This window comes from Mesoplodon densirostris, chromosome 1 (genome assembly GCF_025265405.1).
Source record: "Mesoplodon densirostris isolate mMesDen1 chromosome 1, mMesDen1 primary haplotype, whole genome shotgun sequence".
NCBI classification, from domain to species: Eukaryota; Metazoa; Chordata; class Mammalia; order Artiodactyla; family Ziphiidae; genus Mesoplodon; species Mesoplodon densirostris.
This window is the reverse complement of record NC_082661.1, coordinates 145,391,841-145,463,929: the sequence shown is the minus strand read 5'-3', so window position 1 is coordinate 145,463,929 and position 72,089 is coordinate 145,391,841. Positions and strand designations below refer to the sequence as shown.

At 36.6% G+C, this 72,089-nt stretch overlaps 1 protein-coding gene and 1 pseudogene across 1 annotated transcript; one reads left to right on the top strand and one right to left on the bottom strand.

Annotated features, from left to right (window-relative positions):
• Window positions 1-14,325: 14,325 nt before the first annotated feature.
• CHIC2 (cysteine rich hydrophobic domain 2) lies at window positions 14,326-63,670 on the bottom strand. The gene is made up of 6 exons (XM_060091050.1): window positions 63,234-63,670; window positions 39,501-39,555; window positions 39,204-39,359; window positions 19,162-19,218; window positions 18,936-18,995; window positions 14,326-15,712 (listed from the first exon to the last, which is right to left on the bottom strand). The coding sequence occupies exons 1-6, from the start codon at window positions 63,350-63,352 to the stop codon at window positions 15,662-15,664; spliced, it is 498 nt and encodes a 165-aa protein (XP_059947033.1). The 5' UTR covers window positions 63,353-63,670; the 3' UTR covers window positions 14,326-15,661.
• Window positions 63,671-67,974: 4,304 nt separating this feature from the next.
• LOC132484475 (cyclin-dependent kinase 2-associated protein 1-like) lies at window positions 67,975-68,499 on the top strand (annotated as a pseudogene).
• The last annotated feature ends 3,590 nt before the right edge of the window (window positions 68,500-72,089 follow it).

The window sequence follows — 72,089 nt, the reverse complement described above, 5'->3', positions numbered from 1 at the left end:
GAAGCCCATGCGCCACAACTACTGAGCCTGCACTCTAGAGCCCATGAGCTACAACTACTGAGCCCGCATGCCACAACTACTGAAGCCCACGTGCCTAGAGCCCGTGCTCCGCAACAAGAGAAGCCACCACAATGAGAAGCCTGCAAAACACATCAAAGGGTAGCCCTTCTCGCCGCAACTAGAGAAAGCCCGTGCACAGCAACGAAGACCCAATGCAGCCCAAAATAAATTATTAAAAAAAAGTTTAACATTCTGATCTATACTTTTTGAGTATGAAAAATACTAACTCAAAGTAAAAATCTAAAACATAAGAAAAATCTACTCACATAGAAAAGGAGCAGGCCAATAGGGTAGGTCGAAAATAGACCAAACTAAACTAAACTAGGGTCCACTAAATGCTTCAGAGTAACATAAAGGAGTGACTACTGGGTCAGAATGCATTTGAGAGTTGGGTTCAATATTACAATTCCTTAGGAAATCGTTTTTAAGCTTTAAGTTTATGATAGGCATTATGCTGAGTGATGAGAAGAGGAAAGCAGCCCCCTGGCACCTGGGAACTGGCTTGTTACTATCAGCTAGGTCTTGGTATTCTCTTGTTGAACATAAATTTAATCTCACAGAACATCAGTATCAGGCAAGGTCACTCTGTGACCCTGATGAAATAAGACAAACAGGCAAGACCTCTTCATAATTTTGTCTAAGCACAGATAAAAAGCCAAGTCACAGTGCAAAGCATAAAATACCAAATATCCCCCCTTCCACCTAAAACTAGGTGACTGCTGCTTCTTTACCAATTACAGCTTTAACTTCCCTTCATTCTTCTCACCATCTAAACAAGATGCATTAAGATACCCAATCACAAAATGATCCCACTTCCTGAGAGGATGCAATCCAGACCAAACTCTTGCTTCCTTGAACTCTTCCAAATCACCAAACACGAGCCCAAATCTTATAAGGCCTTTTCAGCACCCTCTGATTGTAACAGCTCCACCGATAGCCCATTGTGTGTGCTCTAGTTTCAACAATTAACCCAATTTTGTTCAACTCCTCATGTGTTCCTGGTAATCTTAGGTTGGGTGGCATTGTCAATAGAATATATGCATTACATTATTTAATCCTCACAGCCATTTCTTGAAACAGGTGCTATTATAAGTCTATTTTACAAATGAGAAAACAGAGGCACAAAACTGTTGAGTAATATTTCCAAGGTCAAATAGCCAGAAAGTGGCAGAGCCAGAATTACAGTCCAGGTTTGACTCCAGAGATTCCTTGATAATGTCCCAGGTAATTATCCAGAATTGTCAGGTTAGTCTTTCTGTTAAACAAACTATTTTTCTACACCTTTATTCCTTCCATTTTACCTATTATTTGGTCTTATTGTTAAAATTGTGAGTTCTTCAATGAGAGATCTGATCGGGTCCAATCACCTTCTAAAAATCCTTCAATACCTTCAGGTTAGAGTAAAAATTTCAGCATGGTACACATGCCCTTTCTCCCTTTTCTGGCCTTCTCTCTTGATGTTTTCCTATAATTCATTAAGTTAAGAGATAATTACTACATACCAGATAGTCTTTCCCTATTTTCCAGCCATGCAGAACGCATTTTTTAATGCAACTTATTTATATCCCTCTCTGCCTTTGCACCTGTCCATTTTCAACTGATCCTTCAAAATCACCATGACTATCTCCTCTGAGGATTTCATTGACCTTCTCACCCAATACAAAATTTATTGCTTCTTTGTAGCCCCACCATACCACGTAGTTCCCTTGATTACTGGCAAATATTATATATACCACATTACATGTGTATTCCTCCAGCCTAAACTCTTCAGAAGTAGAGTGATATTATTTCCCTTGATAGCCTTTGCAATTGGCATAATGCTGGGGAATAGGCCAAGTTTAACACATATTCTTTACACCCTTCCCTAATCAAACCAATTTAGAGTATGGCACTATTAAGGAGAACAAGTCAAATGTCTCCAATTTCATTAGTAACATATGTTTAGCTCTGTTACCTGGTACTAAAGAAATCTACATTAATGATTTAGTAATCTGCACATTACCCATGATGGTGGACAACTGGTATTCAGACTGTTTTCCTAGATCTATTGTGGATTGGAAGATATTAACTGGATTATTTTTCTCACCCAGGAACAGAAGTTCAACAGGTCTTTATGTTACAGCAGTGTTATCTCTTGGAACTAAACATATATTTTTTATAGAAGTTTTCATCTGCTATTCCAGGATTAGCAGTTAACATGATTTGGGAACATAGTGCAGAAATAAATGTCTTTGACAACTAAAAGGAAAATAAATACTAACAAAAATAAAACCAAAAAGACTCACCACAGAACGGTCACTTTGTGGAAGCTAACTGAAGAGAACAGAAACCAGCTATCACTGTCTTTTGTACCTTCTGAATTTTGAATTGATGCAAAAAAATTGATAAAAGTATTCTTTAAAGCTAAAGTTGTAATTGTTGAAAGTAATGAAAATAAAGTCATATAGCTAGTATGAAATAATTAAGAGGCAACTTATTTATCTACTTAAATGTGATGGACAATCCTATGAAGAAAAGTATTAACAGGGCAGCTTTTAAACGTAGATTTTAAAAGTTGAGGTGGATTCCTTTTTGTTGAAGGATTACCATCATCTATTTTAAAATTGTAAAGAATAAAATTGGGGTCAAAACATATGCTTAAAGTGGCACTAAAATGACAATAAATTTTAAAAATTTGTTTTCCCCTTTTGTTTTTAAGAGATATCTTTGAAATGCCATTTTGTGAGTAAACAGATTTGCTATAATAGTAAATTCTATCTTGTTTGAAATATATTTGACATTCTCTTTATTTCTACAGTATTTGTTTTAAAAACTTATTACATCTAGCAGTTTCAAAAAGTTCAAAGTCTTAAACACTCTCTTGTGAAGAAAGTAAAATAAACTTTTTGTAAAAAATAAAAATAAAACTCAAATTTTGAAATCTAAGCATTATTTCAAGGCAGAACTAGCACTGACTTTCTATCTCTGGCCAATACTTTGAATTATTTAAAAGCAAACATCATTTTTCTTTTATTCCTTTTGTTTTAAGCTATTTAAATATTATCCCAAAAGCATACTTAAAACAAATTTTAACATACTATTTAAGAATCTAGGTTTCAACATTGCTAACTCCTGTACTTCATCTTTTTATTTAATTAAAAACATTCTCCAGTTGATTTTGAATGGTTTAATAAATTTCTTTGTGATCCTGATACAAATTCATTTCAAGAATGCAATTTTGATGAGTAAATCAGGATAGTTCAATGGGGAAACAAAGGAGATAATCAAGAAATTGTTCATAGTTACACTTTCATGTTTGAAAATGTGGCATTTAAGAATCATAGCACATTTGAAGCATAGTTATAGGGACCCCATACTGCTAGAAGAAGACAGTGTAAGAAAGGTAACTGTCAAGAGTTCAGTAATCCTGCAATATCAATATTCTTCACTAATGGCTGCTTCCTTGAGAACTCCAAAACTACGTAAGTTTCTGCGAGTGCTCCAAACATTCAATAAATGAAAAAACACATTCATAAAAGTAGTAAACATTTTGTGATTTTAAAGTATATTTTACAGTTTTCCTTTATCAAAAATATATCTAAAGCTAATTTTTTTTAAGCTGCTAAAAATTTCGAACTGCGCAAGAACACGTTCTTAAATGAGAGATTCTGGTCGAAGGGCTTTCAGTCATTAAAAAATCTTAGACATTGTAACTTCCTGCAGTGGAACAGTTAACACACTTTAAATTCATGATACACTACTTTACTCTCAGAAAATAATCTTCTTCAACCATGGCCTAAAGCCATAATGTCATTATTATTGATGCCAATAACTAAAAATAGGCCTTTCCTGTCGTTTTTTCAGGCACCTGCTTGTCAATTACTCTCAACTGGCAGCCTGCTGGACAGACAGCTCCCTTGAGCACAGTTCTTAGTTCCAACATTTCAATTCATTACACAGTTAGCCACCATTTCCTCTGTAACCCTTTCAGATTCTTTGTAATTTCACACTTGCCCAAAGCATAAATTTCCCGAAAACATATTTGAAAGAATGGCAACTGGAGTTGAACTCTATCCTATCTAGTGAAAGTTCATCATCAAATATTACATTTTCATATTGTCATTCACTATCAAGAGAGTTGATTTCTATTCATGTGGATGCAGAACTAGAATGGCAAGTCTGTGGAGACCTGGTTTACTACATAGCTGAGCAATGATGCTCAGAGTACCCTTCATTATCCCAAAGAAGCATTTATTACATAAGGGAACATTACACAGAGCTTACGTGCATAGATCCATAGATAACGTAAAGTATGGCTCACTGAAATTAATGTTACTACACATTACAGTTAGCTTACACTTTAAAATGAAAAGGGAAATTAATGTAAGGAAACAGAATATAGTTAACATTACATTATTCACCATTTGCTTGGAAAATGCAATGAGAACACACATGCACACAAATCGGTATTTGTAGACCTGCCTTTGTAATTTAAAATGTTAATGAAATGTAAATTTTTTCTGTGCAAAACTCATGAATGTTCACCTCTAGGCTGCATTGTGTCCAACCTTGCTGGAGTCCTTTTTACATTTTATTAGTACCAAAAGTCCCTCATTGTCCATTTCTCTTCTATCTCACCACCACCAAGGAAAATACTTCTGACAATCACAAATAGAATGGTGGCAGTAAAACATAAAATAATTTTAACTTAGAAAACAACACACCCCTTGCATTTTTTTGTAAGGAAATCAAGTTTTTGGGTTCCAAGCTATTCATCATGAAGAGAATGTGTTTAATCTGATGTGAAGTTGGCTACCCAGCAGTCTAGTCAGGCTGTAGAATGTTTAACTCAGGGTCTGGTAGGCTGCCAGCCAGCCATTCTAAATGTTTTCACACGGACCAGCTATAAATAATTAAATGTTTAAGTCACAGTTCTCAGGTTGGACAGTAGATAGAGCTAGAATTTCACCACTTAGCGAGATAAGCAATTTTGGGTTGATTCTCTTCAACAATTTGCCTTTAGGAGCTCTAGGCATAGGGGATAGTCTTTCAGTTGCAAAGAATCAATTTTGATAACTTTCTGGATTTCAAATGACAGCTTTTAAGATTTTTCTAAAATTGCTAAGTTTGCAAAAAGGAAGATTCTAGTTATAGTATTTAATGCAGGAAAGACTCTCCCCTCCCCACCCACATAAGCTCTATCACTAACAATCTGTGAGCACAGATAAATGATAAACTCCTTAGGTCATTATAAGGTTAGAATGGGGAAGAACGATGTCATCATAATTGAGAAAAATCTTTCAAAATATACATGTTCTACTTTCCTCCCAATTCTAATGGGGGTGGTAGGGGGTGGGACAGTACAGACAAGTGTATTTGAAAAAAAACAAAACAAAAAAACTCCCCAGTTGATTCCAAGGCACATCCTCATTGGGTAACACTGGGGTTTCTTCCAGCTCTGAGATTCTATCTTTTAAAAAATGGATGTGGTCTCTATGGCTAAAGAGCAAGACCCTGTGCTGACAGAACTGGAAAAGAAGATAGTGCTTTCCTGCACACATACTTTCTGCAAGGCTCTCCTAGTGCAGGTTAATTGTCGATGGGTTTGATAGTATTTAAACACACACCATGTATTTATAGATCATCTAGCTCATCTTTGCTCTAAACAGTAGATAGAAGAAATATTGGTCAATCTGGGCAGAATGGTTGACTTCTTACACTTACATTCTTTTACAAAAATACCTTCCAGCAGGTATAGAATGTTATAAACAGAAAACTATGAAGGGCTGGTTTTTCAGACTTCATAAATCTTAGAATGCCTCTGGTAAACTTTACCTGTCTTTGGAAAATAGCTTCATTAGTTTTTGTTACATGTTTGATGCTCAGAGTAAAACTATATTGCTTATGCTTTATGTACACAAACAGGTTTGCCTACCTCTTCAGGTCAGTCTTTCCAAGCATAAGTTTGAAGAAATTTAAGTCAGTTTCAATAGATTCAATTCCAATTTGGAAAAAAAAAAAAAGCTCTCAATATATAGTACAGAAATATTTGTGTTACTTGTCTCATTACCTTTTACCTATAATACAATTCTTAAATTTAAGATTATACCATGGAAGAATGGTATCATGAATACAGAAATTGACAAAACAGCCAAAAATACCAGGTTGAAAATATAAATTCATCCCTATATTTTTCAACTTTAGTCTTTAAGCTGTAGTTAATTTTAAAAGCTTTAAAAAAGTTACAGGGAAGGGCTTCCCTGGTGGCCCAGTGGTTGAGAGTCCGCCTGCCGATGCAGGGGACACGGGTTCGTGCCCCTGTCCGGGAAGATCCCACATGCCGCGGAGCAGCTAGGCCCGTGAGCCATGGCCGCTGAGCCTGCGCATCCGGAGCCTGTGCTCCGCAACGGAAGAGGCCACAACAGTGAGGCCTGCGTACCGCAAAAGAAAAAAAAAAAAGTTACAGGGAAAAAACCTCCAGAAGTACAGTATACGAAGATTTTGGGATATATGATAAAAATTCTTACATTTAGTCTGAAAACTGGGATTTTAACCATGAAGCACAGTAGCTGACAAGTATCTTTTGGAGAAAAAAACCTACTGAGGAGACACTATAAATATAGGAATTAAAGATTTCCTTTTCAGATGTTTTTATAAATTTATTTCCCACTGGTAGCAGAATGCCTCTGCAATTTATGCTTTTTGACCAGATCATACAACATTAAAGGACTGATAATTTAGACTTTTATTTTGCTGAAGTAATTAATAAATTATTTTGACAGAAACAAGTCATTTTTCACCTCTAAATAATGCAGGCTTGTTCTTTTAACACTTGAGATGCTTTCCTTGTGATCAATTCTTAATTTCTTCAGACTTGTGTAGCAATTTTTTTCATAGTTTCTAATATATTGACATTTCTAATTTAAAATGTCTAAAAATTCTTCAGGTTATATCCGTGCAGTATTTGCGCTTTGATTAAAAGACCAACAGAACAAAACCATATGGGTTAACACCAGACTGTTTGAACAATGTAAACCACTAAAAGGTATGACTGTGCCACAAAGGTATTCTTTGGCACCTTCAGATACTACACTGTAAGTAAATCACTGATTCAAGACATTGTCAAGTTGGATTCTCCTTCCATTCACAGCAGAACATTTGAGTTTTTTAAGAAGACGGTCTTTGGAGTCTAGAATATGATACAAAGTAAGAAGCATATAACTAAAACCTTAAATTTAATCTAGTTAACATCCTTCTCACCTAGAGACATACCAGCAATACTTAAGCATGCTAGTCCTCACAATCATCGATAAGGCTTCCTTTAAAGGATAACTTAAGGTCATAATGTATAGGAAGTCTAGCCTCAGTCATGCTCTAGGAAGGACTCAAAAAGAGATTTGGAGGTGAGACAGAATAATCTCTTTGCCACTTCAGAAGAGTTTCTCACTTTTTAAATGGCCCTATATTAGTCAATGAGGTAATCTATGGTATGCCAGCTTGGGCTCCAAAAAGTGGGTGGTCTTTGCAGAGGGAGGTGCTCACTCACTCTACCTATGGCCGGAGCCAGTTCCTGCAGCTGGACCAAAGGCAGCCCACAGACTACACTCAGCACATTTCTTCATTTCTCACTTGAGTGCCCTTCTTTAGTTCCCTTTCAACTGCCCACTTTATATCGGCTTCATTACACCACCGCTCCATTTGTAATGTAAATTGGGAAACTCGGGGAAGTTTTTCTTTTGGCCTTGTCTATGGAAGAATACGGAGAGGTATTCAAAACGTATTAACACAAATCAATGGCACCAATAAAAGCAAAATCTCCTTAGCAACATAATCTTGATTGCAAAAGGAGAACTGAGAGCATTTAGCAGAACAGTGGCCCACATGGAATACGCATTTGTCTGGAAGAATCCAGCACAAAGCCTAAAAGAGAGATTTTGAAAAAATCCAAAATTAACTCACAGGGAACAGTTACTCTTTTTTTCAAAAGTACACAATTGGCTACATTAAATCTATCATGTGCTTTTGGCTCAGCAACATTGTATCACACCACTTTGCAAACTGAAATTACAACACCATGCATGCTTCACATGAGTTACAGGGTGTTTTTTGTTTGTTTTGTTTTTTGGACTTTTTTTTTCCTTCGTTGATTTCTTTAGTAAAGCAAACAAAAAAGTCTCAAGAAATATTCATCTCACACACAATGTAAAGAAAACTGAATGGCTATCTAACAATATCTAAGACTGTAGGTACAAAAGGTTGGGCTATCTTTTGGGCTTTCTGTGATGGATTCTAAGATAATAACTAATGCAAGCAGTAATGGCATTTTTGCTTAGGTCTCCACCTGTGAAAAGGGAAACTTCATTTACTTCTGAGAACTCTTGCATTTTTCTTGTCAGGATGAAAAGAAAAATAAGTAAAAGAATAAAAACTCAGAAAATAAGAAATCAATTATTTTAAAACTACAATATTGAGATGATTCAAGGAAACATAAAAATAATCCACAAACACAAAATTTCCCTTAGTTTTTAAATGTTTCAAATAGACTCAACTGTCATTTTGCATTTTAACTATAACAATCCAGGTGATGGAGTTTTAAAAGTATCTCTATTGCCTACTGCAGAAATGTCTTAGTGTTAAAAGCATCTCTACTGCCTACTGCAGAAATGTCTTAGTGAATTTCTTAGTTATAATGTCTTAGTTATAATTACTTTATCTTAGAATTGTGTGTGTATATATGCACACACATACACTTTTTCCTATATATATGGAACTGTTTTTTTGTTAAGGTCTGCACTGGAACCTGGGTCAATCAAGTAACATGAAAAAAATAAAAGTCTGTATGACAAATAGTCACTTGATACAATGCAACAGATAAACTTTAGCTAAATGCTAAATGTGTATATTTACAGAAATAGTGATTAGAATTATCTGCTTCCCCCTAAAAACTGAAAAACCAATGCTAAACCTTAATAGCTGTATTGGCTTTAAAAATTTAGGGACAACTTAAATAAGATCTTTGGAGGAAAAAAAGGTAATATGTAAGTTGTATTTTTTCCTCTTCTTTGTTTCAACTCTAAAGCAAGTTCATGAACACAATAATAAAAAATTTTCTTTAATAAGTTTATTGCTCATAGTTCCTAAACTCATATTCATAATGTCAAATATTTTATTCCCAGATATTTGTAAAGGTCATGTCTACAGAAGAAATATGTGTATGTATATTCATTCACATGGTCATTTCAACAGACATTATTAAGTTTGGTCAATTTCTTTTAAAGTGATTTGATCTCTAAATTCCAGACTCCCTTTTCCAACTTCACCTAAATTGGCTTAAAATTTTATTTGACATATTATAGTCTTTAGAGACCAAATGCTGTGAATTAGCCCATATTTCCGTTTTGAGCATGTAATCATGTGTTGAAGTCATGTGTTACAACAGACTCACTTAGGAACAATAAAAACTCAACTAGGTGAAGCAAGCAAGCGAAGTAAAAGTTAAAAACAAAACAAAACAAAAAATCCTCTAGCTCAAATTAGGTCTCCATTTGTTTACTAGAAAAACCACGTCAGTGAAGGCTTAATTTTGCAAGACTAAATATACTGCAACCTACACTGGAACAAAAACTAAGCCACCTTAAATACAGATTTCCTCACAATTATAAAAGCCAACAAATGTTTATCTAACAAAAAGAAAAATCTCATCTTAACAAAAACAGATGATATTCGTTTGACAATGGCTTTAATTTCTCAATAATGCAAGAAAAATATAATACACACCTTTAAAATTCAACTGCATATTTTACCAAAATTGTATTCATTTTATTTTAATGTTACTAGACTTAGCTGAATGTAATTAGAATTACCTGAAAGCATAATTAATAGGGACCTCTTGGGTCTGCATAACTGCTCACCCATCAACAATTTCTGATGAATTATTGATATTTTATTTGTAAACTATTCCATGCTCATCAAGGACATAGGAAGAAATTCCTAAAATCCTTTATTTGGTACTTTTTAAAATTGTTTGTCACACTTAAATTACAAAAAATAAATAGAAGAATACTGTATTCAAGGTAGCCTCCTATATTCTCAAAGGACATTATATAGCAGAGGAAAACTCTATCTAGAACAATATTTTTCTTTTTAAAAATAATTTCCAGGGCCTCCCTGGTGGCGCAAGTGGTTGAGAGTCTGCCTGCCGATGCAGGGGATACGGGTTCGTGCCCCGGTCTGGGAGGATCACATATGCCGCGGAGCGGCTGGGCCCGTGAGCCATGGCCGCTGAGCCTGCGCGTCCGGAGCCTGTGCTCCGCAACGGGGGAGGCCACAACAGTGAGAGGCCCGCATACCGCAAAAAAAAAAAAAAAAATAATAATAATAATAATAATAATTTCCATTGTAATACATAAAGAAAGCTGTGTGCAGTTCTTGGCCATTGCATAACTTTCCCCTTTGTAAACCAAAGTGTAGGATAACAATGCAGTTATTTCTCTCCAACAGTAGATTTCAGCATATTGCTTTCCAAATCATGTCTACCTTGCTTTCCACTGCCAGTTTTACAATGCTTATTAACTCTTCTGAGAGGTCAAAATGTCACTAGCTCTAACAAATGTAAGAAGAAAGAGACTTTAAAAGGCTTCGATAACTTCAGTTAAAACAAACTCCTGTTTATGAAGACTTCATGGTAATGCAATGAGATTGTAGTAGTTACCTAGTTAAACAAGCTGCTATTGGAAGAAAAGGAAGAGGAGGTGGTCTTTTATTTAGTACAAAAGGTTTCTTGAGGAACTAGAATGTGCTTTTCTTCTAAAACATTTTAAATCGATATGGCATTTATATTGAGAAGAACTGGAACCAGTTTTACTAAATTAAGAACCAGTAGGAAAAATAATGAGAGAAAAACCTGCAGTTTGAGGGTACATCACGGTCCAGTAGAGGAAAGCAGCCAAAACACCAACCTGTTACTTATCTTCTCTTGAAGGCTGGTTGACATTATGGTTCTTTAAAAAAAAAAGGAATAGATAGCTTATCTGCCAAAATTAAGTATTACCTGGTATAGTTAGTTCACTGAAATATTTCTGAGATTTCATGAGGAGAAAAAAGCAGTCAATTCTCAAATTCACAGCACCATGTTTATGAAGTAAAGGAAATGTTAAAAAACAAACCAAAAGAAAGGCGTAATTTTACTTTAATATTGGAGGTGTAACTATATTTTAAAAGGTCTTATTAGAAACTTTTCTCAAGTATTATATTTAATGTTTACCTGACTTTTAAATAAGCAAAGCATTACTATAAGTATATATAGGAAGTACTCACTCTCTTTAATTTTAAAAGCAAAATTTGATAATAACTCATTTCTGCTGATATTGTAAATAAGTCAGAAAAGCTACTCAGTCATTACTATTAAACATCTAGCTACTTACTTCTATATGACTTAATAACAGCAAAATAAATGATTAAAAAATATGAGGTAGTCATAGTATCTTCCTTTTGTGGAAATGAAAAGCAAAGATGCCAAGTAACTTGATGATCTTGCAGAACATCAGAAATCAATTCAAAATCAGGATCAGCAATCTGAATTTCTGTTTTCATTACTTGTCTATTAAGGCTACAAACAACCTCTGTTGTTTTAATTTACCATGGGGAGGTGGCAGGGGTAGGGGGGCTATTGCTCCCTCTAACAGAAACAAGTACACAAAATTATGACTAATAATGTAAACAATATTTAAGTTTCTCTTAAATTACTATCTAAAAATCTTTGTAAAAGTACAGAAGAAGGTAACTCAAGATTTAAAGACAAATCTCCTTCAAATCTCAACTTATATAAAAGGTATGATCCTAAAAACAACATAAAGTTGGCTATTATATCCATGGAAAATTAAGAGTTGTTTTATTTATTTTAAAAAGAGTATTTATTTAAACACAAACTATTATGGGATAACCAACAATTTGGTTTGGGATTGGTCTTGGGCCTATTCTTTCCACCCTATTACTAACATAAATCAGCTTTCTTCAGAAGCAGTGGTTTGAGAAGCCCCATATGCAACCATTCTATTACTCCCTTCCTGGAAAGTCCAGACTGATAGGGTCTATTGAAAAGGAAAACACCAATTGTACCACTGCATCAATTGGAAATTTAAGTTAAAAAATTCCCTTTTAAAAATGCAAGTACCACTTTAGCAGAATTCAGTGTGTCAGACATTCATCACTTAATGTGACTGATTCACTTTAACTGGCTTTCTAAACACCTAGCTAAGAGTGCCAAAAAATTAACATTCTTCCTGGGAGCTTTGGGGAAGGAAGATAGAAAGGCAATTCTGAACTATGTCCACGCCTGGGTGAAGACTCTGGACATCAGGAGGGCAGCAAACGGACCCACAGTACTTCAGTGGGATAGGAGAAGGAAATAGAGTCCAGGACTAGATGCTGGAATTCAGTCGAAGACAGTTTCAAACACAAGGTACTTTTGATTTAGTACTACTGACCAAGAGCTGAACCAAAGCAAATATTTACAGTGAAACATCAGGCAAGCAGCTAATGGTTATAACTGTGAAGCAAATACCATAAAAGTTGAAACAGCCTATATACAAAATATTAAACCAGTGTAGTTTGAACTCATGTAACTATGGATCCAACTATACATGTTACTATTTAATATCATTTTTTATAACCAAGATTGATATGGAATGCTGTCAAGATTTTATATATGGTTAGCCTGTGTCTATTAACATAAAGAAGCAATCAGAAGCTCTACATACAACACTGAAAATACAACCATGGAGAAAGTTGTTACAAAACTAGTTTCTCTAGTAAGAAAAGGATATCATTGTTTACTAGTATTCAAGGTTGAACACTTGTTGATTTTAGGCTAAAATTACATGTTTATATTTTAAATGGATGAAACCTAGTCATTAAAAAGTCTTTAAAAAGCATCTGATGACCATTTGATATAGGCGAAGTTGTGAGAGAGAGGCATATCTACCTTAAAAGCTAAATGTGTCACTTCAGTTTTACTGTAGTCATTAGGTTTTGGAGTACATATTTTAACTCAGGTATATAAAAGTCATGTACTAAAATATAATAAAGTTTGCAAAGTACGTTATTTGATAAAGGAATGTTTCTACAAAGGGATACTGGACTAATTGTAAAATGCCAGTAATATATGAACAAAGATCATAAGTATAATCTAAACATTAGATTTTCTGCTAATACCTTTCCTTGGCCAGTTTTACAAGTACTATGGTTCATGTCTCACAAACTTTAAGTCAGAAAACAGAAACTAAAGATCATCATTTAAAACACTTTCTTTGGACTAATGTTCATATAACACAGGCATCTCTGACATTCCTAATTTCCAGTAACATGGGCACTTAAATTCATGATTCAAGAAAGGGTAAACCAGAGGGCTTACACTGAGGGGTACTAATGAAAACCCAAGCGTGAAAATCTAACTCCTCAAAGCATCACTGGCTTATGGTAATGCCACATACTAAGCATTCACAGCTCTTTTCTATATATTCATTAGAAATATAAGAGTGCCCATTTCTAGGGAATCTTTAAGCAACTGACATGTTGATACTTCTCAATAAAATTAGGAAAGTTTTAAAAAATCCTATACTTAACATTATCAAGTATGAAAACTACCTTACTGTTAACAATATTCTTATGGGAATATAATAATGTCAAAATTACAATATATAGAAGAATAATAGGAGAAAAAAATATGCCTAAATAGGTATAGTTCTTCCTATAAAGCTGATTAATACGGTGCTTTACAAATTTACAAAATTTTAGATTTGGAAAACTGTGTTGCATAGTCTACACAGTCATCATATTTTTCTGTTCTTTCGGAATCCTAAGGCAGAATTAGCATTCTCCATTCAATAATCTGTCACAGGGAAACCACAGAGGAATACTAGAGTTTCCGAACAGCATTACCTTTTAATTTGCACTACTTTAAGGTGATAGGACACATCCAAGACACAAGGTAAATAAAGTGAGAAGTGTATGAATCCTTTGTACTTTGAGCTTTTCATAGGAAAAGTGTTTTATAAATTCAAGTTGGTGTTTTTGGAGGCAAAGAAAACAAATAAATCTCAGACCAAAAAAAAATCCTAGTTTTTAAGACAGTTCCTAATGTCCAATATAGGATATAAGATACTGGCATTCAACTATCCAAATTTACATAGAATAGTAGTACTTTGGAGAAATATAAATAAATACTTTTTAAAAATACAGGTATATAAATTAATGAAACTGGTATTTAAAAGATTTAATACAAGGGAAAAAAAGTATTATATAGTGGTACCAATTCTTAATACAAATTAAGCATAGTTTATATAATTTCAAAAGTTATTCACATTATTGCTCGATACCACAGTTGTACGGAACAAGTTCTTGACACACACAAAATTTGTATAATTTCAGGTTTATAAAAACAAAAATTTATACATAGGCCATTCAGAAATTTAGAAAGTTTTAAAATGCATGGAGATATGTACAACCAAAAGGAGAAAAAAATGTATGTCTGTACATATTTGAAAGAAACAAAGTGATCTGACTCAAACTTGTATGTCACACTCTCAATCAAAAAAGTATACATAACTGGACTGAAAGCAAACTAGTGGACTAAAACAGTACTAAATATGCCCTTCATTTCTTAGTAATAATCTGTTTTAAATATTAATGGGGTATTAAACACCAGCTTACTTTAATTCTACAACTTTTGCTTTCTTTCAAAAACTTTTCAGAAATACATATCCATTCTACAATTGTGTTAGACTGGGACAAATATTTTCCTTAGAAATTTTTTAAAGGAATATTTCTATACTTTTGTATACAAGATTTGATAAACAATAAAAAATAACCCAAATAAGGCCATTATTAATATCATCTTGATCAAAAATATACAGATTGTAATGCTACTATATTTTGTGATCCTGAGCTCTAGTAACCATTAGATGCATGCATACCATTCAGGGATTTGTCTATTCTAATGAAAATAATTTAATCCTGCCTTACTACTTTTGAAGACAGAAATACCTTCAAAACTTTTTGATATGTCTTCATAATGTTACAGATATTTCTGCTGTAAACAGAGCATTAGGAATTGTATGAGAAAATACGTTAGGGTTCAAAAAGCTATGAAAGAAAATTTACTATTTTAAAATAATGACAATAAATTTAAAAAGCAAGAAAAATAATACAAAGAGGGTGCTTGCTAGAACAGATAAGTAGAGTCTTACAAAGGTCTTTTTCTATATTAAGGAATTAATAAATAAAGGACCGTGTGTACCTTGGTGGTAAAATAAAAAAGGCTGGCCACTTTTTATGCTAAGTTCAAATGTATTTTTTTGATAATACAAAAAAGTAATCCTTGAAAATCAGAATACATAACATAAAAGAGCACAATAACTTAAGTATTAAACATCTGTATGAAATAACTGTTGCAAAGTCTGACAAAAATGCACACTTAGAACATGCGGCTATTTAAAAAAACAAAAACGGAAAAAACACCACACGATTCTGTAGAACCAATGTTATGTCACCACCAGGAGAGCACCAAGCAAGGCACCATTGGAAAGACAACATACTTGGAAAGTCTCTATAAATAAAGTAAATGCTAATCTGGTCGAAAAATCGGTGTCTTTGGTAAAAATTCTATGAGGATGACCTGTAGAAGGAGAAAAAAAAGTTTTAAAAAGATTTAAAAAAAATTTTATCTTAAAAAAACTTCAGTTATATTCCATCACTTAAAATGATTCTGATAGTGCCTCTGATAGACAGAAGGAGAGTACATGCATGAATGAATGAGAAAAGGAAGCTAGCATTTACTGAGAACTAACTACATACCAAGTGTTTCACACTATATGGATCTATTTAATCCCAACAATTTTCTGTGAGGCAAGTATTGTCATACTCATTTTATAGATGAGAAAACTGATGATCCGAGAAGTGTAACACCATGGATTGTGGAGTCAGTATTTGAACAAAGGACTGTCTTAACTCCAAAGCCTTGCCCTTTCTACTGCCCTATGGTGGCTGTAGCTGACCCAATATTCACTTCCTCGGGCTTCCTCCCTTTTACCTAGAGTTGTTCTCATTTTACTGTACCAGGATATGTGATCTCTAGAAAAAGAGTTGGTCCTCTTTCTCTTAATTTTTTTAAAAGTCTTTTCTTTTTAGGTTAGCAAAATTAAAGGTTAAAATTTGTTCCAAAAGACTTTTTACAAGAAAACTAAAGGAAAATCAACAAATACAAAACACAGTAACACAGAAAGACACAAGTTGACCAGAGCTGATTTTTATTCTAAACTTGGAACTGTCTTAAATTACAATCAATTCTTCCTCTTGTTCCAACTCTATATGGAATAGATGCTAAACAAAAAATTATTTGAACAGTTTCCAAGTTTGATGAACTCCTCATGCTTTTTCAGAAACTGTGTCTTGATATGACCTCCAGGTTTGGATACTCTTCTACATTTAGCCACCTGGGCCAGAAACCTTCATTTTCACTCTTCAGTTCTGGCTTTTGATCTGTCTCAATAAGGAAGGTATTTCTATACGTGGCTCCAAAATATTCCTCTCCTAGCTGACTTACCCTTTGGTGCCCCCTGGGTCACTCTCCTGACTTGTTATTTGCCTACAAAATGTTTATTAGCTTCCTATCCAGCTTCTTTATTTGAGCTAGATTCCTCTGTTTCTCAGTTTCCTCATCCATGAAATAAAGGGATTGGAAAGATGACAAGATTCTTTGTAGCTCTAAAATTTGATGATTAAATTACATTTTACAGTATATACTACATAATGAATAATAAAAGCTATCTTTGACTATACTTGAATTATTACTAGTTTTTGAAGAATCTATCTTACAAACTTTTCCCTTCAGAAGCCACACATAAAAATTAACCACTTGTCTCATTTCTTCTAGATCATACTGCTCTGCCATATCTGAATAAAAAGAAGTTGGTATTTTTCATAGATTTACTCCAATATTCAAAATATAATCGAGGAGAATTACTTCCCTTTAACCAACAAATGAAATTTCTGTACGTTAAATAAAATCTGAGGTCCAATAGATATACATGGTAGACTATTTACTGTTTTAACCTTTCAAAACTATTTTTAGGGGTTTTTAAAATTATGTTTTTCCCCCATTCAACTATCACAAACATATACATATACATACACACACACACTCTCTCTCTCCAAGAAAACTTAGAAAAATACATTTTTTAAGCAATTTCTATTGTTTTTTAAATGACTCTTCTTAGTAGAAGTGTTTATTTAAAAATTTATGATAATTAAAGGAAACTATTTTACAAACACAGCACATAAGTTCAGAATGTTTTGGAAGGTTAAATTAAATTATTTTATTTTAAGTAATAATAGAACATCATAAAAATAAACATGAATATAATATGCATATTTTATGAATGAATGACATTCTTATAGTTCTATCTGGATATAATAGCATTGGGAATAACTTTTATGTTTTGCTTTCCAAAGTAAATTTAGAAATGTGCAAAATAAATAAACAAATAAATTAAAAGCTCCATTTTAAGCTTAGTGTTTGGGTTTATAAATATAGCAAATATTTTTTTCACAAAATCCTTTAAATCTCTTACATATCCATCCCTCCTCACAAAATACATAAACTCTCTCACCATCTATGATGAAAATATAAGACTAGCATATTCCTAGGTCATTCTCAAAACAAGTTATTTGAATGTGCTTTTATTATTATAAAGAAGTATCAAGTGCCTTTTTATCATCATAGATTAACATGCTTAATATAATAGATAATGATAAAATCTACATTATTTGGTTCACTGAATAGAGATATTCTATGAAAGAAGAGACATTTTAAAGATGTCTTTTATGTTCAAGGCTAGAAATGGGACTTGATTGTGTGCTAAGAAAGAGAAAATGCTACAGAGAAAAAAATTTTATGACGATTTCCAACTATTTCCAGTATCTAAGCACTGTTTTCATCAATCTTTTATACACACACACACACACACACACACACATACACATACACATACACAAACACAAAACCTATGATGTCTATACTGTTTCAAAGAATAGACAAAATCTGTCAGAAATGATGTGTCAGGTACTTAACTCTTTCTCAGATCTTTTTATTTTTGTATATTACCTTTCCATATTTAAAATAAAACACCCAAGCTCGAGGGAGAATAAATAAAGATTCATAATTTTCTATAGTTTTCTGAACTTTTCAGAAGGAGAAAAACTGTTCAAGTAAATCAAGTAGTCAGTAAATTAAATCCCATTCTAAGCCCTAAAATTCATTGTATATACATGCCCATTAGACATCTTTTAAAGAATAAACACAGGATGAGCAACATCTCATCTCTTGTTTACTTTTAAGATAATTTTTACAAAATAATATTCCAATAACACATTAAAAGACTCTTTAAAGGCCACTGAGGTATGGGCAGTTAAAATCTATAAAGGCTAAAGGTTTCTTAAGCTCCAGCGGCTTGACTGAAAGGTTTTCTTCCATACTTGGAAACCTGATTAGCATTATATAAAAAAGCCATATCTGACTTGCTGCGTAACCAAAGTTGTGGTTATTCTTTATACAGCATCTAAAATTTCACACTCCATCAACACATGTTCAGCCTATTTTATCTTGGCAATTAATTTATTATTTTTCAGAACACAGTGAAGCCTTGTTTTCAAGTCATTCATAACTTTATAAATCAGTCTTGCACATGAAACCATGCATCTGTGAACCGTAGAAAATCCTTGCGCTCAGGAGATTAAGCTCCTGACACCTTTGCTGATTAATAATCATGGAAAGAATAAGATCAGAAGCAAAATAAATGATCATTTAATAGAGAAGCTCACAAAACAGCCCTTTAACTTACATATTCCATCATGTTATTCGTTTCACATTTCCTTTTGCTCAGTCTCCAGTGCAAGCACAGCTAGACAAGAAGGAGAGTAAAAGAAGAAAAATGAGCTCTATTTTATTGCAGCACACAGGCTAACCCATTTGTCCACCTTTCATATTTTTAGTTCAACAAAAGCATCTGTTTCCATACTGTGCAATTCAGATCCCAACGGTACGAAGCTGCTCCCTGTGGTACTCACCTTGTGGTATAACCTATTGTTTTCCCATTCTAATAACTTCTCAATCGATCTTCGTGTCTGGAAGACAAATGAGAAAAAAGTTTACTCTTGACTGGTTTTAGAAAAACTTTGTTTTGCAGCTGCTTTTTGTGTGAAAAGGAAAGAGGTATAAGACAGTGACAGAGTATAGGGTGGTCTATAACACTATCAATATGCAAGCACTAAATTGTAGCCTGAACAGAAATAGTATTCTATTTTGATAAAGATATGGTTCTGTTTTTTGGCATTGTATTTTTTAACTGTTTCGAACTTGCTAGCCTCTGATTAAAACCATCAAAGTCTAAACAGCTAATGTTATCTACCAAATGACACAAATTTAAATCCCCATTTCTTTCAAAAATATTTTTGTAATACTTAAGTAGTAAAACAAGAATACCTTAATATATATATTTTAAAACAAAGGTTATTTACACATTAGTTAACGAAATGAAAAGGGCCTTTATAGTAAATTTAAAAAGGAAATAATTAAAAGTTAATAAAAAAATCAATTTGCTAACAAATCAAACTAATTTTTACCTCATACTTAAAAATAATGTCCAAATTTAAAAGCTAGTTTATTAGTCCACAGATAAAGATTTTCAAACACAGGCAAAACTGCATTTAAACCAATCATTTTTGTTGGTTTTCAAACAAAATTGTGGGCTTTTTTTGAAAATCAAACTCTTTATTCAATACTACTGTTAAAGGAATCAACTAAGAAATTTATATTTAAGATCACTTGATTTTTGCAATATATACTATGCAGCATGAAATGTTTCTTGCTTGGGAGGAATAAAGGGGAGGAAAATTCATGGTGCCAGGTGTTAGGATGAGACTGACACAGCTGCAGGTGCAAACAGGACAGTGTTGCCACAAGAAGCAACTGCAACTTGCTGCAGCTGCAGCTTCATTCAGTCTCCAATCATTTTTGTTGGTTTTCAAACAAAATTGTGGGCTTTTTTTGAAAATCAAACTCTTTATTCAATACTACTGTTAAAGGAATCAACTAAGAACTTTATATTTAAGATCACTTGATTTTTGCAATATATACTATGCAGCATGAAATGTTTCTTGCTTAGGAGGAAAAAAGGGGAGGATAATTCATGGTGCCAGGTGTTAGGATGAGACTGATACAGCTGCAGGTGCAAACAGGACAGTGTTGCCACAAGAAGCAACTGCAACTTGCTGCAGCTGCAGCTTCCTTGCAAGGAAAGGAAAAAAGCATACAGCTCCATTAATGTGGCACAACTAAATAAGTACTAATCATCAAATATGAAAATCTTCATGTCAAACAAGGATGAGCTAGGTGAAAAACTGTTAGGATCAAGCTGGTTTTGAATACTTGAATGTTACATAATAAAATGTTTAATATTTATTTCAAGTACCTACTATAAGCTAGTTACCATATTACCTCTTAGCATGTTAAACATGCTAAAGACACACCACAGTCACAGAGGTGCCAATTATAATTCATAACTACTACTTACTGCCTTACATTTCTAAGCTTATGTCATAAAAATCAGAAAATCAACTAACTCCCTGGATAATAATATGCCAATGACTAATTTATTACATTACTTTTTTTGAACACTTTTTTGGCAAGAATTTTAAAGGAAAAAAGTGCCCTTGTTAACAATGATCAGCAAACCTCACTTGTTTCTTTGTAAAGATAGCCTTTTAGAGGCAGCTCTCCTTTTAAATGAAAATAGGGCAGCAGTTATGGTCACACTTTTTGTTAATTTAGTTGCCAGTCAGCCCCAAATCAAAAGAAAATAAGGCTGCAGAGTGTAATTAACATTCAGTTCAGTCGTTTTGTCCCTTGTCTAGCCCCCAAGCTTTGTTAAAATTGCCATCTGAATGCTGAAGGCTGTAGGGAAATCGATTTGATTCTAATCGCACCATGAAAAGAACATGATCTAACTGCTTTCAGCCCTCCGTAAATCTGTACTAGGTCTTTAGCACAATACAACTTCCAATTTAAAAAGCACTGAATGTCTCGTCAATGACTTTGTGAAGAAAAAAGAACAAGGAGCAGACATAAAAATTCCAATAGTTGTTTAAGCATTAAAGTTCATTTGCATCACAGCGAACCTGAAAAGGGCTGACCTCTCAAACCGCCTCTCAGGTCTATGAAGTTGTAGCCTTGACAAGCTCACATTGACAGAGCTCATTGACTCTGAAAGGCTACTCTATCAATGGTGAAAAATGGCAATAGGTTCTACTCTGAGCAGGCATCTGCCTGCCCACCCGCTGCTAAACCAATGGCAAAAGCGATTCAAAACCTGAATCTACCTTGTAATCTTCCTTTCTAGGACCTTTTAATAATAGATTAAGATTACTATACAATTTGAGGTTTTACTTTTTACTGATGGTTTACAAGGGGGGCAGGGAGTATGAAAGAAGTAAGGTGGGGAGAACAAGGTTTCCAAGTCTCTTGTTTCATATTAATGTATAAAAATTAAAAGTTTAACATTACATTCTGCAAATATTCATTACTCACAGAAAAAAGTGTAGTTACCACAATCATCGTTTCATCACAAATTTAAACCCATACTATATTATAACAAGAATAAATCTCATTATGAATGGATCTCATGGTGTATGATACATACACACACACATAAATTTAGAAACTTAAATATTTACTTTAAATAAATCAACTACCAGTATTTGAATAAAAAGTAATTATAAAGTATGAACCTTAAATTCCAAGATATTTATGTAGGAATTCTGAATTTATCCTTTGCCTCTAATTGGAAGTTTAATGACAAGGTTTGATATAATAATTATATCTTACAATATTTAAGAATTCTAAACCAAACAAACGGTGCTACGCCATATTCTAAGTAAGCATCTAAATATAAAATATTTTTACACACTTGACAGTCTGGAGTAATAGCTGTAAATTAGCACCATCTAATCTTGCTATAAGACTTCTTTCCTGCTTGACAGGTGAAAAAAAAAAGCACTTGCACGTGCAGCTTAATTAATCATTGCACTTGACATCTCAATGATTTACAGTGAGGAGCAGGTGAGAACATACAAAACCAGAAAGGAACCCTTCATCTGAGTGGAACATTTCTAGCACACTAAGGTGACAAGTATATAGATTGTAACAGTCATTAAAAAAAAAAAAAAGAAAGAAAAGAAAGAAAGAAAAGAAACTGTGCCACAAATTATTTGTTAGTAACAACAAAAGCTCAAATTAAATGGGGGAAAAAAAGCTTTAACTACTGAGAATGTTTAATACTTTGTAATTATTTTAGTTAACAAAATCAAAATATATTTTCACAATTAAATACAATACCAATTTGGCAGATATTGAAAAAATATATGACACTTCAGCATTTATAAAAGCTATTTAAAGCCTTTAAACATGAAAAGAAAGTACCTTATTATTGCAGTAATCTAGAAATAAAAGTTAAGAGTTTATGTCCACAGGGTTGTCAGATAGCTATTTCTAATGAAATATAAGATTTAACATTGCCAAACTCTGTAATTACTACTGGACAAACTTAACCATATAAAAATCTGTCCTTGATTTTTAAAAGTTTGTATCGATCACCAAATTCAACATAAATTAAAGCAAACTAATATGCGTCAGAAAAAAACCAATATGTATAGGGTCTGTCAACATGAAGTACCAAAAAATAAAATCATCTTTCAGTATTCTAGGCCAGTGGATCTAAAAATAAGTCATCTTAATTTTCTTAAAAGAATTTGGTGCTTGTGAAAAGCACCAGATTGACAGTCATGGGAACTAAAAACCTTCTGTTTAACTGAAAGAACAGGGGAAAGGGCAGTGCAGGCTTCAGTGCAAGCTCCCTACAGTGGGCCTTAATCCTTTTCAGTGCTCACACCCTGGGGGCGAGAGGACAGGTTAGTGGTTCTTAACCAATGAATCCTCAGTCCTTCTGCATAAGATGATCAATAAGAAATCTAATTTTATCATGGATTCTTATCCTTAATTAAAAGCACCAAGACCATCAACTCATACCATGTAATCAAAACAAGTTTTTTATGAGAATAACATCATGTCAACTAACCTGGTTGGGAAAAGGACTGCTCCAAGCATCTGGACTCCTACCCATCTCCCTCATCAGAGCTCTCACTTTAATTTTTTTTTTTTTTTTTTTAACACATTTCCTCATTTCAGCACCTTGCTAATTATATTTTTCTCACTGGTGAACTAGTTCTAATATAGCTGTTCAGCAATGTTAAAGTAAAAAATAATAGAGGTTTAAAAACATCATTACAATTATAAATAGACTTATTTATTAAATAGACTCAACTTGAGTAGTAAGTAGTAATAACAGGAGGATAGAAATTTTGGCTTCTACTCCTTTGGTTCCTTTACATTTTTGGTAGAATTGTGGAAATAAGTCAAAACATGCAAACTGCAAAAGAGGTAAAATAGCCTGGATAATTCACATAGGAGGCTAATTAAATAATGATTAATCAACAATTAATATTAGGTATGATATAGCCCTATCAATTTCCAAAGAAGCACCTAGAGTAAGCTTACAATAGAAAAATACATATGAAACACCTAGATAAAGTTAAGTTACTGCAATTGAAAATTAGGATTTCCTGAAAATTCAAATTTGACTTATTATTAGAAGAAACATTTTTGTAATTTTTTTCTAATATCATACTTTCTAAGGAATATGTTATTATTCCCTTTAAACAAATTATGTGCCACTAGATATAAATAAGTCTTTCAGGACAGCAAGAAATCATTTAGAAAATCTTCAATGTATTACTTCCCTACTTTGTTACCACTATTACTTAACAGCATACTCATTACCAATGATTCATTTACTCACAATCGTTTGAAAAAACGGTTTTTCAAAGAAGTAGTTTTCTAGAACTTGCTAATAAAATCAACAGAAATCTCATAGATTTTAAAGTACTTAAAACCAAAGGAAAAATGTTTAATGTGGAAGCTGTAACAAAATTTCTCTGAATTTTTCTCAAAGAAATGGCATTCTTATCAGTCTTTAGAACATAAGATGCTAAGATATGTTAACAAAATGTATAAATAGGGTAGCTCACTAATAACTATTTGTAAAAGTCCAACTACTTAAAATTAAAGCTTATTTGAATAGGACTTATTCATAACATCACAGAAGGTCAAAGTGCAATTTCAAATGTTCAATGTCTTATTTAAAACAAGTTTTAGTTTTAAACTCCTAAGTTTATAATGCATTAATTAAGCTTTAGCTAGAATAATGCTTTGAATGTATTCATAATTTTTTAAACTTTTACGTATTTTCAAATAAGAACTATACTTATCTTTTGTCATCTGTGCAAATTCAAATCATTAAAATAAGTGAAACAAAAATGTTCTTAGTTATAAGTCATTAGAAAGAAACCATACAAAATTTTAAATAATTATTTTAACTTAAGAGAAAATTACTTGATTCACCTCTGTCTGTTCTGGATTAATATAAATCTTATACTGCAGTTATGTGCAGAAAATTAAATGGCATATCTCAGTATTATGATACATGAAAAATCTATATTCACCAAAAGACAAGCTAGAATATGATTAGATTCCTCAAAAGGATTTTTAAACAAATTCCCTTCCTGTACTTAAAGGCCGCTTTTAAAATTTTTATGTGAATATTAACTTTTAAGTAACCTAGATAAACTAAATATCCACTAAAGTATATTCAGAACAATCTTTTTCATACTGTTTGTTAAAAGTACTATTTTTAGATGAAGATAAACTAAACAACTGCAAATATTTTGTGTATCAAAAATGCCCTTTTAACTTAGTACTGAGCAGTGACTTACAGGTACTAATCTTAAACAAGGTATGCTTAAATACAATTTAATCAAGAGTGTATGACTAGGGCTTCCCTGGTGGTGCAGTGGTTGAGAGTCCGCCTGCTGATGCAGGGGACACGGGTTTGAGCCCTGGTCCGGGAAGATTCCACATGCCTCGGAGCAACTAAGCCCGTGCACCACAACTACTGAGCCTGCGCTCTAGAGCCCACGAGCCACAACTACTGAAGCCCGAGAGCCTAGAGCCCGTGCTCCGCAACAAGAGAAGCCACCGCAATGAGAAGCCCTCACACCCCAATGAAGAGTAGCCCCTGCTCACCGCAACTAAAGAAAGCCCGTGTGCAGCAAGAAGACCCAACACAACCAAAAATAAATAAATAAGTAAATTTATATTTTTTAAAAAAAGAGTGTATGACTAGGCCTGTGGTTCTTAACTTTTTAAGGTTACTCTGACTACTTTGTGAATGATGAAAAAGGCATTTATGCACCAATATGTAAAATGTTGCACACAATTTTAAGGGGTTATCCACAAATCTCTGATAACTTTTCAGAAAATACTGATAACATCTCAAAAAACTAAAACTGAGTTTCAATTGACAGCAGAAAATTAGAAAAATTATTCATAAGACAAATGAATTTCACTAAGCTAATACAGTCAAATGTATTACTATCAGGGATTTTAAAAATCTATATAACTACACAAGGAAGAATCACTGGCTAGAACCAACAGGTGGGGTAAAAAAATATTACTGCTGATTAATTATAATGGACAACTGGAGAAACAGAAACAAAAAGGAGTAAGGAAGAGTATTTGTTGATCTTCACTTTGGATGTGACCCCATGCCATGTCTTCCCTTTGTTACCTTATTTTATTTTTTTATTTTTTTATTTTTTGTGGTACGCGGGCCTCTCACTGTTGTGGCCTCTCCCCTTGCGGAGCACAGGCTCTGGACGCGCAGGCCCAGCAGCCATGGCTCACGGGCCCAGCCGCTCTGCGGCACGTGGGATCTTCCCGGACCGGGGCACAAACCCGTGTCCCCTGCATCGGCAGGCGGACTCTCAACCACTGCGCCACCAGGGAAGCCCCTTTGTTACCTTATTTAATCTTCACAGTAAACCTAGAAGGCAGCTTGTATAACTTTTATTTTACATATGAAAACTGTGTCTTAGTGGGGTTAAGAAACTTAAAGCTACACTAGGAAATGGTGGAGCTGCGATTTGAAACTGGGATTGTATGGCTTTCAACATCATGCTCCCTCCATTATTCAACGAACTATGAATTTGTAACTTGTTGAATAACACGTCTATGACACGCAAGGTATCTTAAGCCACTAACTAGGCTATCGGCCTTGAACAGCCACCTTAATCTAAAACTAAATTTTCTCCAGCTCTAAGGTCTAGAGCATTCTACTTTATTCTTAAGTCTCAATGAGATTTATCCAAAATGTATTTTGTTTTTGTTTATATCTTGCTTTGTGCAACAAAACATGAACTGAGGTATATTATTATTTTATAGATTAAGTACACAGGCTTAAAGAAGTTAAATAGTTTGCCCAAGGTCACACAACCAGTAAGGGTAATGACAGGATTCAAACTCAGATCTCTAAACTTTAAACCCAACATTCTTTTTACTTGGGATCAGCAAGCATAACTATTTTTACTTGCAACTGAATTAAGAGACATCAATTTACAAATACTCCCATTCAAGGCACAAACATAAAACGAATACAATGTCCTTAAAATACGATTTCTTCAATTCCAAATATGAAGAAATTTCAAACAAAATGTTAAAAAACAAGATAGTGATAATCACACCATTCTTTCCTTCCCAACATGCAAAGAACAGCATAATCTTTATGTAAAGTCAAGGTAACTAGAGACTTATATTTCTGTGTAGGATGTCAAACTCAAGCCAACACTCCCATCACAAATAGAAATGGATAAATTGAAGAAGAAAAAAAAAACATTTGGGCTTCCCTGGTGGCGCAGTGGTTGAGAGTCCGCCTGCCGATGCAGGGGACACGGGTTCGTGCCCCGATCCCGGAAGATCCCACATGCCGCGGAGCGGCTGGGCCCGCGAGCCATGGCCGCGGAGCCTGTGTGTCCGGAGCCTGTGCTCCGCAACGGGAGAGGCCACAGCAGTGAGAGGCCCGCGTACAGCAAAAAAAAAAAAAAAAAAAAAAAACATTATTTTTAAAACATCAGAAAATTCTGGAAGCAACAAGGACTACATGAAATAAAATCCAGAGAAGGAAAGAGCCCTTTCTAAATCATTTGATGATTATGTACTGGCCATTTTCTTTCTTTGTTGATTAGAGAGGTCAGCTGAGGATTAGGCTTGGCACCAGTGGGACTCTACTAGGGAAAAGGGAAATCAACAGAGCTTTTGTAGGTTGTACAGCCTGGCCCAATGGACTGGAAATTAGATGTACCCTAAAATGCAAAGCCAGTTTTCCCTAGAGACACTACTGAATTCGGGGCAGCATGGAAGGATGGGGGACCAAGACAAAAAGGCAGAGAAAAATTACTCACAGTCTCCTAGTATTTAGGAGACAAAATTCTGCTAGATGGAGGAGGATCTGCAACAAACTCATGATTGGTCTCCCCCTCAAAACACCTGAACCTGCATAAGATGGAAAGCTAAACTCAAAATATCCAAAGGATACAACCTTCTGAGAAGAGGAGACAAAGTACCTGCCAGGCCTCAATCAAAAGTCTGAAAGGGTCATACCCAAGAAATAGAAAACCAGAGATGGACTGAATCTACTAAACTTGCAACCCAGCCCAAACCACCTCAATCTCTGATTAGATCAAAGTGATCATTCTCCTCAAGCTATCTACCTAATACAAGACAGATGGGACCCTTGATTTTGGAAGATTTTTTCTGGAGTTTCTACTTCATTCTGTTTATAACATCTAGCATAAAATTAAAAACTTTAAGAGCCAGGAAAAAATGACCAACAATCAAAACAAAAACCCCACAGAAACAGATCCACAGATAATCCAAGTATTGGTATTAGTTGACAGGAATTTAAATTAACTATGATTAGTATGTTCAATTAAGTAGAGGGAAAAGATGGACAAAATGGGTGAAAAGATGAAGAATTTCAAAAGAGGACTAGCCTTTATGAAAACATCAAATGGACCTTCTAGAACTGAAAAATATACTATCTGAAATTAAGAACTCATGGCACGGGGTAACAGCAGACTGGACACTGAAGAAGATGAGGAAATCTTTCTATAAACCACCACACCAATACTATGTTCTAAATATTCAGAGGGAACTGAATGTCAGTCAGCTCTAGGCAAAACACATTTTAAAAGGAGCCTAACATATCTTTAAAGTCCCAGTGCCATCTCTGCACATTTAAGACTCAAAGTTTACACTTCTTTCTTGCATATCCTCTTTCATAGTGAGAATTTAATTTAGTAACATGTTTTTACTCCAGTTAAAAACAAATCGTCAGTGCCATTCACACTAACGGCAGTAATTTATTTAGCTTATGTAAGAATCAGTTTTCTAAGTTTCAAGCCTAAAGTATTCTTTAAAATGAAACAGCAATAAACATATTCTTCTGGTCCTAAGAAATTTTTTACATGAGATCCCCTTTCCACAGCAATTGAAGTAAGATTTCAAAGAGGTTAAACCTATTTCTTTACCCTTATAATGTGGGAGATACTAAAGAAGAGGCAAGAAACTGCAAACCGAACACTTAAGGATAAATGGGTGTTAGAATACCCGACTCTACCTTCAGTGCAAGTCCCTGTCCCTCCTACTTTGCATTAACTCCTTACATGACATTCTCAGTCTCTCTAAGAGTAAATATACAAGTTTTAAGGAAGGGTGTAATATTATTAAAAAAAAAAAAACTTTACCAGAAATAATGTGTACTTATTTATTAGGGAGTGAGAACCTGATAATTTTTCAAAGACAGGGATGTTGATTTTTGTTTTTATAAAAGTAAAATAGAAGCAAAAGCAATATATCAACTCTTAGTTGTCCAACTGGAACTTTGTATAAAATCTGATTAAAATATACTGTTTTCCTGCATCTTTACCTCCTTTATGGCCTCCTTCCTTTACTGTTAGTTTGCATTTTCAAGAAATACATGTTTGTTTAAATATTAGGGAAAAAATAACTGGAAAGCTAAGTCTGCTGAAAAACTAAAGTACTGCAAAAGCTAATATAAAATGCTTGAACATTGTTACCATTTATAAATCAACTGGATAAACTTACAACACTCAATGGGCCTGGATCTCCTATCTGTGAAATAATGATCTTTTAAGTTTCTTCCAAACCTCTAAAATCCCCCTGCTTCCAGGTATAAAATTAAATTATGATAAGTAATAAAAAACAGCTTGATTTTGTATCTTTATCAAAGAGTGAAAAAAAAGCATATCTGAGGCTTTAAGCCTGGGGTTCAAATTATGGCCTACTTTGTAGACTGTGGGATCTCAAATAGATTACTTAACTTCTGAGCCTCAGTTTTCTCATCCTTAAAATAGGAATAATATGAATGCCTACTCTTGGAATTTGGGGAAGATTGAATGACACAATACAAGTAAATTGATTAACTCAATGACCCTGGCATAAAGTGAACACTCAAGATTAGAAGAGAACGTATGGGTTTTGCAATATATATGTGTATCAGATCATCATGTTGTACACTTTAAACTTAAGCAATGTTATGTGTCAATTACATCTCAGTAAAGCTGGGGGTGGGGGAAGAATGCATGGGGTAGATCTTACGTTAAATGTTCTTGTCACGCCTACACACACAAAAAAAGAGGGAGGAAAGGAGTGAATTAATTAGAGGTGATGGTTGGGTTTACGGCATCGCTTATAATGTTGGTTTCACAGACGTATACTTATCTTGAACATATGAAAGCCCTTATAAATATGTTATATTTATAGGAATAAAGCAATTGGATAGCATTCGTTAAAAATAGTTAGCACTGGTTTTCCTATACTTTCTATTAATAATAATGACTGTCATAAGAATACATTTAATTCATCATCTCTTGTTTACCAGAAACTTTTCAAGATCGCCCTTCACTAAAATTTCATTATGATGTTTTTAAGTTTGTTTTGCTTTCATTACCTGAAACATGTTAGAGGCATTTTTCTTTATCTAATTCTTCATCCAAATGTTCACTGACATTCTCATCTTATGATTCAGAGTTACTGAATACAAGTGCTCAAATCCCAAACACAGAGTAAATTAGAGTTCTAAAAGTTTTGGGTAACTTTTAATACTGTTAGTATAACTGAGTAAGTATACTTCAAATTCCTCTCATATACAAATATTTGCAATTCTTTGGTTATGATTGTCGTAGGTTCACTTTCCCTTGATTTTTTTTAAGTCTTACAAGGCTGCCTTCTCACTCAAAACCCTCTACTCTTGACCTCTTCCATTTGGATTTTCCACCCCTTCTATACCCCAACCAAAGTAACTCACAATTATTGGATAACTAAACTTGAGGTTGAGAGAAAAGATATCTAGAAGTAAATCTAAGCATACTACAACTTAAAGTAAAAGAAATACAGTTAAATGAGATACAGGCCTTTTTTTTTTTAAATCAAAGTTTCAAAACTAAATAGCAATTATCCAAAAAAACTCAGAGAAGCCAAAAAAGTAAAAGAAAAATTAAAAAAAAAAAAAAGAAAATATTTTACTAAAATGTTAAATCTTTAGATTTGAAATAAAAATCAATATTGAGAACTTCTTTACTTAGAGCTTGGAAATAGCAATGTTTTGTAGACCTACACAGCTCAATTTTCAAAGGATTATAGATTTTTAGGGCTGGAGAGTACCTAGAGAGATCAGTCAGCCTCTCTTCTTCTGAGATTAAAAGAAAAAGAAGGTGTGGGGGGGATGATGGTGAAAGTCCAGGCTCAGAGAGGTTTTAAGCGACTCTCTCAAAGTCACTCAGCTTCAAACACTAATTTACTATTGTTTATACTTTATCACACTGCTCCTGCAGGAAAAAAAGAAATGTTATTTACTCTAAAAGACAAGATGCTTTTATTTACTTAGGAATCTTATTTTGAACAGTGAGGACTGTATCTTCTGAAATGTTACATTCTTACTACTCAAGAATTTCAAAAGCCAAAAGGCACATTCATTCAGCAAATAATTATGGAACATAAAGTAGATGAGAGGCACTGTGAGAGGCACTGGGGATATAGTAGTTAGCAAGACAGATACTGGGAAGAATAATAATAAAATGATATTAATAGCGACTGCCCTTAACTAAGCACACACTATAGCCAAAATACTATACTAAGTACTCTACATGCACTTGCTCTAATTTTTAAAACAACACTGCAAAGAAGAGATTAATGCCATCTTAGAGAGGTAAAAACTGAGGTTTAGAGATAGTGAACTGATCAGTCATTCTGAGTAAGTACCACTTTCCAAACCAGTTCCTCTAGCACCAAAGTGTAGGTCCCAGCTACCACATGTTGCAGCCTATTTCCCTATTCCTAAAGAAATGATTCCCTGATATAGGACGACATACAAATAAAAGTATAAAGGGAATGAAAATATACACTATTTGCAACAAATCCATATAGAGAGCACTTTTAGAAAGCCACACAATTTTGGTCATCATATGTAAGAGAGAGATTAAAGCACTAAAAAAAGGAGGTAAGACAACTCGTAAGATTAAGAAATTGGTGTATAAACATTCTAAAACTTAAGAGTTCTTCAGTCAGAAAGGATAATGGCTGAGAGCATATATAAACAAAGTCTATAAAACCACTAAATGTGGGATATTTTATATATATATGCAAAATCTTAGAAGACTGAAACTAATAGTTACCTTAGGATGGAAAACAAACTAAAACAAAAAATACTGTAACACAATGTACAGTAAAATTATGAAACTTGTTTCCTCAATAAATGAGCCAGGCTGAAAGCAAAACAAGTCATAAAGAGTTCACTTACTTAGACATCAATTTTCAAAACTATAATATTACAATTAAGGCACAATCAAAAAGCAAAGTATAATCACAAGTATCAACAAAAATAAGCTTTTGCAAAGTAAAGGTCATAAAATCTATTTAATGAAGCTGAAGCATTTTATTTGCTTGTAAGCCCCTCAAGCTCTTACAAAGAACACCAAAAGGCTGAGGTTTTCTGTTTTATTGTCTTCCAAGCACTTATCACTATTTGTAATTATCTCATTGCTTTCTGTCTACTTTTTAGGCTACAAGAGGAAACATATAACCTCTAAACAGTATCTAAACAGCATCTTAAACAGTACCAAGCCCACAGTGCAGCTTTAGAAATATTAATTGAATTCATGAATAAGTAACTTCCAGAGAATGGCATACTAGCAGCATAAAGAAGTAGTAGCTAAAACCAGCAATTTCATAAGACAGATATGCTTATATTCTAAGAGTATCAACTTTATTCAATAAGTCATTTTAAACATTTTCTATTAAAACAAATATATGTTATGTAATAGAACGTAAAATTCAGATGAGTGTCTGAGATGTAACACAAGACTTCAAACATATTTTGTGATTGCAGGTGGCTACTTCATATTTCTAGACCCTAAGGACATATATTTATTGTCTTTTGTTATTAGAGCTACTTCATGAAAAACATGACAAGTACTTACAAACTTAAACTACCTCTGCACTCATCTAGCCAATTCTCCAAATAGACTACATGCTCTTTGAGTATAGCGTTAATATAAATCTTTCAATCCGCAGCACAGTAGTTATTTGTCAAAACACTTCTATAAAAAGAGGACATTCAGACTTTCATTTTCAGCAACGATGCAGCAATAGGCACCAGATTTACCCTCTGGCCTGAAACCACCAAAACAAACAAACAAAAAACCAAAATACCCCTCAAAGCATATGAAACTGTTTTCAAGACAATGGACAACAGACAACGAAAGACCAAAATTCCTGGAGGACAGAGACAAATGGGAAAGGCTCTATGATTTCCCATGATTACTGATGTCAGAGAGCTTCCAGGCCACAGTGAATGGAGGGAGAGCCCAAACAACGCCTGGCAACTCCGAGTTAAGGAGACTGAGCTGAAAATCTGAGGAAACCAAGGCAGCTAGAAGCCACAGAACAGAGTACCAGAGAGGAAAGTGCTGCAAAGAACTCCAAAGATCTGCAGATAGTCCCTACAGAGTATTAAGGTGAGTGCTGAGCAGCACATGTGGGTAAGGAAACTACCAAAGGTAGAGCAAAGAACTACTAGAAAGGATTACAGGAAGAGTATCCAAAACTGACGAATATCCAGCACAAAGCCTCTTTCCATGAGCCAGACTAGAGAACATCACAATTAACAAGCTATTGAGTAAAGTAACCAGGAAGGTCTTGTCTCACTAGTGCTCAGCCCTAGACTAAACACTGCTCTGATTCCTCGAGAAGTTAAGCACAAATTGTGATATATATGCATAATGGGATATTATTCAACCATAAAAAAGAATGGAAAATTGATACACATTACAACACAGAGGAACCTTGATGAATGCTCCTAAAATTTAAGGAAGAAATAATGCATATTCTGCACAAATTCATCCAGAAAACTGAAGAGGAGGGAACACTTCCCAACTCATTTTGTGAGGCTATCACTACCCCAATGCCAAAACCAGACATTATGAGAAAAGACTACAGAAAAATATCCCTCATGAACACAGATATAAGACTTCTAAACAAACTTATAGTCTATCAAATCCAACAAAAATATTAAAAGAAAAACAGACATGACCAAGTGAGGTTCATTCCAGGAATGCAAGGTTGGTTTAACATCCAAAAATCCAATCAATTCCAATTGATCAATTCCAATCAAATCTAATCAAATCCAATTAAATTTGATTCCAATCAAATCCAATCAATTCCAATCAATTCTAAACTAAAAACAAAAAACCATATAGCCACTCTAAAGAAGCAGAAAAGGTATCTGACAAAATCCAACATCTATTCCTGATAAAAACTCTCCACAAACTAGTAGAATAAAACTTACTCAGATGATAAAGGACATCTACAAAACCCTGTAATTAATATGATACGGAATGATGAAAATGAGAATGAATTCCCCCTAATATCAGGAGCAAGACAAGGACATATGTTCTCACTGCTTCTAATCAGTGTTTTTCTGGAGAGTCTAGTCAGTGCAGTTAGAAATAAATGAACAAATTAAATCCAAAGCAAGGAGAAGAAATAATAAAAATAAGAGCAAAATATCAGTGAAATTGAAAACAGAAAAATAGAGAAAATCAGGCCTAAAGGAGTCCACTCTCATCACTCCTTAGAAATCCTACTCAGTGAAAAAAGAGAAAAAGAAATAAAAGGTATACAGATTAGAAATCAAGAAATAAAACAACATGGTTATCTATGTAGAAAATCCCATAGAATGTACAATAACATTCCTGAAATATAATAAGATCACAGGACACAATGTCAATATACAAAAATCAATTGTATTTTTTATGTACTAGCAATGAACAACTGGAAATCAAAAATTTTTAAATACCATTAATAGCACCAAAACCAAAGAAATAAATACATATAAAGCTAACAAAATATGTGCATGATCTGTATGCTATGAAAAAAATTACAAAATACTGATGAAAAAGAAATCAAAGAAGACCTAAATAAATAGAGAGGTATGCCACATTAATGGTTTAGAACACTTGTTAAGATGTCAATTTTCTCCATATTGATCTATAATTTCAATCCATCAAAATCCCAGCATGTATTTTTAGACACAACAATCTGATTCTAAAACATATATGAAAAATGAAAGAAATAAGAATAGCCAAAACAATCCTGAAAAAGAAGAATGAAGTTTGGAAGACTTGCCCTACCTGATTTCCACACTTACTATGAAGCTATAAGGTACTAAACTATACATATATATATACACACACACACATATATATGTATATATATACGCACACTAGATACTATATATACATATATATAGATGTATCTTGTATATAGTACTTTATAGTTTTAGAGTAGGTACTACAGCAGTATAGCATATATATATATACTATATACTATACAGCTATAAAATATTATAAATAAGACCACATGGTATTGAAATCAAGATGTACACACAGAAGTCAATAGAACAGAACAGAGTCCAGAAATAGATCCACATAAATATGGTTGATTGACTTTTGACAATGTACCAATACAATGGCAATTTACTGGAAAAAGGATAGTCTTTTCAACAAATCATCCTGGAAAACTTGAAATCATATGCAAAAAATGAACTTTGATCTACTCATACCTATACAAATACTGACTCAAAATGGGTGATAGATCTAAAAGTAAAATGCATTAGAGATCATAGGAGAAAAATGTTGTGACCCTAATTTAGGCAAAGAATTCTTAGATATGACACCAAATGCACAATCAATTTTTAAAAAATTAACAAATTGGACTTAAGCAAAATAAAAAACTTTTGCTCTGCCAAAGACAATAAGAGGATGAAAAGACAATTACAGACTGCAAAAATATATTTGCAAATTATATATCTGACAAGGGATGTCCTTCAATTGGTGAATGGATAAACAACTTGTGATACATCCATACAATAGAATGCTACTCAGCAATAAAAAAAAAATAAACTATTGATACATGAAACAAAATAGATGACTCTAAAATGCACTACCTGAATGAAAGAAGCCAGATTCAAGTGGCTATATACACTGTATACTTCCATTCATACAACATTCTAGAAAAGGCAGAACCATAGGGATAGAGAACAGATCAGTGTTGCCAGGGTTTAAGAACTGAAGAGGGTGTGACTGCAGTGGGACAGAAAAAGGAAGTTTTTTGAAGTGAAAGAACTGTAATGTATCTTGATTGTGGCAGTAGTTACACAACTCTATGCATTTGTCAAAAATCACAGAACTGTGCATCAAAGAGAGAAAATTTTACTGTATATTAAATTATTTTCAAAAATAAGCTAAGGTAGTTTTTTTAAAAGGAAAAGGCAGACTTCCCTGGTGGTACAGTGGTTGAGAATCTGCCTGCCAGTGCAGGGGACACGGGTTCAAGCCCTGGTCCAGGAAGATCCCACATGCCCCGGAGCAACTAAGCCCGTGTACCACAACTACTGAGCCTACACTATAGAGCCCGCAAGCCACAACTACTGAGCCCACACACCTAAAGCCCATGCTCTGCAACAAGAGAAGCCACTGCAACGAGAAGTCCGTGCACCACAATGAAGAGTAGTCGCCACTCGCTGCAACTAGAGAAAGCCTGCACGCGGCAACGAAGACCCAACGCAGCCAAAAAATAAATTAATAAAAAAAAATTAATTAAAAGGAAAAGGCAATTTGGAAGATCTAAAAATAATAATAATAGGACAGATTAAAAACCAGGTCTCTGGAACATGGCCAGGTCATAAAAAGGATCACTCATTTGGGGGTGGGTTTCAAAGGCAAGGCAGAAATCTAGTTATTCAAACTATTAAGTAATGTTAGGAAGGTGAAAACACTAAGCTGCGTGCGGAGTATGCCTTTGGTCCTGATTTGCCTTAGAGTGAGACAATTCTAACCGTGTAAGATGATTCTACATCACAAATGAGGACAAAGCAGAGGTTCAGAGGCTGGCAATCAGGCTGGGTTTTAGCTTTTATTTATACTAGTACCTCTAAATCAAGGGTTCTTAACATGGAATACCTAGATAGAATTCCAGCAGTCTGTGAAAGTGGACAGAACAAATATTCATCTTTAATTTCACTAACCTCTAACTGAAATGTAGTGTATTTACTTAGGCTATGAATGCATACAACTAACTGTGGTAGTTTAAATAGGACCTGTATATTTATCACTCATAGATATCACAAATTTTTCCTATCACATCATACTACCATGAGTCCCCTGCTATCTTATTTTGCATGCATTAATAAATATTTATAAATCACACATTTGAGGGGTTTTAGTATTTTGATAACTATGTAATTGGTTTCCTGAATAATCCAATATATTTGATTTTACACATTTAAGATACATCAAATCTTTCCAAATACAAATAAAACATTATTCTAAGAAAGGGTTCATAGGCTTCCCCAGACTCTCAAAGGGGTCTATGATAAATAAAAGGTTAAAAATCCCTGCTCCAAATCATCCTGCCCCCATCTTACAAAGCACCCCTTTTTCAGGGCCTCTAATACTATTCATACATGCATGAAGGGTCCCTCTCTCCAATTATATAATAGTTTAAACCCTTGACAGGGAAATGCACAGTTTTTTAAGCAGTAGACAAATTTTTTATGCCCACTGGACAGTAGAGTCCATATAAAATTAAATCATATAAATACAAGAAAGACCTTATATGTAATAATACACAGTTGAATGAAATGTACTTTCTGAAACTACAGACTGAAATAACCTAAAAAAGTCAATCTACCTTATGTCTCAAATAGGAAAGAATTTAATGAAAGCATATGAAATAGGATCTTCTTACTAAGAATTCATGGAGAAGGGTAGGAAGTTTACTTTTGTTTTCTAAATCCTACACTGTGTGCACATTGCAATATCTTGTTTACTCATTTAAGAAGTAAAAAACAGAATCTCAAAACCTCAAAAAAATAAAAATAACTAGGTCATAAAGGTTTCTACAGTAATAAAACTCTCTGATTCCTTGGGTTAAATAACAGCAAATGGCCAACCAAGTAAGATATAGCAGTCACTTAAACAATGGAAATGCCTAAACAGTAGGAGGGAGTGAGAGGCTCTAAACTATAAGAGCTACAAATTCAACTGTGGATGCAGGGACAACCATATTTTTTTTTTCCTTTTAATCTATCGTAGGAAGATGATCTGGTGAGAACTATGGGGGGGAAAAAGAAATATTCTTGGAATATAAAAAAGTAAATATTACAATAGTAATTTTATTACGAAGGCAATATCTACTTCCTATTAATAAAATGCACTAGTTAAATATTTTCCCAGTAGAAATATACATCTTATTATGTAAAAAAAAAAAAGGACAAATAAAATTTGCTTTTCCATATTTCCTATCATTTGATGACAAGATGAAATGTAGCCACACAAAACTATACATTCAATTTCAATGTAATGGTATTTCATTTTTATACATTTAATTACCACAATTTTTTAAAGCTTTTTAACAAAAGTATAACACATTCAATCTATACTAATTTGCCTTATCTCTACCCACATCTTGGAAATTTTTTACTATAAGCAGTCAAAATTATTACACTTTAGATCATTTTTTCAGATTACAGGATTACTATGTACTCATCACAGGAAACTTGTAAAATAACAAAAAAAAATTTCTTTAAATAAAAAAAGAAAACAGAATTCCCCATAATTTCACCAAATAAAAATAAGCACTATTACCATTTTATTTCTTCTATGGGTACTATCTTACATATCAGTAATAATGCTATTAATTAATATATATTAGACTCTTACTCTGAGCTATTCAACTAAAAGCTTTACAAACACTATTTTATTTTATCCTTATAACAGTCCTATTCAAGTAGGGAGGTTAATATTGCCATTTTACAAATATGTCAACTACAGTTTAAAGAGGTTAGGAAGGGACTTTCCTGGTGGTGCAATGGTTAAGAATCCACCTGCCAATGCAGGGGACATGGGTTCAAGCCCTGGTCCGGGAAGATCCCGCATGCCACAGAGCAAATAAGCCCATGTGCCACAACTACTGAGCCTGTGCTCTAGAGTCCGCGAGCCACAACTACTGAGCCCGCGTGCCACAACTACTGAAGCCCGCGTGCCTAGAGCCCGTGCTCTGCAACAAGAGAAAGCCACCACAATGAGAAGCCTGAGCTTTGCAACAAAGAGTAGCCCCCGCTCACCACAACTGGAGAAAGCCTGCACACAGCAACAAAGACCCAATGCAGCAATAAATAAACAAACAAACAAATAAATAAATAGGTTAGGAAACATGCCTAGAAGGTGAGAGATAAGTGGCAGACCTGAACCCAAATTTTCAATTACCACCTCAATGTATACATAGAGAATGCTATATTCTACTCTAACGTCATGTCCTACGTCATAAAAAGTATAATTTTTAGATTGCTATTTAATATAACAGCATGTGGACGTAACTTAATCACTCCTCTATTGGATCAAATTATTTCTGTATAGTATTCAGAATAGTGTGACGCATTCAATACAAAAAATAAAAACTAGGTAAATGCAAGATTTGGCTTGTCAACTTCTATATTTAAATTAAAATATATAATTCAACTTACTCTTTTACTGAGGCAAATAACTGGCCACATACTGCAACCTAGTGTGCAGCAGCAACAAAGGCAGCCACAAAGTAGCCAACGTACATTAACAGGAAGGTTCTTCTTAAGACAACTGTTAACTCTGTTGATGCTGGCTTTAAATTCTTCAGGAGCTACCTAAAGAAAAATTTTAAGAAATAACAACACTGCAATATTAATGTCAATAAACATGTCTCATTAGCATAAATTTTTCTAATTTTTTAGGAAAAGACTTTAGTTTTGAGGCATATAAATAATACCTAAATAAATGACACTCACTTTTCCAGTTAATGAAGAAGGGAATTCTGATTCAAATTTGTTGCTCAGTCCAAATCTATTTTTTTAAAAAAGAAAAATATGTTATTACATGTCATTGTTGCAACAAATACACCATTTAACTTAATCAAAGGTCAAGTAAAGAGTGTAACTTTATACACAGAATAACAATGGAAGTTTGAGACACACTGTCATCAGCAATTTATGAAATGTAACAAGCAATTTTAGCAGCTGAATCAAAACTTGTATACAAGAGGCTGAGAATATACAAAGACATGACTTCTTTGGAGCTATCTTTGTGAGCCAAATAGTAATGTGGAAAACAACACAACTGTCCAATTTTGTCAAAATTACTAAGATTCTTCCAATTAAGTAACAGAAAGCTAAAATCTCTGCTATTAATTACTCTTTAGGTCAAGAGCATTTTGTTAACTCAAAAAAGTGATAACATGTCTAAGAATGCAAATTACATTTTCTGAGATCAGCATATCTACACTGCTATTACAGCTACAGAATGTTAAAAACACCTGGAACAAAACGGCTACTTCAACTTTCAAATACCAAGACATTTGCTACACATACCCCCAAAGAAATGAAACCAAGGTAGTGCATTTTAACATCTTTAAGCTTTTAAGTGTCTTCAAAGATCATGAGGATTGACTGGGCACTTGACTATTTCTTTGCATAAGTTAGTGGGAAAGAATAAAACATTCATAGACAACATTGGTAATAGCAGATTGCACCCTGGAAATAAAATTGAGATGCTTACATATGATGACTTTTAGTGGACTCTGGAGCCAAATTTTTTTTCTGGTTTTATTGAGATCTACTTGACATTTAACACTGCATTAACTTAAGGTGTACAACCTTAAATGATCTGATACATGCATGCATTGTGAAATGATTACCACAGTAAGTTTAGTTCACATCCATCACCTCACAGTTACATTTTCTTTTTTCCTGTGAAGAAAATGCTTAAAATTCACTCTCTTAGCAACCCTTGAATACACAATACTGCATCTTGGGTAGCTGGCACTGGTAAGAGGGATCCCCTAAGATATTCTGTATTAAACAGCTGGCCAGGTCAAGGGTTTCTAACTCAACCATCAGTGGAGCTAGAGAGAGAAATCAAATAAGGTAGGCTGTGTGAAGTCAATAAGGAGTGGTGGTGACCAGCCAAGTAGAGGTATACAATTTGTGTGTGTGTGAATGTAATGAGTCAGAACCAGCTGATTACTGTCACACTAGAATGCAGGCCCACTTTGACAGGTTGTATTTTTCTTCTTCTAAGAGGAGCTGGCAAACCAGATTTCTCTGCAAAATTTCCCACCTTTATAATACTGTGCAAGTCAATCACAACACTTCTGTGGGTCAGGTTGTCATTTGCATCATGATCTAGACTTCCTTACAACATGGAGATGGCGACATCTGAGACCATTTTGTCATCATCTTAAAGTACTTTCAAAAATTACTTAATAGCAGCATTGAAATAACATCAATATGTCTTTATAAACAATGGATACTATTTATGAAAAAAGTTTTGACACTAAACGTAAACTGGCAACCATTACTGTTTAATATAATTCTGGCATTGGTGATATTCTCTTTCTAAGACTCTGAGCTAAACCTGTTTTTTTTCTGTGGGGGCCTCAGAGCAATGTGGTTCTACTTGAAAATGCCCCTACAGATAACTCACCTACAACTGTAAAGGCCCTAGCATGAGGAAGAGGTATGCAGTGCTCGCTGACAGTTCTATGAGGTCTCTAGATAATGCACTCCCTTTTCATCTATTTCACTTAGAGGAGATACCATTCAACAAATGTTTATAGAATACTGGACCTTCCAGATTACACACTTCCATCTCTTGTGTTATCTCCCTTGGTCTGAAGATCTTCTCCTTCAAGCAATAGGTTTCATTTCAACCATGTTTATTATTGCAATTAACCATCTCCTCCCAACTGGTCCTCAAAGTTTTTTAGAAAAGCAACAACCAGATACCTCCAAGTCTCCTAAAGATAAGTATCTTCCCCTTCCATCTTCAGCCATTAAATATTTGGAGCAGATTTTATCAAATACCTATAGTTTGCCAGTAATATGCTAATTTAGAGGGAGCAATCCAGTATGAGTATAATCCTTAATTTCCTTTCTTTTCCAAGCCTAAACACTTCCTTATAATAAGGCTGAGTGTTGATGCTTTGCCCAGGGAGCACTACCAGCTAATTGCCCTGCTGTTCCTGCAAGTCAGGGCTCCTTTTAAGTCAGGCTAGCAGTTATTCTCCTGAGTAAGAACTAGGAGTTCCAAGGACATTCTTTAGGCACTCTCCTCTTCAGTCATAATTTTGTTGTGTCTTAACAACAGACAGTAATCCTTTCTCTTTCTTCATCTCACCCCCAAAAGAATGACATGGTTGGGCTTCCCTGGTAGTGCAGTGGTTGAAAGTCCGCCTGCCGATGCAGGAGACATGGGTTCGTGCCCCAGTCTGGGAAGATCCCATATGCCGCGGAGCGGCTGGGCCCGTGAGCCATGGCCGCTGGGCCTGCGCGTCCGGAGCCTGCGCTCCGCAACGGGAGAGGCCACAACAGTGAGAGGCCCGCGTACCGCAAAAAAAAAAAACAAAAAAGAATGACATGGTTCACAATAGATGGGTGTGCTTAAGCTTTGCCACCAGCCTTCCCTTCTTCCCTCCTTTCTTTCTTCCTTTATTTATTTATGGCTGTGCTGGGTCTTCGTTGCTGCGCGGGGGCTTTCTCTAGTTGCAGCGAGCAGGGGCTACTCTTTGTTGCGGTGCAAGGGCGTCTCACTTTGGTGGCTTCTCTTGTTGCGGAGCACAGGCTCTAGGTGTGCGAGCTTCAGTAGTTGTGGCTCGCGGGCTCTAGAGCGCAGCCTCAGTAGCTGTGGCGCACGGGCTCAGCTGCTCCACGGCACGTGGGATCTTCCCGGACCAGGGCTCAAACCTGTGTCCCCTGCATTAGCAGGTGGATTCTCAACCACTGCACCACCAAGGAAGCCCCATTTCCCCTCATTTCTGTTTCCCACCTGCTGAACAAGAATACCTGTAAAGAGGGGCAAGAAGATGTTGCTGTTGAAGGCCTTGGAGTCTCCCCAGCCCACAGGAGTGAACCCCAACTGCAATCTGCTTTCACTTTAAAAATGTTTAAAGACATTTTATATTCAAATCAAGTACTTCATGATTACAGGCAGATTGAGCCATGATACCCAGGCACCCTTTCCTCATTTCCATTTGGAATATAGTACTCTACTATATTCAAACATTTGGGTGAACAAGGGGTGTTCAAACATTTGGTGTCAGGTCTTCTTTGGTCTCTTAAATCCTTGAGGACCTCAGTGAGCTTAAGTTTATGTGATTTAGATTTATCACTATTTCAGATTATACATTGGAACTGAGACATCTAAAACATTTAAAATTTTTATTCATAAATGAGCCCAAAATGCTCATTTTTACGCTAACAAAAATAATGTTTTTATGAGAAATATTTTTCAAAACAAAATAACTTTAGTGAGATTTTCACACATCTCTTTAATGTCAGACAATGGAAGACAGGTGAATTCTCACATCTCTTTCTGCATTCAATCTGTACTGATATGCTCTTTTGGTTAATGTTTATAAAGAAAATTGAGTTTCACCAGATATATAGTTGGAAAATTGTGTATATTCTTTGATACTATAACAAAACTTGACAAGTGCTACCTTATTAAGGATTTCTTGTAAGGAGGAAACAAGCTGTATCAATGAACTCTGAATACTCTGTTCAATTAAAATCCACTGTATACCTTGCATTTTAAATGGATTTTTTTCCTTACCCATACCTGATTTTATAACTTCATATATTTGTCCCTTGGAAAATACTGGTAGATTGAGTTATGCAGATTTCCAAATGTTGACACACTTCATCGTGTGATATCAGAATCATCACATTCATTAATATGACCACTGATCTCATCGTAAGTATTGAGAACCTGTCAAGCTCACAGAGGCAGATATAAGTTTTCCCAAATTCCAATTTTCATCTGAAAGCTGGAATTATTGACAACAAATGCTATCAGTTGTTTTACTTGAAGTGATAGTCTTGCTTTACTTAAAAAAAAAAAAAAAGAGGCTGAATGATAACTAACCGGCACTATATAAACAAAAGAAAAAAAATGGTTAATTTGAGCTACCACCTACACCTTAAAACTAACTTCAAAGCATATTATTTTAATATATAGAATGGATAAACAACAAGGTCCTACTGTATAGCACAGGGAATTATATTCAATATCCTGTGATAAACCATAATGGAAAAAAATATGACAAAGAATGTATATATATGTATAACTGAATCTTTTTGCTGTATAGCAGAAATTAACAAAACATTGTAAATCAACTATACTTCAATAAAATAAATTTTTAAAAAATAGATGACTTTTTTTTCCTAGCTTTGAATGTTACTAATGGAGATAGGCAATGGTTGTGGATTTTAATAGGTGTCCTTGGTATGCATAAGCAATAAAAGCAGGAGAAGGAAAAATACAGGGAAAAGTTCGAAAGGGGAAGTAGAAGGAAAGAGGGAGAGAAGAAATGAAGAAGAAAGTGAGGGTTAGCAAAGTGCTACCAACAACTGTCTTATTTACCATTCAATACCTATGAACTGTCAGTCCATTAGATGCTTGAAAAATGTAGACATGTGCTACATCTACATCTATTCCTATGACCTGAAAACCTTGTCCTTAATCACTCTTAAAATACTTGCGGCTTTATAACTGATAAACGATTTAAACTATTTTCAAAGAATGACATATATGACAAGAAGATAAAACACATTAAACAACCTATTTTACTCTTACCTATTACAAGTTTACAAGTCTACTTGTACTTGGGAGAAAAAGAGAAATTCATTCAAATCAAACTATTGAGCACCTTCTATGTAACATTTCATGATCACAAAGTCCTACAACAGAAGGCTTATATAGCTTTAAAAATTTTTTTTAAGAAAGAAAGCATGGGACTTCCCTGGCAGTCCAGTGGTTAAGACTCCACACTCCCAATGCAGGGGGCACAGGTTCAATCCCTGGTCAGGGAACTAGGATCCCACATGCTGCACAGTGCGGCCAAAAAAAAAAAAAAAGAAAGGAAGCAAGCACGTACGAGGCCAATTTTTACTTTTTTTTTTTTTTTTGCAGGATCTTAGTTTGCCCACCGGGGACTGAACCTGGGCCCTCAGCAGTGAAAGCGCAGAGTGCTAACCACTGGACCGCTAGGGAATTCCCCCAATTTTTACTTTTATATAAATTGAGGTAATTTTCAAAGCTCTTAACACCTGGTAAAGCTCGGCAAAGGGACTGCAACTTTACACCTAAATCTAAATGGAATCTTGAAATAGGCTTGTTTTACTCATATCCCACTTACTTCCATTTCACTGTCACCTCGTTCCTAAATCTATAGCCAAAATTCAAAGAGTAAGCTAATCTGTTACCCTGCACTCTCATCTTCATCTAATTCAGAACCTCCCTTTCCTGATAGATCCTTCCCCTTCCAAACCTCTTTTAATATTTAACTTTGAAACCCCTGATCTATTGATCTGCTACCTGGATACCTATTTACATCTTCTCTTTAAAAAAATTTTTTTTCTTCACTTTAACCAAAAATCCTGTTGAAATGATACTCTTTCCTTAGAAATTCTCAACTATAGCTCATTCCCTGGAGTTCATCTTCCAGACTCCATCTTCCATGTCCTCATAATACTTGACTATATTCTCTCTTGCATAGTCCTTATCATATCTCATTATAATTATGTCATAAGCCTAACTCCCTACCCTGATAGTCAATGAGTTGGTTATAGGTAGGCACGATATCTTAATAATCTTTATATCCTAAATGTCTGGTCCAATGCCTGATAAATATTCATGAAATATTTGCTAAATAATTTCCAAGCAAGAAGAAATGTCTACATTCTACTACCTCCTCATTGCAAACTTCCACACCACTGCTCTCTCTTCCTCTGATGCACATGATTTCCACATTGTTCCAAGCCCAACTGTCATTTTCAGCTTTCCAGGTCACTCCCTCTGTGTTGGGGGTCCCCCAAGGCCACCCTCAGGTTTGATGATTCACTAGGAGGACTCACAGGACTCAGCATACAGTTCTGTGAGTATAAATCTATACTCACAGCTAGATTTACTACAGCAAAAGGATACAAAGCAAAATCGGCAAAGGGATAAGGCATATGGGGTGAAATCCAGAGGAAATCAGAAGCAAGCGTGCAAGAGTCTCTTCTCAGTGAAGAACACAGGATGTGCTTAATTCCTCCAGCAACTAGTTTTCACAACATGTGTATAATGTTGTCTACCAGGAAAGCTCATTAGAGAGTAAGTGCCAAAGCTTTTACCATGGACTAGTCACGTAGGCCCCCTCTACTTAGCATGTACCAAAATTCCAGACTCCCAGAAGGAAAGCAGGTGTTATACACCATACTGTTTGTACAAACAGTTTAGGCACAGTGAGCCATTCTTATCAATTCTGGGCATACTGGGAACGCTTCCAAAGTCCAAGTTCTCAGACAACCAACCAAAAGCCGACACAGCAAGCAAGGCTTTTTAAGGATAGCAGTCTCAAGTCTGCTGTGCTCTTTTTGGCACAACTTCACACTCTCTAATGACACAGACATTCACATCACAGTTTTTTCTTTCTACAAGAACTCTTGTCTTCATCCCAAATAATTCAATACTCAGCACCAAAACCTAACTGATTAACTGACCTCATCTATCTGAGGAAATTCACCTCTATTTAATTCAGCAACCCACGCCATCATCTGGAACTGTATCACCTCTGAAATTCTGAACTGTACATTTCTCCTCTTACCACTACCATCAATCATTTCATTTCTCCCACCCTATCAAATTTGCTTTTTTGTCTCTGGTTTTAATCTACTCCTTACCACTCCTCCTTGCTTTTCTACTCCAAATCTGCTCCCTATGACTCCACTTCCTCCTTTACCTGCCAGAACTACACAATCATTTAACCATACTCCAACAAAACCCTTTATTTTCTGCACCTCTAGAGTGTCTCTTGCCAATCCAATTCAATTGAAACGTTTACTTTCTTCAATTCCCACTGCCTGGAGCTACAATAGAAAAAAAATCACACAAATTATTTCCAACTTCACTTAGATTAATGCTATAGCAATCTTTATTCATTCCTCATCAACTCCCTTTTCCATACTTCACAAATGCTCCTCTAAGTGTTCAGCCTTATCCTCCCAACACACTTTTTTGCAGATAACCATGGTTCCTTAACTCCAACCAGAGGAAAAAAGATCAAGAACATAAACTGCTTTGCCTTCTCTCCCTTTCATTTTTAGATTTACCTATGTCTTCAGTATCTTTACCATCTTTCTCAATGGAGGCAAACTAATCATTTGCTCCTGGTTGCATCTCCTTCAGTCTCCTCTGCAATCCACTCGTTTCTCCCTCTCTCTGGCTCCTTACACATAGCTTACAATCCTGCATACGTCTACCCAGCCTGAGAATCTGAACCCCTATTTTCTTCTCCCTCAAGGTATGATGGCATCCATCTCTTCTCCTTCCTCATCCAGGGTCTTGAAAGAGTCTTCCACATTCACCTCTTTATCTCACCTCCCATTCATTATTCAAACCACTACAATCCAGGGTTTAATTCACATTTCTTTACAGATGAGACTGCTCTCAACAGAACAGTCGAAAACACTCTCTTCAGCGAGTCCCACTTCATATAGCATGCTTTCTCCTAGCAAAGAGCTTCAGTACCAGACTGGCAAATCTTTTACTTGTTATTGGCTACAGCAAATACCTCCTTTGCTGTGCCAACCAAACAATACTGTCAGATAAAGTTTTAACAAAACCATCCTTTTTTATTAAATGGATAAGAAAAGCCACACACTTCGTGTCTGTTGATATAACTACAAAATATCATCTTTGATGTTTTTTTTTTTTGCAGTACACGGGCCTCTCACTGTTGTGGCTTCTCCCGTTGCGGAGCACAGGCTCCGGACGCGCAGGCTCAGCGGCCATGGCTCATGGGCCCAGCTGCTCCGCGGCATGTGGGATCTTCCCGGACCGGGACACGAACCCGCGTCCCCTGCACCGGCAGGCGGACCCTCTACCACTGCGCCACCAGGGAAGCCCTTTGATGGTTTTGATGTGACATAAGTTACTTAGTTTTGATACTACCTTAGTTCCAGTTTGGGGGGTGGTGGTGCTGGTTTTGTTTTTTTAAGTTTGGCGGGAGGTGGGGTTTGTTAGCAATGAAAATGAGAGGTATGTTTCAGTTTAACTGGACAGCATTATAAATTACTCCTTTTAACCATTATGTTCCTTCAAGTTTAAAGTTTTAAAATATAATAATAATAATTTAGTTTATTCTAAGTCAAAGTACAGTTGGCCCTGGACAGTAATGGAAAGGCCAAATGTCTTAAAATAATAATTCGATATGCTGGAATTATAAACTCCCTTCAAACCTAACAACCTAACATTCTATTAATCCAAAAAACTAGCAGTAGCACTTAATAATTTTAAAAGATATAATTCAAGACGGGTGGCATCTTAGTTATCTACGAAGACTAATAAATGAAATAAAAATAAAAAAACAGGGCTTCCCTGGTGGCGCAGTGGTTGAGAGTCCACCTGCCGATGCAGGGGACGTGGGTTCGTGCCCCGGTCCGGGAAGATCCCACATGCCGCAGAGCGGCTGGGCCCATGAGCCATGGCCACTGAGCCTGCGCATCCGGAGCCTGTGCTCTGCAATGGGAGAGGCCACAACAGTGAGAGGCCCACGTCCCACAAAAAAAATAAAAATAAAAAAATAAAAAACACTTTATGTTGGCAAGAAGGTCTTAAGATGGAAAATATCATGTACTGTCGGTGGAACTATAAATTATTACAACCATTCCAGAAATCAATTTGGCATTAAAAATGTTTATATCTTTAGCACAGTAATTTCTCCTTTAGGGATCCTGCCTAAAAACTAATCTGAAAAGTGAATAAAAATATATGCATAAACAAGTTCCCTGAAACTTTATTCACAATAGAGAAGAATAAAATAAAATAATGGGAATGTTAAGTAAATTACAGTATCTCAACATAATAGAATATTAGACAACTATTAAAAATGAAGTTTGCAAACTAATAACATGGTAAGTACATATAATATACTGTTAAATAAAAAGAAAACTCAAAAACGTACATGTAACATATGATCTAGAATGTAAAGGAAAAAAACTTACAAAATGAAAGACCCTTCAAGCACACAATTTGACAGTATGTAAAAAGAGTCTTAAAAAAAATTGATACCTTTTGACCTAATAATTCTACTTCTAGAAATGTATTAGAAGAAAATAATTACAGTGGCACAGATATGTTCACGAATAATCGAGTATTCAGTGTTATTTTGGTGAGGGAGTATTAAAAACATTTTGTTTCATTTGTTGTTTCTTAAAATAGGATCTGTTTTTCAGCAGATGTACAGTAATTGCTAAGCAAACACATTTTATAAGATACAATAACATCAATATAATTTTTTTCTACTTGAATCTTTTATTTGGCATTAACTAGGTATGTTATCATAAGTAAACAAGTTTGGGGTTCACTAATCAATAGCTTTCCTGAATGCATTTCAACCTTTTCTATAGTTCTAGTCTACATAATCCCCAAACCTTTTTTTTTTAACATCGATTTTTAATTCTTCTGTGTTCCTTGTATCTCCTCATATTAATGTCTCTTAGAATTCACTAATGCATTGTTATTTTGAATTAAAATATGTTTTGAACTCATGGTAAATTTTGTCTTTTAAATACAAAAGTACAAGAATCTGATATCTTCAACTTTGTTTTGTGCTATGTTTATTTTCCTTGTTTCTGAGTTGCAGTGCTATTTTTAACAGTGAAGGTTTTAAAACAATAGAAAGACTACAATTGTATGAAATTAATTATGATATACCAATTTGAAAGATACTACACAGCTCAAAACCATGTACACTAGAGAGTAGCCTGTTACTCTGCATGCCTGACCAGGAGCTCCCTAAGCTCTGGTGAATTAGACCACAAACAGGCATCTGCTTTAAGAACAGCTAATTACTGGGCTGGCTAGCAGCATATGGGATGGCAGGGCCTACCCAACTTGGACAACATTAACGAACTCAATCTGATCCTCTTTCTTGAGGTATCTGAATAAGAGACAATAGCTGGTAACATGAAGCTTAAGCGGAAGTGGAGATATAGTAAAGTCATGAATAAGTAGAGGTTAAAAAGAATTTTAAAAAAAAAGAATAAGCTGAAGCCAACAGTAAGCAGAAACTATGAGACAGAGGGAAAAAGCAGTCTGCCAGTTCACGACTGCAACAGCAGAAGCTAGAACTGAGAGAAGGTAAGTCACTGTGACAGACCACTAGACCAAAGGACACATGCTGCTGAGAAAAATGACAGAATAACTTCATCACCAGAGCTGCACTCAATTATCCAAAATAATAATATTCCAGTCTCCTTGAAGTCTGGCTATACAATGGCAAAGTTTCCTGTCTTCTTTAGTCTCCATGCATTCTTACAAAAAACGTGCACTGCTTAAAGCCCCCTGGGTGGTTCTGTTCTTTGAAATCTAACAGAGCCTAATGTTTCAGACTATGTAAGAACCTGTAATAATATTGGCAAATGCTCCCAATGTTAAATGAAAAATGCAGAGTACAAAATACTTTATAAGTATGGTCTCAATTTTTAATAAAAATATTTATATATACACAGAAAAACAGAAAAAGTTTATCCATCAAAATACTAATAGTGGCTAACCCTAGGCAAAAATACTATGGGTGACGTTTCGTTTTCATAATTTCATGTTTTCCAAATTTTCAATAATTACATATATTAGTATTTTAAACTAAACAAAATATTTTAATAAGGACTAGGAACAAACACACCAAAATATTAAATGACCTTTTCCTCTTGGTGATTACAGATGGTCTATTTTCTGCTTCACTGGGAAGTACTACTTTCCAAATTTTAATAATCTTTATGTTTTTCATTATAATTAGAAAAAGCATTAAACCTGAAGAAAAAGTAGATGATTAAAGGAGTTTTGTTTTTACTTTTAACTCAGCCTAAGGAAATATATGTGCAATTGACATGTCTAGATTTCAAGATAATTCTACTAGTTTTAAAGTATATTTTAGTGTATATTTTAAGGATTTTTAAAGTATATTTAAATATATATTAAGTATACTGTAAAGAATTTTAAAATTAAATAGAAAAAGATAATTCCTAATTCCACAACAGAATCTCAGAATCTGAGAGCTAGAAAGGACCACAACTATCATTTAGTCCAAACGTTTAATTTTACAGATGAAGAAATTGATGCATAAAAGGCAAACAGCTTGGGTCTCATAGCTAATTAATATGTAGGATCTAGCCTAGAGCCTTATTCTCCTGAACCCAAGCCCGGGGCAATTTCTACTACAGGACAATGCCTCTAATAACTTTCTCTGTAAGCATAGAAAATGTTTATCTCCTTGAATTAAAACTCTAAATTGAGAAAATATTTGAGAATTGGAGGGGAAAAAACTTTTTCCATCAAACAGAAATTATAAAACTAACACATAACAAATGTTAAAATTCTCATATGGATCTAGGGGAAAAAAATCTGTTTTTGAGCTTTTCACATTTGTATCTAAAATCCCAAAATGTATAGGATTTTGTTATAAGTGTTTCTGTTGATGAATAATATAGAGAATGCTTAAGTTTGTTGCTCTGGTTCAATAAAATAAAAGCAATTAAGCAAACAATACCCTGGAGCCAGAATGCCTTGATAGAAATCTTGATACTGCCTTTTCTAGATGTGTCACTTTGAGCAAGTTTACCTTTTCTGAGCCTCAGTTTCCCTATTTATATACCAGGGATAATAATCACCCCTAATTCATTAAATGATTTCATATACATAAAGCACCAACAGTGCACAGCATAAACTCTGTATGTTTAACTGCTCTCATTATTATAAAACAATGTAAATGTATGCTTAGTTTTTATTACGGTTATCATCCTTCTAATAAAGTTGACAATGTTATCATTTAATGTCCACTATAGATAATGCTAAATTAGAGAATGTCCAGATCTCAATGACTTCACAAATATCCTCTTCAAATAGCTTAGCAAATAGAATAGCCAATGATAAAACTGGCTACTGTTAACTGTCAAAGATATTCCAACTTTCTGCCAACCTCCTCAAGGTCGGGGTAATGTGGAGGAAACAGGGTACAGAGAGAGGTGCTGGGTTCAGGAAAGCCAGGCAAAATTAAACAGTTGTACCCATCACGGGCAAGCATGAGGCCAGGAATCCAGGCAGGTGAGACAAAGTTTGAAAAGCACAAAGAAGTTACTGTGGTAAAAATATAAGAGCAACACAATGCAGAGACAGAATGCCTGAATTCTAACCCTGGTTCAGGTATCAACTAGGTATATCATCTCAACAAAGCAAATCTACCTTCTGGTTTTATTTGCCTCGGGTAAGACAACATGCTTCTCAGGGTCATTCATGGCCTGAAAGTCAAATGCAGTCTCAACGTTTTTAAGAAAAAAAAAAAAAAAAAAAGGCAATATTTTCTGGGTCCACATTTTATAGGTGGAACAGCTGCTGTAAAAAAGGAAGAAAGTTTTAAATCTTTATTCTTGTCAAAAAAGTTTGAGAGTTTTCCTCTTTGCAAGAGAAGGTTGTCTAAAGTTTGTACTCTACCAAGCCTGGCTCACCTCATGTTCTGACAGAGGAAGCACTATGAAAAAAGAGAAAGCACCGAGTAAGGGGAAGTAGAGGAGTTTTCATTTTAAGTAGAAAGTAGGGTAGGATGCATTAAGATAACTGTGAAAGATGTGAAGGTGAAGGAGTTAGCCATTTGGGTACCTGGGGGGGAATATTCCAGAAAGTGGAACCAGCCAGTGCAAAGCCCTAGCCAGAAGTGTGCCTATAATAACTCAGGGAATGGAGAGGAGGCTTGTGTGTCTAGACTGGGGTAAACAAGTGAAAGAATGGTAGAAGTCAGAGGAGTGGGCCAGACCAGGTGGGGTCTTACAGGCCATTAAAAGGAACTTTAATTCTGAAGATGGGGAGCTTCAGGGAGCCTTGATACAGAAAAGAGACGTGATCTGACTTATGTTTTAAAAGAATCACTGTAGCAGATGTACCAAAGAGACTGTAAGGGTTGAGAAGCAAAGGTGGGAGAAGGGGGAAGAAAAGTATTGAGGCAGAGGCAGAAGAGAGAAAATGATAACTCACACCAGCAGTACAGATGGTAAAAAGTGGTCAGATTTTGGATATATTTTGAAGACGGAGCCAAGAGATTGATTTCTTGACAGATTAGAGGCAGTGAAAGAGAAACAGGGACATCAAGAATGTGTCAAAGATTTTTTAGTCTAAGCAAATAGGATGCCAGGTCTGTCATCAACTGAAAATGGGAAGGCTGCACTTGAAGCTGATTTGGGGGAAAGATTATAAATTCAGTTTTGGATATTTTGGACTCTGAGACACTTGACCTGTACAAATCTACAGACTAAGAGAACTTTATCTTCCTGTCGATATGACAACAAATATGAACTAGAAATTTCAGATCCAACCTGAACACATGGGTTATACAAATGGCAAGTGAAGACAACACTTATTTCCTAATGCTGAACTCTGAGCTCAATGGAATCAGCTTTTTCACTATTTTGGGAGATTAAGTCATAACCATAGAAGAAATTAACAGATTTCAATGCATAAAAATCACGCTTTAAATTCATCTGGCTGCCTTAATACACATCTGAATATCAATGTGGCTCATGGAAGTATAGAACTGAAAGTGTACTATATTTACCCAAAAGATACAGAACCCCTGGAGTTGGAGACATATATATGTCTCATAATATAACTCTAAAAATTTTAACTGTGTGACCAAATTCTATACATTTGAATTCTATACATTCAACCAGCTCTGTGAAAGTATAATCTCATTCATAAACTAGTGAAATCAAAAATTTATTTAAATCATGTATTACACTCACTCTATCATAACCTCATAATTATACACAATTCTATAATATCCTAGCATTAGAATTTTACTAATTTTCAATTATTAAGCTATTTTCAACTATTAAGAGACAATTACATACGTTAAGCAATAATGTTATGTAAATGTATACTGATTAAACTTCATGGTATTAATGTCTGATGATATAGAGATTCAACTAATCCAACTCAACTACTTTACATTATCTGTACCAGACCAAGGAAAAAGACTTTATATATCTAATTTATATACATTCTAGAATATTCTTCATATTTATATAAATACTATGAGCAATACAATGATAAATTATGTTCATTTAAGAAATAATATATAGTTGAATTGGTTTATAGTACAGACTACCAACATATCAATTTCAAGTAACATTTATAATTGAATAGTTTAGAAAGGGCAGAGAAAGAAGGCTGGATACACAGGAACTCCTTCACTGCACTAATCAAGGACTCCACTGTAATTATCAATACAATGCAAGATCAAAGAGAATAAAACAAGGTGCTCTTGCAGGAAGCATACAGACAGACAAGACAGATAGACAAATAGAGATACACACAAACATTCACTTCTTATCAATCAAAAGAACAAAGGTAAGTTAACACAAAGTCCAACCAACTCTACCCTAAGTAAACTTCACTTACTAGATGTAGGATGGAAAAGAGCCCAAGAAGAAGAAAATCATTTTTCCAGATCTTTGAGAAAATTTCAATCCTTATGTAGACAATTCAGTTTTAAGTGTAAACATGTAAAAAGCACAGTGTTTTCCTCAAATCTAATGAACAGATCATTGTCAAACATCACACATCTTGTAGCTAAAGGGTACAAAGGTCCTCACTTCAAAATCCACGATCTTGTGGGAAAGCCCCTCTCCACCTCTGGCGCATGCTGTTCTCTTGGCATACTAGCTGCCCTGTGGCAGCAGAACAGGAAATGTAGGTATGTCATCAAGACAGTCTCCAGTCAACAGTAAGGGCAGCCACAGTTCTTTGACCTCACTCTCCACTAAGCCAAAACAAAACCCAAAAACAAAACAAAAAATACCACAACTGGGGAATGAGATGGCAAAGTGGCCAATGCAAGTTCTGCCATACCTCATAGGAAAGTTGCTAAATGTGATGGTTTACAGCCAGAACTGAAATACATCCTTTAGCTAAAGTCCATCACCCTAGACCAGGCCACTATCATCTCATCTTTACTGTTCCAAGAGCTCCTAACTACTCTTCCCAGCTTCACTCTAATCTCTCTGCAATCCTTTCTGGCCCCTACCTGAGTTCTCCAATCTCATTTCAAGACACTATCTCCTTTGTTTCCTACAGTCTAGCCACAATACAGTAGTATCCTTTCAGTTCCTCAGGGAAGCCACTTATTTTGCTGTTCTCCAGACCTGCAATGCTATTCACAGGACTCTTTCACCCTTCCTAAATGTTTCCTTCTCAGAGGGGTTCTCCCTAATCACATTATTTTCTATCAGAGACTCTAATGGTCTCCTTCACAGCAATTTTCTCAGACATAATTTGTCTATTAGTTGTAAGCTCCAGGAGGGCAGAGGAACTATACATGTTTCATTCGTAACTATATACCCAGAGCTTCACACGATACTTAGCATAAAATTTAATAAATACTTGTTAAATTACTTATCAGGAAACCTCAATAAGACAGTTGATAATGAAGGATGAGTCAAAAATACTCTGAGCAAACAAGTATCTTAAAACACAAGTATTAAAATTCAAGCATCTAAATCTAGCACTCAGAACCAACTTCTCTTACTTTACACATAGCTCTAATAAGGTTGGTTGTCTCATTTCCAACCTACAGCTGATCAATTAGAAAGAAGAACGTAAACAGAAAGCAAAATCTCTCACATGTGAAATTCAAAAGAAAGTGCCATTTAGAGAAGATCCTCAAACCCCAAAATACCTCAACAGCCTCGAAGAACATCACTGTGTACCAATCTGTTAATATCTTCTTTTGATTAAATGTTTCCCCTACTCAATCAGATAATTCTGATTTATGCTCAGGATCTTGCTTTAAAGCAGGAAAGCATATGTCACATTTTAGACTGATTTCCAAGAAAACAGTAAAGATTAACCAAAAAATATGCATGAAGGGATAAATATCAAAATATATGGTAATCATCTGCTGAATGCCTACTATGGGTCCAGGTAATCAGATAAATTACTTCTGACTGTCACACCTAATCTCTGAGGTAGATATCCCTTTTGTAGATGAGAAAACTAAAGTTCAGAAAGGTTAATGGTTACAGTTAGGAAGTTTCTGAGAACTGAAATCAATCTGCCTGACATCCAAGACCACACTCTTTCCACAGTACCATCTATTGTTTTCCAAATACATCTGATATAAGAATCACCCAAGGTCTTATTAAAAATAAAAATTCCTAGTCTTCCCCTAAAGATTCTGATTGGGGATGTCTTGGGTAAGAACCTGAAATGTATATTTTTTAAAATGTCCTTAGTGATTCTGATAATCAGGCAAGTTTAAAAAATATTGTACTGGGATTAAGCTAGACTGAATGAACATGGAAACACTGGTATAAGATCTGATTTTACAAGTGGATTCTGAAACAAATTATGAAAAGTCACCAACAAATCTTATACAGAAGATACTGGAGTAAGGATACCTAACAGCATCTGTTTCTGTTATATTTTAAAGCTTAATTATATTGAGAATGAAATCTTAAGTAGCTTTATAACAGATTTGAAAGCTAAGCCAGACACAGATACTAGAGAGACTTAAAGGATTCCCTTCTGGGGTTTCCCTGGTGGTGCAGTGGTTAAGAATCCGCCTGCCAATGCAGGGGACATGGGTTCAAGCTCTGGGCCGGGAAGATCCCACATGCCGCGGAGCAACTAAGCCCGTGTGCCACAACTATTGAGCCTGTGCTCTAGAGCCTGCGTGCCACAACTACTGAGCCCACGTGCCACAACTACTGAAGCCTGCATGCCTAGAGCCTGTGCTCTGCAACAAGAGAAGCCACCACAATGAGAAGCCTGCGCACTGCAACGAAGAGTAGCCCCCGCTCGCTACCACTAAAAAGAAAGCCCACATGCAGCAACGAAGACCCAAGGCAGCCAAAAATAAATAAATAAATTAATTAATTAAAAAAAAAAAAGGATTCCCTTCTGAGTATATAGTTAGTCTAATATCCTAGGTGTTTAACCTGCTAGGAATATAAACTCAAGTTGGAATTCAAGAGCAGCTCTCATATAACATTATTATTTAGAGTAATGTTATTTAGAATAATAATATTTAGTATTTGATTATTTACCGTCATAAATAATTTCATATCATTTACGTCCCACTATTTAGTTCCTATATTCCACTTAGCTAGACACATAAAATCTTAAGTACTAGTTAATTTCACATCTGTTGGCAGGCAGAAATCCCACATTCAACTGTTTGGACTGGAATATCATGTGAATTTCAAATTCAAATACAGTAAAAATTTTGAAACTTCAGTTTACTACCATATTTCTCATTTCATCAAGAAAGTTTACCCATTGAGAATTTTTGGCAGTTAATCCAGTTAGAACATTTAGCATTTTTTTCTTCATATTATCAGAGATACATTCAATGTTATGTTTTTTGTTTTTTTTTACCCCACACTTGATTTTCCCTTTTATTTATATGTCACATTAGTATAGTACAGTTGTTACAATTAAACCATTGTTACATTAACTAAAGTCCATATTGTATTCATATTTCCTTAGTCAGTGCTATGTTCTAAATCAAACTAATTTCCTCTCAAATTATAAGGAGTAAGAAAATTCTCTGGGAAAAAAATATCTGCTTTAAGTTGACAATTTCCTCACAGTCACCAAACTTTGTTTTTTAAGAAAAGACATCAGCCTGCCCTGTGAATCATGTGGAGCAAATAGAAGCCCAGACTTAGGCATTAACCCCTATTCTTCTCTGCCTTTGGTATCCTGGCTTCTCAATTCCCTGGCATTCTTATTTTATTGTTATTTTAAAATGATAGGTACATGACACGGGAATTAATTTCCTTTTATTCCTATTTACATTGCTCCTATTTTCTTCCTCTCCTCTTAGGCAATCAATTAAATGTATTTAACATGTATCTTTTCATTTGTATGTGTTTTTACAAAAATTAATATATTTGTGCATGGATTTTTAATAAACAAATATATACAATAAAAAAAAAAAAAAGATAAGCCGGAGAATTTCCTGGTGGTCCAGTGGTTAAGACTCTGTGCTTTCACTGCCGAGGGCATGGGTTCAATCCCTGGTCAGGGAACTAAGCTCCTGCAAGCGGCACAGCACAGCCAATAAATAAATAAATAAAATAAGACAGGCCACTTATTTTATAAATGTGATTTCCTAAGAGTTCTATTGTAAAATATTGTTTGCCTTCATTAGTAGGTACAGAAAAAAGAAGAAAACAGTTATTCCTTTGACAATTCTAACAAGATCCAAAGATGTATGCAATTACCTAATTTATTTAGAGAACATTTCAGGACCTATAACATTCCAGACACTATATTAAGCAATGGAGAAATAAAAAACAAGCATAATTCCTGCCCTCAAAGAACTATCCAGCTTTGTGCAGAAATATCAATAAGATCTTCAAAAATCTCCAAACAAAAAATTTAATCTTTAAAAATGGAATAATTATGTTGGGTGGAAGAAAGGAGGTGGGAGTTATAAAGTTTAAAACAAACTGTTAAACTAAAGTGAATCTGTTATTTGGGCAAATCATGTTCAGGTCTCTTGTTGCTAACCACAGCATCTAGTAGCAGTGTTGGTCCAATACATTTCAAGACAATATTTTTTTAACTCTACCATCTGAAAGGTCGGTATACACTAAAGTGTTCCTGTGATGTCTCCTATGCAAAGATCCTATGGTATCCCAAAGTGTTTCCATATTTTTTCAAGTCACATTTCTAAATCTTTCCATTTTCCACAGCTTACCTGAGACGAAGACAAAGAGTGTGATGTCCCACAGCCATTGATAAAAACTGGTAAAGGATGAGGAATTATTTGTGGACATGACAGGAAGATTATACCTCAGAAGAAAGTACCCGAAGACACAATAATTTAGTGAAATTAGAAACAAACCCCAGTAAAACAAGTTGGCTCTTTGACAGGGCTTATGTTAGAAATCAAAGATTATACACGCCCTATGAAAGCTCCAAGTTTGATTCTGATATGGGAGGGCATGAAATGAGACAAGAACTAATGTCAGTTATAATGATAGTTTAGATAGGAAATACTGGCCTAAAACTAGTTTTAAATTCTAATTTTTATATTAACACATTGCTATCATCATTGTGAAAAAACCAAACTCTTCAACAAATGATCATTATATTTTACACAAATTTATTCTAAGGGGCAAAGAATGCCATAATTTAAAAATATTAACCAATTTGGCCAATACCACCTAATAAGTTAATCACGTTTTTCCCCTCATCTTCATTACATAATAAAATGAGAAATACACACACACACACACACACACACACACAGGAAATCTACTTTTAATTGAAGTGGGAGTTCAAGTCTTTTAAATTACATGTACATAAACATTATGCAATAACAGGAACTTATCATTTCCCTCTCTTCCTTCAAATGCCACTTTCCTCAAAATATGCTTCTGCACAAGATTTCTTCCTGTTGGAGCTGCCACCTTGTTTCATACTGCTACATGCAAATCCAAAAATGAAGGAAACTATTATACTCATCTAGAAGAATATCAAGAAAGAATACTGATCTTAATGGAGGTACAGTTTAAGCCTGATTTGGGGTCAACATGAAAATATTTTATTAGAAACTACATTAAAGCAGGTTTCATTTACACAAATTATACATTTTAAATACTTATGTTCCCAAAATCTGATTATGCCACAAAACTAACCAAGACCTGCCTGTGTAGTAGAAAACGGAAGGTGACTTAATTTCTCACATCACTATAATGACGTGCCAAATTACGTCATATGAGAATATAGTGATGTCTAAAATGAGAGTAATATTATAATACGATGTAGTAAATCATAGGGGGAAAAAGAGTAGAAATATTCAACTATAAGGGTCTACTCAAAAGTGAAATCTGTGAAAAACACGTATGGATGGATCTATATCTTTTCAGATTGATCTGTATTACAGATGATTCTATACATTACACTATAATTGACTTTTAAGGGAAAAGGGCTCTGAACAGTTCCTTAGTTTAAATAAATGGGTAGGGGGTAGGGCAGCTGCAGTGATAAGCTTAACCAAGCTTATTATAACTATTTTAATAGCTCTTCCCATTTATACTTAAGATTTTTTTTGATGTGGACCATTTTTCAAGTCTTTATTGAATTTGTTACAATATTCCTTCTATTTTATGTTTTGGTTTTTTGGCCGCGAGGCATATGGGATCTTAGCTCCCCAACCAGGGATCGAACCCACACCCCCTGCATTGGAAGGCGAAGTCTTAACCACTGGACCGCCAGAGAAGTCCCCCCATTTATACTTAAAGGCAAGAAAAACTGAATATGCTCAACAGGTATAGCAACCCATAAACACCAATTTCAAAAATCTTTATAGGTGTTAACTGGGTTCCTATTGGCACAGTAAGCCTGTGAATTATGTATGACAGAGTCATGTAAAAAAAAGTTTTGCGGGCTTCCCTGGTGGTGCAGTGGTTGAGAATCTGCCTGCTAATGCAGGGGACACGGGTTCGAGCCCTGGTCTGGGAAGATCCCACATGCCGCGGAGCAACTAGGCCCGTGAGCCACAACTACTGAGCCTGCGCGTCTGGAGCCTGTACTCCGCAACAAGAGAGACCGCGATAGTGAGAGGCCCACGCACCGCGATGAAGAGTGGCCCCGGGCCTCCCTGGTGGCGCAGTGGTTGAGAGTCCGCCTGCCGATGCAGGGGATACGGGTTCGTGCCCCGGTCTGGGAGGATCCCATATGCCGCGGAGCGGCTGGGCCCGTGAGCCATGGCCGCTGGGCCTGCGCATCCGGAGCCTGTGCTCCGCAACGGGAGAGGCCACAACAGTGAGAGGCCCACATACCGCAAAAAAGAAAAAAAAAAAAAAAAAAGAGTGGCCCCCACTTGCCACAACTGGAGAAAGCCCTCGCACAGCAACGAAGAACCAACACAGCAAAAATAAATAAATTAATTAATTTTAAAAAGCAAACATTAAAAAAAAAATTTGCATTACTGTTACTATATTTATATATGGCACCACAAAACAGGATTAGGTTTTCAATGCAGAAAGATTCTTATTAATCCTCACTGAAATATTTCACACAATAATTTAACCTCATACAAATTGTCTAGAAATGGAAAAACAAGACTAAAGTGAATCACTATTAGGTTTGAAAATAGCAGTTCAGATTTCTTAGTACTGTGTTTTACACCTATGTTTCTCAAAGTGGAACACTGTGTGTGTGAATGACAATAAAGGCTAATATCTATTGAGCACAGTACCATACAATGTGATGAATTCTTTGCATGTATTTTCTCAATTAATCCTTAATAATTTTAACAGTGAGGGACTATAACTATCCCCATCTTAAGTGAAGAGTCTTAGATAAATAATTTACCCAAAAAGTGGCAGAGGATAGATCTGAACCCAGAGCCTAGAACCAAGGTAACAGGAAAGAAAGGGAAGTTGCTGAGGGAGATCGCAGAAAAATTAACTCCCCTCATAGAAAGGCATACTGTTTACTGGTGGCATATAGTTCCTCTTATACTCTGGAATAGTGCTTTTCAATCCTGGGTACATATTTGAATCACCTGTGGAACTTTTTAAACAAGCTATGCAAGCCTGGGACACTCAGATAACTGGCTTTCAACTGGGGGCAAAGACAAGGCTTTTTTTTTTTTTTAAGCTCCCCAGGTGATTCTAATGGGCAACTAACATTGAGAACCACTAATAATTCTCTCCACTCTGTTAACCTCTCTAAGCAGCCAACTAAAATCAAATTTACTAATCGCCTATTTGGTTCTGAGCACTTCGCCTATTATATTTTCCATCATGCCCAAGAAAGTACTTAGCTTTTCTTTTCCTTAAACAGAGGAAACATTATAACTATAGTTGCACCTTTTCAAATAAAATATTGCCAGCTTTTTTTTGACAAGAGGAAGGTAAAGGGCAGGGTGGCCAGACAACATGATAAAGTTTGAGAACTCTTAAGCACTCCTTAGGTTTAAAAGAATGTAAAAAGGGCCTAATAGTCAAACAAATCTTAAATGGCAGGCTCTAAAGACTTAAAAATTTGTGATATATGTTAAAAAAAGATTTAATATCCCACTATATTTGGTTATATTTCTTAATTCTGCTGGTGATAACAGTTAAAATACTAAGTAACTGTTACTACGGTGATAAATTCCATTGTCTTCTCATGGCACTATGACAGCACTTAGGCAGAGTTTTCACCCTGGTTAAGTCACCTGAATATAAACTAACAGGTGCTAAAGAAATCAAAGCATTACATAAGCACACCCAAACAACAATATGGCTGGTCACATCATGTATTGAGAAATGCAAGGGTTTTGCTGACGATCTTATATGAAAAGTCTTACTGTTTCACTAAAAGTTATTCACTGCAAGACCCACTCACCCTAAACCAAAAATATAATGAAAAGTGTTCCAGGCAGTCTCAGACTTGCTGGCCCTTTTATTATACTAAAAAGGTGAAGTGGGGAGATATCTGACAAGCCTGAAGTTTGACCTAGGATTTGAACAGAGATCTAAAATGAAAAACAGTATAAATACTTCAAGTTGTACAAAACTCTGGACTTCTCAGAGAAACATTACAAAACTTCCTGCTTCCGGACAGCTCATTATTTGGTTCAAGTCTTCACATTCCTTTATTAGTCATGACCTTTCAGAAAGCTCTCCTTCCTTATTGTTTGAATAATATTGCGCTTTTTAAATGCTGCCAGTTGGACTTACAGGAACCCTTATCAAATGAAGAAGCCATCCCAGAGTTCATGCCCAAAGGAGGGACTTAGATTACTGAGAACCCTCAGTAAACTGAGCGGTGTGTGCCCATCACATAGATTTTTTTTTTAAATTATGTGTAAGCATACATCGTTCGGCATCTTAAATATATATGTTCATCTATACGTTTTTTTAATCATATACAATTACAGGAACTTGCACTAGTTCCGCAGAAACTGACTCTGCAAGAACTGGGAAGACCTGTGGGTGTGTGAAATACACAAGAACAGGGAACCCACTCATTACCGATCATCACTGGGGTCTCACCCGGCCCAGATCTGGCCTCTCTGAGCCATATGTCACTAGGCTCAAAGGCACAGACGAGGAGACAGAAGCACAAGGTTAACTGGATGAGAAAACAGGGGGAGACACCTCAGAAATGCGTATTTCCACCCCAAAGCTGAAGGGGTGGCCAGAAGGGCAGACCCTGAAGAATAACCTTCCTTCTGGGATCCGTCAAGGCGCCCAGGCCCGAAGGGCCTACTAAGAGGGGTGCGGGGGGAGGGAGGGCAGCGTCTGTCCCCACTTCAGAGCCCGAAACCAATGAAAATAAAGCAAGTTTTCACTTCCTGGTCGCCTACTCCTCCCGCAGGCCTCCGACACCAGACGCACACCGGGGCGAGAGGGCCCCCGCGGAGTAAGGGGCCCGCCCCAGCCCTGCACCTCCCGTCCTCGCCCTCGCCCTCCTCCGGGCCTTACACGGTGACGTGACCGGAGCCGCGGACCACCACCGGGTCCGGCGAGTACTTGAGCAGCTGCTCCTCCAAGGCCCGCTCCTCGTCCTCCTCCTCCTCATAGATCTCGTCAAAATCCGCCATCCTGAGCCTCCGAGGCCCCCTGCCCGAAGGGGCCTGTCCAGGGGCTGAGACCGGGATACGGGCTGGCAAGGCGGCGGAGGCTGAGGGGAGTCGCTGCCGCGGGCTCCGAGGCCGCGGAGTTCACTCTAGGCTGTCTCGGCGTCGGCTACAGAGGAGATGGGGTCCCGGCCGTCGTCGCCGCCATTACCGTCAACAATAACAACAACACAATGTCAACATCCGCCCAAGAGCCGACACCTCCACCAGCGCCGCCGCCGCAGCAGCAGCAACTCAGGCAACCACAGCAACAGCCTGCGCCTCCTGCAGCGGGAGCACCGGTCTACAGCATCGCGAGACTTCCCGGAAGGGCGGGCGGGCGCGCGGGCGCGCGAGCACGCGGGCTGGATGGCGGGAGCGCGCACGTGAGGCCTCGCTCGCTCCCCCAGGTCGCTTTCGTTCCTCCACTTCCAGCCGCCGTCGGCTCCTCGGACACGCGCTCCCGCAGGCGCGGCACCGCCCCCCAGCAGAGGGGTCGCGGACCCACAGTGGGGAGTGTCTCTGGGATCTGGTGGCGTTGACCCCGACTCAAAGAACAGATCTCTGAGTGTCCAGTGAGGCACTTAGTTCCCCAGAGTAATGTCTAACCGAAACAACAACAAAAAAAACCCTGGTTGGAATAGAGAATTTATTGTGTATGTGGTTGCCAGTTTATCTAATAATCGAATCTCACTTTTCGTCAGTTTTTTTTAGTCTGTGATGAGAACCAGAGTCTGTACTTTTCCAATTTGAGGAACCCAACAGACACACTGCAAATATGTTTTGTCCACTATAATACAGGATTTTTCAAAACAATGTCTAAAATCAAACATCTTGTCCCATTATCCCCTTAAATATAGTCCAGTAGATGAGGCCAATTATGCTGATTTTTTTTTCCTACAAGAAAACTCATTTTAGTCATGCCATGAAGCAAAATTGACAAATTCTCTGGATTCCAGATTAGAAGAAGTTTCCTGCCCCAACTTCCTCACCAGCCATAACCTCTTTTCTCCCTTAAGAACTTAGGGATTCCCTAAGTTCTTAAGCTCCTCCCAGGAAAGGAAAAGTGAAGGAAGGAGAGGGGAGGTACAGTTTAATGGATTCCCCTTACCAGTCTAGACTACCAGTAAAGGCTTAAGGTTCACACTGGGCACTTGGCTTCATAGTCAAGAACCTGCCCAGGCAAATAGTTCAGGGGCAGGAGTGGGCTCCTGAGAGAGTCCAGGACAAGGAACATACACTGTGCGGGCAGGAAAGGGTAGTCATACCCAGTGCTGGTGAGAATATTCTCCAAGTACAGTGTTCACTTCTACCAGTTTAGGTGGGTCGTTGTTAAAGTTGAGAAAGTGCAGGGGAGGGCAATTAGGACAGTGAGTGAGAAATGCCAAAGAACCTCCTACTGGTAATGGCTGAAGAAAATGAGCATAGTTAGCCAAGAAAAGATGAAGGAAAGACATAGTAGATAGTATCAGACTTGCTATGTATCTCTCCTGAGTACATTTATTCATTCGACAAACATTTACTGAGCTCCAACCATGTGTCAGGCACTGTCGGGTGTGTGTGTGTGTGTAATGAGGTACAGTTCCTGCCTTCCAGTAGCTTATTTATCACTAAGGCAAGCAATCATAATCCTGTCGAGTGCTCCCAGAGGAGTATCAGAGGGTGGTAATACAGCACACAGGAGGCAGCTTGGTTTGGTGATTAACTGCCTGCCTGCCTGCCTCTCTTTGAATCTCAGCTCTGCTACTTACAATGTGACACTGGGCAAGTCATTTAACTTCTCTGTTCCTCATGTGTAAGATGAGGATAATAATAGTACTACCCCACTGGGCTGCTCTGCAGATTAAACAGATTACTACATGTGAAATGCGTAGACGAAAGCCAGGCACACAGTAAATATTGGATGGCAATAGGAGATCTCTAAGGCCCCATCCAACTAATCAACTCTATGAGGATCAGCACAATTTTTTGCATTATGTAATGCTTTACTGTTTATGAAGCACATACATATTATTTAATATTCCCCAAGAACTCTGTGAGGTAATCTAGGATGTAATTGATTCCTTAGTTTCAAAGATGCTATGTGACTGCCCCACAGCCAAATGGCTATCTAAGAGTCAAACTCAGGGCTTCAATTCAGTGCACTGGGTAGGCCAAGCTCCTGAATTTCTTTCTTGGCAGGAACTAGGAGGCCAAGTGGCTGAGCTCAGTTAAAGGAATGGCTGCAAATGGGAGGGTGAGAGGAGGCAACCAGAGAAAGAAAGGTCAGTATGTTCCAGACATGGCCCACACCCTGTGTGCCGTGACTGAGAATTCACCTTTCTGTAGAAATAGTGGCAAAGATAAGGGGTTGGTGCCCCAAAGTTTCTAAATCGTCACACAGCTGACCATTTCCCAAGGGCAGGGGAAGTCACCCACGGCCCTTTAAATCTCCAGCACTTTCCATAGCTCCTGCTTCAGAGAAGGAGCTCAATAAATGCTTTCTGAATTGAGATATATTGTTCCTGGTGCTATTTCCAGAACATCATGAGTTAATTAGGCTTTTGAGGACTGTGAGAATCTCACCCTTATCTTAACACTGGTTCTGTGTGGGAGAAATGTTCTTATTCTAAGATCTATTCAACAGAGAGAACTCTGTAACTCCCACTGCCTCAGTGTAAGGCGGGGGCTGCCTTATTTTTGCTCCTCCTATTTTACGCTTCTTTTTCCTGTTCTGAAAAACCTGTCAGAGCCAGCAAAAGGGTGTAGGACCTGGAAACAAGGCCAAGAGGGTAAGGGAAGATGAGTCAAACATTTTCCTGATGATTGGGCTTCCCTGGTGGCGCAGTGGTTGAGAGTCTGCCTGCCGATGCAGGGGACACGGGTTCGTGCCCCGGTCTGGGAAGATCCCACATGCCACGGAGTGGCTGGGCCCATGAGCCATGGCCGCTGAGCCTGCACGTCCGGAGCCTGTGCTCTGCAATGGGAGAGGCCACAACAGTGAGAGGCCCGCGTACCGCAAGAAAAAAAAAAAAAAATTTCCCTGATGATGGTTGACATCATAATCCCAAACTCCATTTCCAGCCCTCCAGGGTCCAGCTTCCTGTCACACTCCTTTTCCAGTCTCTTACTGGGGACAAATCTCCCTTCTTAGTATCTTTTCCCTTAGCATTCAGGTGCTCTCCTGCGCTCTGCAGTATGGACTCCCCTCCATTTGAGCTCCCCTTTACATTCCTGCTTCACACACTTTCACATTTACCCTCACACCAAAAGGCTCAAAACCAAACAGGAAGATGCCTCAGAGGCCTCATGAGGCAGCAAATCTGCAGTTGCTTTTAAGGCAAATATCCCTAGATTTGAAAACTTCCAAGTTCTGTCATTACCTAGCTGAGTGGCCTTGGGTAGTTTCAACTTTCTAAGCTTCCTTTTCTTCATCCTGAAATCGGACCTATGTCATGGGGTTATCAAGGGTCAAATGAGATAATGCATGTGCTATGAGCTGAATCGTGTCTCCCCAAAATTTATATACAGAAGCCCTAACCCCCAAGGGGACGGTATTTGAAGATAGGGCCTTTGGGAGGTAATTAGGTTTAGATGAGATCATGAGGCTGGGGTCCTCAGGACAGGATTAGTGTCCTTATAAGAAGTCACCAGAGAGCTTACTCTCCCCACCACCCTTGCCTTGGTGTGAGGACACAGAAGGAAGACTTCCACCTGCAAGCCAGGAAGCTGGTTCTCACCAGGAACCAAATTGGCGAGCACTATGATCTTTCTGCAGACTTCCAGTGTCTCCAGAACTTGTGAGAAATAAATTTCTGTTGTTTAAGCCACCCAGTCTATGGTATTTTGTTACAGCAGCCTGAGCTAAGACAGCATGTAAACGCTCATTTGTTCACTCATTCCTTCATTAAACAAATATGCACTGAATTACTCCCGTGTGCCATACTCTGCACCAGGAACTAGGGTTTAGCAATAAGGTAGTGAATGAAACACAGTCCCTGCCTTCATGAAGCATAAAGTCCATGTGGGAAGGGTGACAGACAACTATAAAAATAATTAACTATCAGAATTGTGATCAATCCTGTGGGGAAGTACAGGGGACCATGAGAGCTAATGGACCTAACTTATCCTGAGAAATCAGGAATTCTCCTCTGAGGAAATGACATTTAAGATAATGAGCTAAGCAAAAGTATGAGGGTGGGGAAATAGAAAAGAGGAGAAAGTTCTAAGGCAGTGAAAATGGCATGTTTGTCTTGCTGTCACAGAATACCACAGACTAGGTGGCTTATGAACAACAGAGATTTATTTATCCGTCCTCATGACCTAATCGTCTACCAAAGGCCCCACCTCCTGATACCATCACATTGGGGGTAAGATTTCAACATAGAAATTTGAGGAGAACACAAACATTATCTATAGCAATACTTAAAGACTCTGAGGCCCTTGCGCCCGCGCGCCCGCCCGATGTATGGGTGATATACTGCAGCGGGTGTCAGGGTGAGGGACGGCCATATTTGCCGGTGCGGCCCGAGCCGTCAACAACAAAAAGTGCACGGGAGCTCGGCGGGCGCACGGACGGGCGCACAGACGCTAGGGCCGCCTCGCCGCCGCCCTCGCGGGCCGGGCCCCGCTGCGCCCTGGCGCACCCCGCCGCTCGGGGGGATGTCTTACAAACCGAACTTGACCGCGCACATGCCCGCCGCCTCCCTCAACGCCGCTGGGAGTGTCCACCCGCCCTCCACCAGTATGGCGACGTCTTCACAGCACCGCCAGCTGCTGAGTGACTACGGGCCGCCATCTCTAGGCTACATCCAGGGAACTGGGAACAGCCAGGTAGGTGCCCCAGAGCAAATACGCTGAGCTGTTGGCCATCATCGAAGAGCTGAGGAAAGAGATCAGACCCACCTATGCGGGCAGCAAGAGCGCGATGGAGAGACTAAAACGAGGCATCATCCACGCTCGAGGATTGGTGCTGGAGTGCTTGGCTGAGACGGAACGGAATGCCAGGTCCTAGCCGCCTTGTGACCCTGGACGGTTTTCCATCTTCTTTGGAGAGAAGAAGTTACAGTTCATCTCCCCTGTTCAGATGAAACTTTTGTTTTCAAAATGGTAACAGTTTGGTTTCTCCTCCCCCTACCCCTCCCATGGTTCACTAGGCTCCGAATCTACAGCCTGTAAGATTGAGGAAAGATTTTGCAGTTGATTGGGAGTTACATTTTAAATATTTAGGAACTACTCAGGTGTTTGTTGTTGTTTTTTAAAGCATTGATTCAAAAGATGCACGTAAAAATTACCTATCTTACAGCAAACTAGTTTGCCTCCAAGATACCAGTGTCTCGCTCTCCTCTTTTGAATACATTTATGTTACCCGGATTGTTCTTTGTTCCTTTTCATAAGCTGATACAACTTGAAGGGTTTTTTTTGTAGTGCGGACTTGATGGCACACTTAACTAGTAGCTGGTCCCCTCGTTTCCCATACACTATAGATTCTGCTTAACGTAAATTCTTTTTTGCTTAAGCATTTGCATGACTATTAGTGCTTTGAAGTCGATTTTAAAAATGCACAAGTTATACATACAGAAGAGCAACCTCCCAAACCAAACCCAACAAGGATCCCCGAAATTTTTCCTGAGACTGTATGTAGATTTCAGTTCTGCCTTTCCTGTAAGTTGATCCAAACATCTGGAAGAAAATGGAACTGTTTGCATCTTTGTATTTATTACTCGATGTAATAAAGCTTATTTTCATTAACAAAAAAAAAAAGACTCTGAGGCAGAAAAGCACATGACCCAAATCAGGTAAAAACCAAAGTGTGGGGCCTCCCTGGTGGCGCAAGTGGTTGAGAGTCCGCCTGCCGATGCAGGGGATATGGGTTCGTGCCCCGGTCTGGGAGGATTCCATATGCCGCGGAGCGGCTGGGCCCGTGAGCCATGGCCGCTGAGCCTGCGCGTCCGGAGCCTGTGCTCCGCGACGGGGGAGGCCACAACAGTGAGAGGCCCGCATACCGCAAAAAAAAAAAAAAAAAACCAAAGTGTGGTTGAACCATAGCAAGGAAGGCAGAGCCAAAATGCAATGGGATAAAAGAGGTTTGAGAGAAACTTGAAGACCTTGATAAAGAGCCAGAAGTTCATCCTAAAAGGAAGATACACTGAGGATGTGAAGCCAAGCCATGACATTATCAGATGTGCATTTTAAAATCCCCAAATGGGAGACCAGTAGTCCAACTTACCCAGCATGTATACCCTACTTCTTCTGAAAACAACACTCATCCTCCCCTCCCCGGACAATTTGTGGTAAATCATATCTCCCCTACTCTCAGTACAGATGATTGGATTAAGCTGAGCACATCCCCAATTCCAAGAGTGTGCATATGACCTAGGGTGGCAAGTCAGAGAGCATGGGATACCTTGGGGCAGAGTAATTGGTTTGAACAGATACATGATTCAGACAGAACCAATGAGATTCAATACCAGAACTTTTAACATAACTATTGGGAACAGGGGGATCTCTTTTTCTATGAATCTACTAGGAACCATGTTGCTCTTACAGTAGTAGAAACAGTCTAAGAATGATGCCAACACTGGGGGAAGCAGAACCAAGGGATGAAGCAAACATGACTTTTCCTGATGACCATGTCCTGAGTCCCCTGAGTTCAGCTACTCCTAAAAATTTCCCTGGTTTGTAGGAGAGAATAATGGATTTAGTGGACACCAAGTGGAGATGCCCAGTAGAACACAGTTAGATAGACAGGGATATTAGACAGACAGATGGATAGATATGTGGGTAGATGAATGAAGAGATAGATAAGACAGGGAGAAGAGAGAATGAGGAGAGGGAGAGGCTCAAAAGATAAGTCTTGGCAGGAAATAAAAACATTTGGGACCCATCAACTCATAGATGGTAAAGGCAGCCATAGAAGTGCCCTAGATGGCTCAAAAGCCAAGAGGTGAGGTCCCCGGGAGAGAGTGAGAAGACAAGATGATGTAGGGTGAAGGAATTACAATAAGTAGAGATGGAGACAGGAGGAAGGACTGACAAAGGAAATTGAGAGAAACTAGCCAAAGTGGTGAGAGGCAAACTCAGAGAGTATGGTGTTACAAGTAAAGGGAGAGAAAAAAGTAAAAGAAGGATGTAGTAGCTGTTCATGTGAGATGCTGCAGAGATAATGTAAGAAACCAGTGTCCACTGTATTAAGGAGAACAGCAAATCCTGAGGAAGGACTCAATTTCTACAACCAGCAATTTGATAGACAGTGCCAACACAGAACCCCTTGATTAAATATAACCATTAAAAAAAAAACAGTAATAAAGGGCAGCGTAACTCCCCACTCCTTAAGTGTGGACCATACGTAGAGACTTCCTGCCAAAGCAAAGGGGGGAAGACTAACTTTACAGTGGTGACACCTGACAAACACTGCTGCAGCCAGCTAATCAAAGTCAACATTATGTTGACCATAAATTATGTTGATAGTATGTACCTTTGTTATGATATGATGAAAATTGCACTTAACCTTTCTGATCTTCCTCCCCAAATCCCATAAGCCCATTCTAATCATAAGAAAAACATTAGCCAAATTCCAGTAGTGATGCATCCTACAAAATACCTTAACAGTACTCCTGAAGACTGCCTAGGTCATCAAAAACAAGGAAACTCTGACAAACTGTCACAGCCAAGAGGAGCCTAAGAAGACATAACAACTAAAGGTAATGTGGCATCCTGGATGGGATTCTGGAACAGAAAAAGGAACTTAGATTAAAACTATGAAAATCTGAATAAACTACGGACTTTCGTTAATAATAATGTATCGATGTTGGTTCATTAATTTTAGCAAACATACTGTAACATGCTAATCACAGAGAAAACTTGCATGCAGTAGTGTAGGGAACATTCTGTATTATCTTCTCAATTTTCCTTAAAGTCTAAAATGGCTCTTAAAAAATAAAGCCTAAGTTTTAAAAATTAGTAATATAGTAAATACTGAATTTAAAAGAGAGACAGATAAAGCTTTTTAGTGCCAGAAGCAAAGATGAAGCTTAAAGCTTGGGTGATAGACTCATAGACTACATGGGGCTGGGAGGGGAAGGGTTAGGGGGAATTACTGGACCAGAAGTAGGTCCCAGCAGCTAAAGGCAGGAGTTTCAATATGCTGTGAGACCTGGCCCTGGGCAGGTTCAAGGCAGGACCATGGCATCTAACCAGGAAGGGCAGCAAGAGAGAAACCAGAAGAACTCTGCCCATGGGCCAAGGAAGCAACATGGAAAATTTTTCTCGTGGAATTCTGGGTTGAGGAGATAAAGATCTCTGGTGAAAAATCAAAGCCCCAGGCCTACACCTTGCTTAACTGCCATATCCAAATTTACACCAAACTTGTAATACAGGAATGGCTGACCTAAGAAATTAGTTGAGGGAGGAATCATATCTAGCATATGATTTTCAAAACAGGCAAATGGGTTGGGATCTAGAACACAGTGCCTGGAACCTGGTAATCTCACAGAAGATGTTAGCTATTTTTCTTCTTATTACTCTTATCTCTGTTACTACCCAAGAAGAGTGATAGGAGAATACTAACGTATGATTTTGTATGTTCTAGAGCCTAATTTATTAATATTTGGATAGGGTAGATATGGTATTGGGGAACATGGCCTTAGGAGCAGAAATGTTTGGTGCCAGCCATGAGTACCATCTTCCTAGGTGAGAGGAAGAATTTTAAATTGCATCAGGAGCGTTTTAAATTGTCTGGAGA

Coding starts and splice junctions, on each gene's coding strand:
- CHIC2 (XM_060091050.1), bottom strand. CDS start 63,352: ATGGCGGATTTTGACGAGATCTATGAGGAGGAGGAGGACGAGGAGCGG. Junction 39,556..63,233: donor GGCTCCGGTCACGTCACCGT/GTAAGGCCCGGA, acceptor TTAAAAAAATAG/ATTTGGACTGAGCAACAAAT. Junction 19,219..39,203: donor TTATTTGCCTCAGTAAAAGA/GTAAGTTGAATT, acceptor TTTGTCTTCCAG/ACACGAAGATCGATTGAGAA.